The following is a 72,089-nucleotide window of genomic DNA, read 5'->3' as shown; positions in this document are numbered from 1 at the left end:
CATAGATTGGGCTTTCACATGTCATACATAGCTGTTCCTCCTTAGTCAACTACCAGACCACTGTCTATTAAAAGCAAACTATTGGGCAGTATAATTTACTAATAGATTCAGATATACCCCTACAAGGGCACTCATATCAACTCAGGGTCAATAGTTTTATTTATTTAAAGGCATATGGTTGCTTATCCTGCAATACCAGGTAGCTTATATACGGACCCCCCTCTTATACACATAATGGGGATGGCGTACCCCTGAATACTCTGTGTCATTTGGGAAGGTGTTTAATTTTCATATTTTTGGTTTGGTTAAGGTGTTCTTGTGTGTTTATTGTCTTAGTATTTTGTTAATTTTGTTTTGCTAGTTCTATAAAGAGTAACTATCTTTAAGTGTCTAATGTAAGCAGTATTTTGATATGTCATGTGTTCTGACACCTACTGTATTAGAAGATACCTCCACCGCACTATAACCTGGATTACATGTATACACTCAATACTTGGATCTCATCTTACCCTCCTTTAAACCATGCTTACTAATACCAATCCTCACTTATAAATGACCATATTATGTCAGGTCTTATTCCACAAGAACTAGCCCATTTTTACACAATGTTTATATATGAGGCCTGCAAGCACTCTCAGGATTGTACTTCAACCTGACTAATACTTACACAGTATTGCAATTCATTGTGAATCTAAAACTCTAAATAAGTGGTGGTCTTACACATTCGTTTCAAAGGGTGACATATATATATTTTCAATGGTAGAAGGTACTAGTTTACTTTATTTTAGTTTATTATTGTTTAGTTTTGCTATGTTATGTTTGAAAAATGAAAATCCCCAACGTTATATACAACTACTCTACACATGGTAACCATTGAACCTGTAGTAGACAGTGGAAGAGTCTGCACTAGCATATCTCACCTAATGTCAATACTGATCTAGTTGTGTGTTATATATCTTTTAGCACGATTATATAATGTTCTGCCCTGCGTGGCGCAAAGACATGTAATATGTATGATTGTATACATTGTTGGATATAAATAAAAGTTTAAAAAAAAAAAAAAAAAAATCCCAGCCAAGATCTCCTATCTTTGAGTACTTATAAAAAAAATTCTGCAATATTTTTTTTAAATAATTTTTATTAGACAGTGTTAATATGAGTGTAGCTGTACTTTGTAAATTATTTTTGAAGTGTTTCATGAAACTTTCATGTTGCGCAAAACTGTTAACTACAGCTCCTTTAGCGCGGAATGGATTGTTGCGTAAAAGACGAATGTGCGCACTCAATCGCGATTTTTCAAGACTTGTAATAGCTGCGCAATGGAAATTGATTGCGAAAATACCATATTGAACATGGAAAACTTATAATGCGGTACTTGTAATCTTGCCCTTTAAGTGTTTACTTCCATTACACATCTAGAATACTTTTAAAACATATTTAAAATATTTATTTAAAACCTACAGTAAATAAGTTACGCTTATATGGTTTTTGTTTTTATAATTGAGGCTACGGTAGAAAATGCAGAAAAATGCAACAAATGCTGCACAATGTACAGGAAAGATGGTTCTGGCAGGGCAGAAGCATATATGATGGATTGCGGTGAGGACAGGGGGGCAGTTTGGGAGATAAGAGAGGAGTTGCAATAACTAGAGATGTAGTGTATTACACTGCTAGTGGGCTTTGTAGATGTGGCGTCTGCTAGCAGGAAGTCATCTTGGCAGACTGCATGCTGGGAATATGACCTGTAACCTTTATAACTGTAGAGCATAACTGTAAAAATGTAAATCAAATTCGCAGTTATGTGCTGACAGTTATAGGGAGTTTAAGTTCAGTTGAGTGCAGTACCTCTGATAACTATATAATATTAATAATGTTTCTTATGCAAGTTATATCTTTATATATGGACTTATCACAGTGTTCCTGAGGGGTGGAACTACCATTGGTGCAGTGGCAATAGTTCCCAAGTGCTGGGGGTGGCCCATAGCAGCCAGGCTTTACAAAGGTATGTGCAGAATATGTACAATTCTAATGCAGGGGACTCTTTTATTAGTGTAGGTTGCAGGCCCATCTTATCTATCTACTTAAAATCATTATACAGAGCAGCATGTATATAATTACTATTGCTTAATAAGAGTTACCTTTGGGGGGGGGGAATGTTGTATAAGGGCCCTCTGTTGAGTAGGTCCGCTACTGGACTGTGTTGTATAAGTTACCTACTAATAAATAAGACCCTTTCTATTTCTTATCTGGTGTGATCTAACTAAAGAGTGAATCACTACATATAGATTTGGTACCTAACCTGTGCGAATAAAGGGGATTTGATAGTTACATGTCATGAACTAACCTGTTGTTGCAAACATTGCAAAGAGTCTGACATTTATATTGTTGTTATTTCTGCCTTTATATTTAAAAAACCTTCAATTTTATAAGGGTGTGTAGACTTTTTATATCCACTGTATATGGTTATAATGCAGGTTCATAAGTTGATTTATGTTCACGCAACGTTGTTTTGTCATAGGTTATGTGTGTCACTAGCATACTCAACATTGAAATGTTTTTTTTGTAAACTTCACCATCAGTTCATTAAAAGGATGGTAAATTATGAAAAACCACTTTTGAATATATTACAGCATATATATATATATAGCACACACACAGTGGAAGTCTAGCACTCACTTGCAAGCTCTCAACTAAGATTAAAAGCAAAACTGGGCCTTGCACTCAGACTTGTCTAGGGTTAACTGCCTGGGAGACAGCACAGCTTCCTGAGAGTGCTATTAGCACCAAGAGCTGAGCATGTTGCAGGGTCATGGGATGTGTACCCGGTCCGGTCTGAGAGTGCAGTTACCTTCCGTGTTTTGTATATGTCTAGGGTGATTACATAAGCCTGTGCACCCTTCACTTGTTCCCAGTTTGTTTGATTGAGAGCTTGCATTGTTTGGCTGTTTAAGGGACTCAGGTTTTGGAAGAGACCTTGACTTGGTACCTGGGTTTGGCCAGATGCGGTAAATAGCTCTTCCATTTTTGCTTTTAATCTTAGTTGAACGCTTGTGAGTGCTGAACTTCCTCTGTGTGCTGTATTAATTGGTTTTGTAATTTTCCCTATGGGCCCTACACCCAGACATGTCTGGGGGTAACTGCCTGGGACTCTGGGGACAGTGCAGCTGCCTGAGAGTGCTATTGAGCACCCAGGGATGTGCATGTTGCAGGGTCATAAGATGTGTACCCAGTCCAGTCTGAGAGTGCAGTCCCTTTCCATGTTTTGTATATATATATATATATATATATATATATATATATCCTAAATTATAAAAGGCCAAGAATGTTTGTCCAAAGCTGTCATACGCAGTAGAGACTGCGCAAGGACAAACATACCTTTAACCGCAGTGTGAGATAGCTTCAGGAAGCTCCAGCACTCTCAGCTGTTACGTTACAGCCAAGAGCTGGAGTTCTTGAAACTCCAGGCATCTGCCGCATATGGAGCTGGGGCATGATCGGTGTTCCGCCTCCATATGAGAGCAGATGCCTGATCGTTACAGACGGTGACACTGTGTGTGTCACCATCTGTAACGATCTTCTGCTGGCGTCGGCAGGAAGTTTGGACTAACGGGTGAGTGGCTCAGCAGCGGAGGTGGGAAGGGGAGGGAGTGGGAGGGCCCTATGCTACAGAAATTATTTTTTTAAAGGAACAGAGAGGGATGGGATAGCTACACTACAGAAAAGGAGTATGGGGGTGTGGGAGGGGATAAATGGTGATCGCGGGAGGGTGGAGGGGATGGGATCACTACACTACAGAAAAAAATAAAAAATAAAATAAAAAAAGGAGTTTATAGGTACTTGCAGACAGCTGCCAGTAACTTAGATGGCGGCAATAGTTAGAGGGCGGGAGGGTTAGACAGCTGTTTGAGGGGGGATCAGGGAGGCTGGAGGGTTAGGGGGATCCTACACTGCAGAAAAAATAAAAAGAAAGATGGATAACAATAGAGGGATAGATGGATAGAGATAGGGATAGAGATAGGGGGTAGCGATACGGATAGAGGGATAGTGATAGAGGGATAGGGATAGAGGGGTAGGGATAGAGGGGTAGGGGTAGAGGGATAGGGATAGAGGGATAGAGATAAAGGGATAGAGATAGAGGGATAGGAATTGAGGGAAAGGGAAAATGGATAGGAATAGATAGATATAGGGATAGTGATAGGGATAGAGGGTAGAGGGATATAGATAGATGGATAAGGGGATAGGGGGATAGAGTTAGAGGGATAAGGTTATATGGATAAGTATATTTCTTTCCTTAAACATTTTAGCCCATGAACACAGGCTTTAACACACACATATAATATATATATATATATATATATATATATATATATATATATATATATATATATATATATATATATATAATTACATACATACAGTATATACATGCAGATACTCATTTTTCTTATAATTATTATTTTTTCACTGATAAATAACTGCATTTTCTTCTCCCCATACCTCAGCCTACTCCAGTGGCACAGGAGCGTGCTACTGAATAGGGCATATGGTTCATTGCCTATTGGCTGCACCAGATGCCTGACAAAATGTACCCAGGGCATAGGTAAGGGGGGGGGGGATGTAAAGTTATTAAGAAAAATGAGAGTCTGTGTATCTATATATATATATATATATATATATATATACAGTATATATAAAGAAAATAACTGATTATGTAGCTCATTTCATTATTTAGTCTGAACAAGTCAGGCGGCTTGCTTTTCCCACAGAAAACATCTGGATACATTGTTTCCAAAACAGCAAATGATTCTGGGTAAGATATTCAAATGAGGTTCACAATAACTCACTTTTACTTCAGCCAGCTTTAACGCAGACTCCCTTGACACCATAGCATCGCTGTATACACAGCTTTTAAACTTAAAACGGCAAAGAAAAGAAAAAGACGCCACAATGGTGCAAAATCAACAGTGATCGGAACACATACAAGCAATTCCCATCATACTCACAAATTAAAAAGCACTTGAGAAGTGCTACAACAGCCTGCTGGATGCTACAACAGCCTGCTGGACCTTTGGGAGCTGCCCAGAAAGCTCTGACCATGTTTACACCGCCAACAATCGCCCATGACCCTCTATGGATCGATATGAAGCTCCTGGATTTTGTAGTGATACTGCTCCAAAATGCAGATGGACGGTATTTGCCAAGGCTCAAAAAGCTCAAAATCACTTGTGACTCTTGTGCGGTATAAAAAAGTCATGCTAGTCTATCACCAAGATTACAAGTTGTGCTCTAAACAGGGTACGTAAATAAAGCAAACAAATGAGCGGTACAAGTCTTGTCGGTATAGGTGTACCGCAAGCCTTTAAGCCTATAACCCAACGTCAGTACTGCACTCGTAAAAATAACGTTTTTTTAATCGGATTTCCATAGCACTGTTATTACGAGTTTTTCTGGGAGGCTAAAACGCGAGCGTTACACTCTAAAATGACAAGATCCGTAAAATCATCTAAAGTCAGTAGTTATGAGTTTTATGCTACAAAACTGTTAAATAAAACTCATAACTAAACTATTACAAAGTACACTAACACCCATAAACTACCTATTAACCTCAAAACCGAGGCCCTCCCGCTTCGTAAACACTATATTAAACTTATTAACCACAAATCTGACGCTCCCGACATCGCCGCCACAACATTTTTTATTAACCCCTATTCCGCCGCTCCCCGACATCGTCACCACTATAATAAACTTATTAACCCCTAAACCGCCGCCCTCCTGAATTGCAAACACTATTTAAATATTATTAACCCCTAATCTGCCGTTCGCCCACATCGCCCCCGCTATACTAAAGTTATTAAGCCCTACACTGCCGCCACTATAATAAACCTATTAACCCCTAAACCGCAAGACCCCCACAACAAAATATAGTAAATAAAACTATTAACCCCTAAACCGAAAGCCCCCCACATCGCAACAAACTAATTTAAACTAGTAACCTCTAAACCTAACGCCCCCCTAATTTTAGATTAAAATTACAATTTCCCTAACATAAATTAAATTAAAACTTACCTGTAAAATTAAAAAAAATTACGGCAAGATTATGAGTTTTGCGTTATGAGGGTTGCGGTGCTAACTTGCACGTTATTCTCACAGCTCACTTTCCTACAGCGCTGGTATTACAGATTGTTACAAACCCGGCGTTAAAAAACAACATACCTCACTCCAATACCAGCACTGCTTAAGTAGGCGGTGAGCTGGTTGTACGTGCTCGTGCACGATTTCCCCATAGACATCAATGGGGAGAGCCGGATGAAAAAAAGCCTAACACCTGACAAAAAGCAGCGTAAAGCTCCTTAATGCCGCCCCATTGATTCCTATGGGGAAACACATTTTATGTTTACACCTAACACCCTAACATAAACCCCGAGTCTAAACACCCCTAATCTTACACTTATTAACCCATAATCGGCCGCCCCCGACATCGCCGACACCTGCATTATACTTATTAACCCCTAATCTGCCGCTCCGGACATCGCCGCCAACTACATTATACTTAATAACCCCTAATCTGCTGCCCCCAACATCGCCGGCACCTATATTATATTAACCCCTAATCTTCCACCCACAATGTCGCCGCAACCTACCTACATTTATTAACCCCTAATCTGTAGCCCCAAACGTTGCCGCCACTATAACATATTAACCCCTAAACCGCCGCACTTCCGTCTCACAAACACTAGTTAAATATTATTAACCCTTAATCTGCCGCCCCTAACATCGCCGCCACCTACCTACATTTATTAACCCCTAATCTGCCGCCCCCAACGTCGCTGCCACTATAATAAACATATTAACCCCTAAACCGCCGCACTCCCGCCTCGCAAACACTAGTTAAACATTATTAACCCCTAATCTGCCACCCCTAACATCGTTGCCACCTACCTACATTTATTAACCCCTAATCTGCCGCCCCCAACGTCGCCACCACTATACTAAATTTATTAACCCCTAAATCTAAGTCTAACCCTAACACCCCCTAACTTAAATATAATTACAACAAATCTAAATAAAACCTACTATTAATAACTAAATAATTCCTATTTAAAACTAAATACTTACTTATAAAATAAACCCTAAGCTAGCTACAATATATACTAATAGTTACATTGTAGCTAGCTTAAGGTTTATTTTTATTTTACAGGCAAGTTTGTATTTATTTTAACTAGGTAGAATAGTTACTAAATAGTTATTAACTATTTAATAACTACCTAGCTAAAAGAAATACAAATTTACCTGTGGAACAGCCAATAGAATGCAAGCTCAATCCTATTGGCTGATTGCATCAGCCAATAGGATTTTTCTACCTTAATTCCGATCAGCCAATAGGATTCTATCAGCCAATCGGAATCCAAGGGACGCCATCTTGGATGACGTCATTTAAAGGAACCTTCATTCAGCAAGAAGACGTTGAAAGAAGAGGATGCTCCGCGCCGGATGTCTTGAAGATGGAGCTGCTCCGCATCGGAAGGATGAAGATAGAAGATGCCGTCTGGGTGAAGACTTCTGCCCGTCTGGAGGACCACTTCTGCTGGCTTCGTTGAGGACATCTTGCCGCTTGGATGAAGACTTCTCCAAGCTTCGTTGAGGATGGATGTCGGCTCTTCAAAACTGTAAGTGGATCTTCAGGGGATTAGTGTTAGGATTTTTTAAGGGTGTATTGGGTGGGTTTTATTTTTAGGTTAGGGCTTTGGGCCGCAATAGAGCTAAATGCCCTTTTAAGGGCAATGCCCATCCAAATGCCCTTTTCAGGGCAATGGGGAGCTTAGGTTTTTTAGTTAGGGTTTTATTTGGGGGGTTGGTTGTGTGGGTGGTGGGTTTTATTGTTGGGGGTTGTTTGTATTTTTTTTTACAGGTAAAAGAGCTGATTTCTTTGGGCAATGCCCCGCAAAAGGCCCTTTTAAGGGCTATTGGTAGTTTAGTTTAGGCTAGGGTTTTTTTTTATTTTGGGGGGCTTTTTATTTTGATAGGGCTATTAGATTAGGTGTAATTAGTTTAAAGATCTTGTAATTTGTTTTTTATTTTCTGTAATTTAGTGTTTGTTTTTGTAATTTAGCTAATTGTATTTAATTTATTTAATTGTATTTAATTTAGTGAATTTATTTAATTGTAGGGTAGTGTTAGGTGTTAGTGTAACTTAGGTTAGGTTTTATTTTACAGGTAAATTTGTATTTATTTTAACTAGGTAGTTATTAAATAGTTAAAAACTATTTGTAACTATTCTACCTAGTTAAAATAAATACAAACTTGACTGTAAAATAAAAATAAACCCTAAGCTAGCTACAATGTAACTATTAGTTATATTGTAGCTAGCTTAGGGTTTATTTTATAAGTAAGTATTTAGTTTTAAATAGGAATTATTTAATTATTAATAGTAGGTTTTATTTAGATTTATTGTAATTATATTTAAGTTAGGGGTTGTTAGTGTTAGGGTTAGACTTAGATTTAGGGGTTAATAAATTTAATATAGTGGCGGCAACGGTGGGGGCTGCATATTAGCGGTTAATAAATGTAGGTAGGTGGCGGCGATGTTAGGGGCGGCAGATTAGGGGTTAAAGTGTCAGTAAACCTAAAAAATAATGTTATATAATTCTGCACATAGTGCAGAATTATATAACATTATATTAGTGTTATCGTTATAAACCTTATTTCCCCTTTGAATTTTTTCTGAGCGGGTCTGTTTTTATTACACAGCGCATCGGGCCAGCTGTATAGTCACAGCCTGGCCCGACCGCGCCATAACACTAAGTGCAGCTCGCTGCTGCTGTCAGACAGTTTCGCAAAATCCATAACTACTGGTCTCAGATCACGGAATGGATTGCGGCGCTATAGACCATAGCGCAAGCATTTTAGCCGGAACGCTATGAAAATCACGCACTCAAAAGTCATTTTTTGAGTGTGGAATGGTGAGTTGCGTTACAGGCTAAAACGCTTGAGCTATAGCTATACCGCCGCAACTTGTAATACGGGAGACCTGCCATTCCACACGCAATGGCCAATTTTTAAGCGTTATAGCCGTACCACACCATACCGCAAAACTTGTAATCTAGTTCATAGTTTGATAAAAATAGACTTTATTAAAACAAATGATGTCTCACAACGCATTTCTCAGTCTTATGCGACCGTTTCATCAAGTGAATAACTATTAGCTACAAAGCACGACTTTTATAAACCATATCCGGCGTCTATCAACATTGACTACTCATGCGCGAGGAATCCAAACCTGTCAACTATGTCGTCATTAGTGACATGAACATATCCTATTGGTTAAAAAGTGGGTATGTGAATATAATGGAACAGGGAATTGACTCACATAGTGCTACTTTGTTGTCGATCTTAACACCATATGATGTGTCCATCGCTATGTTGCAAAATGCAGATATGATTGGTTCTCATTGAACTATTCAAATTCGCACATACACAGGTTTGTGTGTCTGTGTTTGTACAGTGATTCAGAACCATCCATCACTGTACTAACTCTAACTGAACTTAAAAGCAGACTGAAGTAAAAAAGTGAGTGATTGTGAACCTCATTTGTGTATCTTACCCAGAATCCTTTGCTGCAGTGGAAACAATGTATCCAGATGTTTTCTGTGGGGAAAAGCAAGCCTCCTGACATGTTTAGATTTGTTAAATGAACTACACAAGTTATTTTCTTTATTTTTTGTCCTTAGTGGAGGATTTTAATCTCACTTTTCACCTCCCCATAATTTGTTTATATATATATATATATATATATATATATATATATATATATATATATATATATATATATATATAAATTAATATATATATCAATACAATTTTGTGCATAGAAAATTAGCATATCTAGGCAAGTTCCCCGCTTTACTTTTGAGACATGAGGGTTTTTATCTCAGATTTTTATCTCCACCATAATTTTAATGAATTTTTATATATACAGTATATATATATATACATACATATATATATATATATATATATATATATATATATATATATGTTATAGCTGTGATACAGTCAAAAGTAGTTGTTCATAATTTACCTTTATCAGGTTTTCTGAATTACTATAAAAGACACGCTACAGTTTGAATATGTGCATAGTTTGTGTATCTTCAAATCGTGATAGTGTTTCAATCTTGATTATACTGTAAAAAAAAAAGCTTTTCTTTTAAATCTGTCTAATATACACATAATAAGTTTAGTTTTTAGTTGGTGATACATTTTGAAAAAATATATAGTTTCTTATCATAAAAAGATTGTTTGAACCCCAGTTGATTTTCACTACCATAATAAGGTGTAAATATCTTTTTTTTTTTAAATCCTAGTTTATATTGCTAGTGTGTTTTTCAATGGTTTGCAACCATAGTGTTATTAAACTGAAATTTTGTCATGTAACATCAGCCTGTGTCATTTCCAAATGTAGACTAATATTTATAGGATTAAAGGACCAATCAATACATTAGATTTGCATAATTATCAAATGCATGATAACAAGACAATGCAATAGCACTTAGTTTGAACTTCAAATGAGTAGTAGCTTTTTTCTGTCAAATTTCAGTTATGTCTTTTTCCACTCCCCCTATATCATGTGACAGTCATCAGCCAGTCACAAATGCAAAAACGTATATTCTGTGAATTCTTACACATGCTCAGTAGGAGCTGGTAATGGTAAATCAAAAAGTGTAATAATAAAGAAACTGTGCACAATGTTTTAATGGAAGTAAATTGGAAAGTTGTTTAAAATTGCTGCTCTATCTAAATCATGAAAATTTAATTTTGACTTGAGTGTCCCTTTAAGTTTTTCTGAGATGTAAAACATAATTTGTGGACTACAAATATTTATATATAAAAAATTATCAGTGCTCATAGACATCTTTGTTGCAAAGTCAATAATTGCCTCTTATGATTTATTGTTGTTTTAACGGTATGTTAAAGGGTTAATGTCTAGAGGGATTTAACAGACTACTCTGTGATGTCAGTCTATGATTAAGCTCCAGGAGAGACGTGAAATATGTTAGACTATTATTGATTTTTAGCTGTGCTTTTTTTAATGGTCACAATAAAATATAATGTAAAACAAAGAGGATGTCCACAGCTCTCCAATGATGAAACAAATCTTTATTAGGACATATAAGATAGCGACGTTTCGAGGTTAGCACCTCTTAATCATTCATGATTTTTTTAACTTAATTCCGATTGGCTGATAGAATCCTATCAGCCAATCGGAATTCGGCGGACGCCATCTTGGATGACGTCATTTAAAGGTACCTCATTCCAAGTTCAGTAGTCGGCCGGGATGGATGCTCCGCAGCGGCGGAGCGAAGAAAGAAGATTGAAGATGCCGCCGGAAGAATGAAGACTTTGCTGCCGCTTGGAGGAAGACGTCGCCGGAGGAAGAATTCTTCTTTGCCGCTTGGAGGAAGACATCGCCGGAGGAAGAATTCTTCTTTGCCGCTTGGAGGAAGACATCGCCCGGATCGGATCAGGAGTTCGGCCCGGTGTGGTGAAGACAAGGTAGGGAGATCTTCAGGGGGGTAGTGTTAGGCTTTTTTAAGGGGGGTTTGGGTGGTTTTAGAATAGGGGTATGTGGGTGGTGGGTTGTAATGGGGGGGGGGTATTGTATTTGTATGCAAAAGAGCTGAATTCTTTGGGGCATGCCCCACAAAAGGCCCTTTTAAGGGCTGGTAAGGTAAAGAGCTTTGAAATTTGTTTAATTTAGAATAGGGCAGGGAATTTTTTTTATTTTGGGGGTTTATTATTTTATTTGGGGGCTTAGAATAGGTGTAATTAGCTTAAAAATCTTGTAATCTTTTTTTATTTTTTGTAATTTAGTGTTTGTTTTTTTTGTAATTTAGTTTAGTTAATTTAATTGTATTTTTAGATAGATGTTTGTAGTTTATTTAATTTATTGATAGTGTAGGTGTATTTGTAACTTAGGTTAGGATTTATTTTACAGGTAATTGGGTAATTATTTTAACTAGGTAGATATTAAATAGTTAATAACTATTTAATAGCTATTATACCTAGTTAAAATAATTAACAATTTACCTGTAAAATAAATATTAACCCTAACATAGCTACAATGTAATTATTAATTATATTGTAGCTATCTTAGGGTTTATTTTATAGGTAAGTATTTAGATTTAAATAGGAATATTTTAGTTTATAAATGAATTAGATTAATTTAATATAAATTTAGTTAGGGGTGTTAGGGTTAGATGGAGTTAATATAGTTAATATAAATACTATAGTAACTATATTAACTATATTAACCCTAATATAATTAGGGTTAATATAGTTAATATATATAATGTAATACCTATATTAACTATAATATACTTAGGGTTAACATAGATAATATAGCTGGCGGCGGGGTAGGTAGATTAAATTAGGGGTTAATCATTTTAATAGAGATGGCGGCGGTGTAAGGGGCTTACATTGGGGGTTAATAATTTTAATATAGATGGCGGCGGTGTTAGGGGCTCACTTTAGGGGGTTATAGATATAATATAGCTGGCGGCGGGGTACGGGAGCGGCGGTTTAGGGGTTAATAGCTTTTTTATTGTTAGGATAGTGAGGGGGGATAGCGGATAGAGGGTTAGACAGTGCGGGCTATGTTAGGGAGGCGTGTTAGACAGTGCGGGTGTTTTAGACTTTAGTCAGGTTTTATAGGCGCCGGCAGTTTCTAACGTGCCGCAAGTCACTGGCGACGCCAGAAATTTGTACTTACGCAGATTTCTGGACATCGCTGGTTTGTCAGACTTACGGCACGTTAGCATCTGACGGCGACTTATATGGGATAGCTCGAGTTGCGAGCTGAAACTGCGGGCGACGCCGGTTCCCTCGCTTGCGCCGCAAACTGCGATCTATATCGGATCGCGCCCCAGCATGTTGAATCCTACTTTGCATCCAGGATTATAGGAGGCCTCAGCTGCTGTTTATAAGATGGTGTAGGCAGTTTTACTGCTGTCTCTTCTCAGGGGCAAGGGCGTGATGTAGGGGCCCTTCACGCATCAGGTTTCAGCTGCAGCAAGTGCCCGCATAGATTAGGATGCCTGCTCAGCAAGAAAAGTAGCGTGGGTTAGCTGGTGGCAGCGATTAATTGCTTTTTTTAAGAGCTGTTTTGCAGAGCTCTTTCTTCTTGCTGCCATCCGGTTGCTCCGCCCCCATATATTTTTAAAAAAAAAAATAGTAATGTCAGGTTTATTTATAGTTCAAGCTTATTTTTTTTTTATTTCACAGGTAAGATTTAATTTATTTGAATGTAGTAATATTGTAACTTTAAAGTTAGGGGGGATTAGTTTTAAGGGTTAATAGTTTAATTTAGTTTGTTGCGATGTGGGGTTCAGCGATTTAGGGGTTAATAGGTTTATTTTAGGAGAAGCGATGTGGGGGTCGGCGGTTAAGGGGTTAATAGGTTTATTTTAGTAGTAGCGATGTGAGGGGGTCAGCAGTTTAATAGTTAATAGGTTAATTTAGTGTTGGCAATGTGGGTCGGCGGTGGATTAGGGGTTAATAGGTTTATTTTAGTACTAGGCGATAAGCCTGCTCAGAGGTCAGTCTATGTTTAAGAAATACAAACTCCCAAGCTAAAGTTACAAAAAAAAAAGTAAAATTACAGGAAAAAATAAACAAAGCTATCCAAAATAAAAAATATAAACCTAAACTAATACCCCTATAAAAATAAAAATCCCCCCAAAATAAAAACACCCCCTAATCTAATACTAAACTACCAATAGCCCTTAAAAGGCCTTTTCAGCAATCAGCTCTTTTCCAGCCCAAAAACTCCTAATCTAAAATAAAAAGACACCCAAAAAATAAAAAAAGTCTAAGACTAAGCCCCAAATAGGTACTCATCTTTCCTGAAGTCTGGCGGAGAAGATCTTCTTCCAGGCGGCTCCATCATCTTCTATCTTCATCCGGAATGAAGGCAGCACGGAGGGGAGGTGCGGAGCTGTCTTCCCCGATGCATGGATCCTCAGTGGCGGTCCTCAAAGGCAGCGGCGGCGTTCCTCAGCGGCATGGAGGCTCATCTCCATCCACTGTCAGTCGTACACTGAAGATTGAATGCAAGGTACTGCATTTATTTTGGGTTACCTTGCTTTCCTATTGGCCGAAATTTTGAAATCAGCCAATAGGATTAGAGCTACTGAAATCCTATTGGCTGTTCAAATGTATGTATGTATTGGGTACTTGTAAAGCGTGGCTAATCAACCGTAAGGGTCTCAAGGCGCTGCTCATTTTATTGACCTCGGAAAGATGAAAGACTGAGTGGACCTCGCTGGGGATATAACCTGCAACCCTTGGGTTGCTACAGAGCTCAGCCACAGTGCCTTAGCATGCTGAACTATCTGTCCGGCTATTAAAGCCTTAGCAGAGGATAAGATTTCGGTAGAGTGTTGGCTGATTTAAAATTTCAGCCAATAGGAATGCAATGTATCCCAATAAATATAGGGTACCTTGCATTCACTCTTCAGTGTAAGACGGAAGATCGCATGTAGAGGAGCCTCCATGCCGCTGAGGACTACGGCTGCTGAGGAGCGCAGCTGAGAACCGCCGCTGAGGACCGCCACTGAGGATCCGTGCATTGGAGAAGCCAGCTCCGTAACCTCCGCTCCGTGCTGCCATCGCTCCAGTTGAAGATATAAGATGACAGAGCCGCCTGGAAGAATACCTTCTCCACCGGACTTGAGGAACGGTGAGTACCTATTTCGGGCTTAGTTTGAGGATTTTTTTTTTTTATTTTGCGGGGCTTTTTTTTTTATTTTAAATCACTTTTATGGAATGTCAAATGATACAAATAAAGGATAATAAAAAAACAGAATAAAGTTACAGGTATCATATCTGGAGACACAGCTCCACCATTAATTGTACATTAAAGTCGTGATATTTTTGTTTATCTCTATTAACATATAAACTTATAGATATTGTCACATACTGATTCAAATATACTTCTAACCTGCATATCTCTCTGTGGGTACCCATTTTAATTATGACAAGAGCATAATATGTCTTTATAAGTCTACCTTATATACTCATAGTTTTTAGCAGTTATCAGATCAAGTATACCTTTAACCTATATACTGTACCTTTATGAGGGTACCCTTTAAATGTTTTACCTAATACCAGACAGAAGCTACAAAACAAAGTGGGAACAAAAGCCTCCCCCTCTCACACCCCCACCGTGAGATCCCCCCATATGTTAGTCATTAGCTAATCATCCCACACTGTTGCGGGAGAAAGTGTTTTACTATAGCTAAAATAAACTCAGGGGCATTCTGCATAGGGTGGATGAATTGAATTTGTGCTGTAAGTGGCCATTCCTTGATTATATTTATACATTTAGAAAAAAAAGTTTTTAATCTTTTTTTCGGTAAAAGGCTTGATATCATGTGACGCGTTTTCGTGGTGTTTACTAGTTCTTTTAGCCTAGGAGCTTCCACGGCCTTCCGGTTTCTAAGTATTATATTACGAGCTGCCATAATAGTCAGATTTATCAGCTGTTTATCACCTTTATATTCACATTCATCATATAGCAAGAATACATTGATTGGAGATAGTGAGATCTTAACATGTAGGAATTTATTGAGCCAAAAATTCACTTTCCCCCAATATTGTATAATTTTTGGACAAGACCATAGGCAATGCATAATATCAGCCTTATCTGCCTTACATTTATAGCATTTACATCATTGTGATATACTTGCCCATTTGTTTATTCTATCTGGGGTTAAATAGTAGTTATTCAATAGTTTAAACTGCAATTCTTTCCAGCTACAAAAACCACTGTAGCGGCTTCATATTACTAATACATTTTTTTGTATACCTTGTGTCCGTGTTTGAGGGAAAAACTTATTCAGATTATCTAAATGCGTTGCCCCTAATTTGGTCATTAGTAAATTATACCATACTGCAATTGATCTTACCCCTCCTCTATATAATTTAAGCCCTGACTCTATTTCCTGCCATTCCCAATCCCTGCCGTATTAATGGCATTGTTGATTAAAATAACTCCTAATTTGGAGATATGCATAAAAGTTTTTCTTTGGTAGCTGAAACTTAGATGCAATTCATGCAAATGATTGTATATTGTGTGTATCCTCTTGTTTAAGCTTTGCCAAGTATATCAGTCCCTTCCCTTTCGATTCTTTAAAGACCTGATCATATAAACCTGGAACAAAGTCTAGCATGCCTGTTATTGGGCGGTACCGAGATACCTGAAATCTCTCATTCAAGATAATACAATATTTCTGCCATGCCAATATAATATTAGTAAAAGTCAACATTTCACTGATTTTACTAGGAGCTTTCTTACATTCAATATGGAGGGCTGCCTTAAAGGGACATGAAACCCAAAATTTTGATTCAGATAGAGAATATAATTTTAAACAACTTTCTAATTTACTTCTATTATCTAATTTGTTTCATTCTCTTGGTATAATTTGTTGAAGGAGCAGCAATGCACTAATGGTTTCTAACTGAACACCTGTGTGAGCCAATCACAATCAGCACATATATGCAGCATCCAATCAATAGCTAGAACCTAGTCTCTGTGCTGCTCCTGAGCTTGCCTAGATAAACTTTTCAGCAAAGGATAACAAAGAGAAGGAAGCAAATTAAATAATAGAAGTTAAATGGAAAGTTGTTTCAAATTGTATTCTCTATCTGAATCATGAAATAAATATTTTGGGTTTCATGTCACTTTAAGTTCAAATGGTGCTATTATCCCTGATTCTAGATTATAGTATGTTACGTAGTCTCCCTCAGACAACCAATCTACAGCAAATTTTACTATTGCAACCAAGTTGTAATATTTAAGAGACGGGAGCGCTAGACCCCCCTCTTTCCTGCGATGTATCAGTTTATCAATAGCTAATCAGGGTTTCTTGTTGTTCCATAAGAATTGAGCTATGTTTTTATTATATTTAAGTACATCCACTTTCTCTATAAACAGAGGAAGGTTTTGTAGTAAGAACAAAATTTTGGGAAAAACAATCATTTTAATTAGCATAGTCTTTGCCATTAATGATAGATTATAAATATTCCATTTCGCTAGCTCCTGCGGCAATTTATCAAATATTTCCATATAATTAAGCTTATACCATTCACTAAGATTTTTACTTAGGTTCAAACCTAAATATTTTATCTGTTGGACTTATTGGAATCCATCTCTTCTTAAGCTATTATACTTTTTATATATCCATAATATTTCTGATTTATTCATATTCATTTTATACCCCAAAAATTTACTATAAGCATCTATTATTTCTAAACATTTCGGGATACTTTTATAGGTATTATATAAGAACAAAATTATGTCATCAGCGTATAATGAGATTTTTACATTTTGCTTGCCGATTCTAATACCTTATAGTTCTTGCCTTAGATAAATTGCCAAATGTTCAAGTGAGATGTTGAATAGTAAAGGCGAGAGCGGACATCCTTGCCTTGTCCTTTTTTTTTTTTTTAAGTTTTCAAAACATGCTTTATTAAAGAGGTGATATGAACAACATAATCATAAATGACATTTTCTTGAACATGAGAGTAAAAATCATAACGTTTATAATGAAATGCCCTTTTCAGGACATTGTTGAGTCTCTGAGGTTGTTCAGGGTTCATGTTTTAACAAGATATATTTATCCTCTTTATCAAAAACATAGTTTGAGGTGTGTTTTCTTCTTGAGCTTGTTTTGTCCGGTTGATTAGATAGCTGTGTTATAACATTCTAAATAATAATGAATAATTAAAATTCAACTTTGGTACTTAACATCAGGATTTGCTTTACAAACTTATAATGGTAACTCAGCTTTCTATTGCATCTCACCGAGTTTAAGTGATATCCTATTGATGTGGCCTTACTAGTCATTACGTAAGGCAGCGGGAATGGAGTAAAATATGTTAGTATAGTACAGTAAGAGAAGAAGGGGGTTGCTGAGAAGGAGGGAGAAGAAGGGGGGGGAGGGAGAAGAAGAAAAAAAAAAAAAAAAAAGGGGGGGGGAAGGGGGGAGAGGGATAAGGGCAGGTGGGAGGGGGTGACGTCGTTTACTTAAAGGGAGGGTTTGTGGGTGTGTCTAGCATGTTTGGGATGTCATTACTTATTAAATCCCTCTGTCCTCCCAAATCAGTGTCATCATCTCATGTGTGCCTAGTTTTCCAGTTTTGAGATAGCGGTATCGTTCCAGCCTGAGTAGATCAGTCACTTTTTGTTTCCATTCTTGTAGGGTCGGGCCCTGTGTCTTTTTCCAATGTGCAGGTATGAGGCCCTTTGCGCTGTTAAGCATCAGCAGTAGAAGAAGGTATTTATCCTCCCCCACTATTTTAGGCAACTCATGGTATATTAGGTACGTGGGCTTTGGTGGAATTATAATCTTTAGTTTTTTACTTATTTCCCCAAATACTTCCTCCCAATATGGGCTGATGTGTGGGCATGTCCACCAGATATGTAGTAGTGTTCCCTCTTCCCCACAACCCCTCCAGCATCCCCCGTCAATTTGTGGGTAGATTTTGTGTAGTCTTTGGGGTGTCATGTACCATCTACTCAATAGCTTATAGTGAGTTTCTTGAATCCTCATGGATACTGAGGCCTTTTTGGCTTTGACAAAGATCTTACTCCATTCCTTGGAGTCGATATCTTGTGCCAGGTCTTTTTGCCAAGCAGCTGTGTAGGTCGGTAAGGTGGGCGTTTCCCCTGTCAGTAGCATTTTGTATAGTTGAGAGATTAAGCGTGTCGGAGTCTGGGACATTGTGCATAGTGTTTCGTAGAGGGTTTTCTGTCTGGTCAGGGCAGCTTTGTTTTTGTGTGTTGTGATAAAGTGTTGCACCTGGGCTACTCTGAACCATGATGTAAAGATTTCCGGGGCCCATTCTGATAACTCTGTTTGTGTTTTAAGCTTCCCTTGTTGTAGTATATTGGTTACTGTGGAGTCTGCTAGGGTATGGAATTCGCCTACTATGTGAGTCCTATGCTCCAGGCCCAGATCTGGGTTTTCTCTTATTGGAGCGTTCGGAGAATGCGGCGTGGAGATGTGCGGGTTATGGAGGAGCGTTCTGTCCCATGTCTCAAACACCTCTTTTATCAAAGGATACCGTGCAATATCAGGTGGCCTATTCCTGATTGAGATCCACGCAAGAGCTCCGATATTTCCTCGCCCCAGAATATCATTATCAATTTGGACCCAGGCTTTGTTGCGTAGGTTTTGACTCCATTCCACTATCCGCTGCAGTGAAATGGCTCTCTGATATTCTTTCAAAAGGGGTACTCCCAGTCCCCCCCCATCCCTGGGCAGATATGTGGTATGTTTCCTAATTCTAGGTTTGATACCATTCCAGATGTAGGCTTCTATTGCTTTCTGGATTTGTTGGATGAACTGTGTGGTTGGGGAAATAGGGATTGTCTGCATCACATACAGTATCCTCGGCAAGATGTTCATCTTGACCACCCCGATACGCCCCATCCAGGAGATGGTCTTGTTTTTCCAATTTGTTAAGTCTTTTACAATCTCGTCCCTAATGCTTTTGTAATTTATCTCTACTGTATCTTTTATATTAGGGGTGATTTTTATCCCCAGGTATTTTATGGCATGGTGTGCCAGCTTGATCGGGCAACTTTGTCGCATTGCCTCAATGACGTCTGGCCGTTCATTGATAATCAACATTTCTGATTTTTGTGGGTTAAGTAGGAAGTTTGATACATTCCTGAATGCCGACAGTTCGGTCATGACCTCATGTAGTGAGTCCGGAGTGTTTGAGATAGATAGTAGAATATCTTCGGCATACATTGAGAGTTTTTGTTCTTTACCGCCTATTTGGAACCCTTTGATGCGTGGATTTTCCCTGATCTTACTTGCTAGTACCTCAATCGTCAGTGCGAACAGGAGCGGCGAGAGGGGGCAGCCCTGCCTGGTGCCGTTGCTAATTCTGAATGACTTAGAGAGCGTCTGACCTTTGCGTTTGGGGAAGAGTATAGGGACATTATCATATTTATGATTTTTGGTCCAAAGCCGAATTTCGATAGAGTGCGTTCCATGAATGACCACCTCAACCGGTCAAATGCTTTTTCGGCATCTGTAGTGACCAGGGAGAGGGGTCCACCATGTAGTTGGGCGTGTGTGATCATTTGCAATACTTTCAGGGTGTTGTCCCTCGCCTCTCGGGCAGGGATAAACCCCACCTGGTCAGTCGACACCAGCCCAGGTAATATTCTATTCACCCTGGCTGCCAGGATCTTCGCGAGAATCTTAACATCCGAGTTAAGAAGGGATATGGGTCTGAAGTTTTCCGGCCTATCTTGCTGTTTCCCTGGCTTGGGGATAACGGTGATATAAGCCTCCAACATAGAGCCTGGGAGACTGGGAGCTTGGGACAGTGCGTTGAAAAGGCGTGCCAGGAGAAGAGCTAGCAACCCCATGTATGCTTTATAATATTTAAGACCGAAGCCATCCGGACCCGGGCTTTTCCCCGAGGGGAGGTCTTTGATAGCCCCTTTGATTTCATCTATGGTGATTGGGTTATCCAGTGTTTCTCTCTCCTGGTCAGTGAGCCTCGGAAGATCAGCTTCCTCAAGATATGTTGTGATACGATCGTCGTCTCGCGACGGGTGTGGGTGGCCCCCCCCGTCCCCCCCGCTGCCGGCTATATTGTACAGCGTTTCATAGTAGCCTCTGAAAGCGTCTGCGATTGAGTCCGCATCAGATCTCATCAAGCCTTCTTTGTCAGTTATGTGGTGTACATAAGCTTTTAGTTTCTCTTGTTAAGTGTATCCAGTCCACGGATCATCCATTACTTATGGAATATATTCTCCTTCCCAACAGGAAGTTGCAAGAGTCACCCACAGCAAAGCTGCTATATAGCTCCTCCCCTAACTGCCATATTCAGTCATTCTCTTGCAAGCCTCAACATAGATAGGAGGTCGTGAGAGTCTGTGGTGCTTTATACTTAGTTTATTCTTCAATCAAAAGTTTGTTATTTTCAAATGGCACCGGAGTGTGCTGTTTATCTCAGGCAGTATTTAGAAGAAGAATCTGCCTGCGTTTTTTCTATGATCTTAGCAGACGTAACTAAGATCCATTTGCTGTTCTCACACATTCTGAGGAGTAAGGTACTTCAGAGGGGGAATGGCGTGCAGGTTTTCCTGCAGATAAGGTATGTGCAGTAAAATATTTTTCTAGGAATGGAATTGACTAAGAAAATACTGCTGATACCGAAGTAATGTAAGTAAAGCCTTAAATGCAGCGATAGCGACTGGTATCAGGCTTATTAATAGAGATACATACTCTTATAAAAATGTGTTTTAAAACGTTTACTGGCATGTGTAATCGTTTTTTAACGAACATTGGTGATAACACTGTAATGTTGGTATAGCCTTAAATGCAGTAAAAGCGACTGGTATCAGGCTTATTAATAGAGATACATACTCTTGTAAAAATGTGTTTTAAAACGTTTGCTGGCATGTTTAATCGTTTTTTAACATATGTTTGGTGATAAAACTTATTGGGGCCTAAGTTTTTTCCACATGGCTGGCTTAAATTTTGAATAGAAACAGTTAACTGAAGCCTCCAACTGTTGTAATATGAGTGGGAGGCGCAGTTAAAATTACAAAATGAATAATCTAGATTCCCTCAGCAGTCCCATGAATACTACAGGACATTTCTAAAGGGCTAAAAAGACTTCAAAAATCGTTTATAGGGAAGGTAATCCACAGCTCTGCTGTGGCAGTTTTCTTGTGTCTGTTTTTAAAAACGTCTATGTCGGTTTTTTTTATCTGTTTTTTGCATTAAGGGGTTAATCATCCATTTGCAAGTGGGTGCAATGCTCTGTTACCTTATTACATGTACTGTAAAAATTTCGTTTATTTTACTGCCTTTTTTCACTGTTTTTCAAATTTTGACAAAATTTGTTTCTCTTAAAGGCACAGTAACGTTTTATATATTTGCTTGTTAACTTGATTTAAAGTGTTTTCCAAGCTTACTAGTCTCTTTATTAGTCTGTTCTAACATGTCTGACATAGAGGAAGCTCTGTGTTCATTATGTTTTAAAGCCATGGTGGAACCCCATCTTAGAATGTGTACCAGATGTACTGATTTCATGTTAAACAATAAAGATCATTTTTTGTTTTTTAAAAAAAAAAAAAAAAAAAAAAAAAAAAGAAAACATTATCACCAGAGGATTCTGTCGTGGGGGTAGTTATGCCGACTAACTCTCCCCACGTGTCAGATCTTTTGACTCCCGCTTTAGGGACTCACGCTCAAATGGCGCCAAGTACATCAAGGGCACCCATAGCGTTTATTTTACCAGGGGATTCTGTCGAGGGGAAAGTTATGCCGACTAACTCTCCCCACGTGTCAGACCCTTCGACTCCCGCTTCAGGGACTCACGCTCAAATGGCGCCAAGTACATCAAGGGCGCCCATAGCGTTTATTTTACAAGACGTGACAAAGGTGGTGAATAATACTCTGGCAGCAGTATTAGTCAGGCTACCTAAAATTAAAGGAAAGCAGATAGCTCTGGGGGTAGATACAGAGCATACAGACGCTTTAAGAACCATGAATGATACTATCTCACAATATGCTTAGTCTGTGGGTGAATGACTCAGGGTAGATGATTTAACCTGATTCTGATATTTCTACATTTAAAATTTATACTTCAGAACCTCCACTTGTTGCTCAGGGAGGCTTTGGCTGCTCTGAATGAATGTGTACAATCACAGGGCCAGAGAAATTGTGTAGACTGGTTAAATAATATGCAGTGCCGGTGTGTGCTGATGTTTTTCCAATACCTAAAGAAGTTACTAAAAAAAAAAAAAAAAAATGTTTTAATAAGGAATGGGATAGACCAGGTGTGCTGTTCTCTTCCCCTCCTATTTTTTTAGAAGAATGTTTTCTAATAGTTACCACCACACGGGACTTCTGGCAGACAGTTCCTAAGGTGGAGAGAAGAGTTTCTACTCTAGCTAAGCATACCACTACCTCTGGCAAGGACAGTTGTGCTTTTTAGATCCAATGAATAAAAAATGTTTATTCAACAGGGTTTTATCCTGCAGCCCCTTGCATACATTGCTTCTGTCACTGCTGCTGCGGTGTTCTGGGTTGAGTCTCTTGATGAGGCTTTATAGTTAGCGACTCCATTGGATGAATATATTGACAAGCTTATGCTAGCCAAATTCCTTTGTTTTCTGATGCCTTTGTTCATTTGACTAGACTAACGGCTAAGAATTCTGTTTTTTTTACTATACTGGCGCGTAGAGCGCTATGGCTTATATCATGGTCAGCTGTCGTGACTTTAATAAATAAGCTATTTAACTTCCCTTCAAGGGGCAGACCCTATTCGGGCCTGGTTTGAAGGAGATTATTGCTTATATCACTGGAGGGTGGCATCCACTTCCTCTAAGGCAAAACAAAAGGGAATTTTTGCTCAGTCCAAGGCGGTCTGGAGACAATCGGACCTGAAACAAAGATAAGCAGGCCAAGGAGCCTGCTGCTGCCTCTAAGGCAGCATGAAGGAACGGACCCCTATCCGGTAACGGATTCTATAGGGGACAGACTTTCATTCTTCGCCCATGTGGGCAAGAGATGCCCAGGATCCCTAGGCATTGGAATTTATATCCCAGAGATATCTTCTGGATTTCAAAGATTTCCCCCCAATAAAAAAGGGAGTTTTCGCCTTTCACAATTATCTGCAAACCAGATAAAGAAGGAGGCATTCTTACATTGTGTACGAGATCCATCCAGTTCCAAGAGAGGAACAGGGACAGAGTTTTTACTCAAATCTGTTTGTGGTTCCCAAGGAGAGGGAACCTTCAGACCTATTTTGGATCTAAAGATCTTAAACAAATTCCTCAGAATTCCGTCATTTAAGATGGAAACTATTCGTACCATCTTAACTATGATCCAGGAGAGTCAATAGAGGACTACAATGGATTTGAAGGATGCTTATCCTCACATTGTGATGCATAAAGATCACCATCGTTTTTCAGGTTTGCCTTTCTAGACAGGCATTACCAGTTTGTAGATCTTTCCTTTGGGATATCTACAGCCCCAAGAATCTTTATGGAGGTTCTAGGGTCGCTTTGGCGGTCCTTAGGCCGCGGGGCATAGAAGTGGCCCTTTATTTAGACGACATCCTGATACAGGCGTCAAACATCCAAATTGCCAAGTCTCATACGGACGTAGTACTGGCATTTCTGAGATTACATGGGTGGAAAGTGAACAAGGAAAGAGTTCTCTATTCCCAATCTCAAGGGTTTCCCTCCTAGGGACTCTGATAGATTCTGTTGAAATGAAAATTTACCTGACGGAGTCCAGGTTGTCAAAGTTTCTAAATTTCTGCCGTGTTTTTCATTCCATCCGCGCCCTTTGGTGGCTCAGTACATGAATGAAATTGGCTTAATGGTAGCGGCAAGGGACATAGTACCGTTTGCACGTCTACATTTTAGACCGCTGCAACTATGCATGCTCAGTCAGAGGAGCGGGGATTCCACAGATTTGTCCCCCTGTTAAACCTGGACCAAGAGACCAGAGATTCTCTTCTCTGGTGACTATGTCGGGTCCATCTGTCCAAGGGTATGACCTCCCGCAGGTCAGATGGGACAATTGTTACAATAGATACCAGCCTTTTAGGTTGGGATGCAGTCTGGATCTCCCTGAAGGCTCAGGGATAGGGGACTTAGGAGGAGACCCTCCTTCTAATAAATATTCTGGAATTGGGAGTGATATTCCATGCTCTTCAGACTTGGCCTCAGTTAGCAACTCTGAGGTACATCATTCTCAGTCGGACAATATACACGACTGTGGCTTTCATCAGCCATCAAGGGGGAACAGAAGTTCCCTAACGAGGTTAGAAGTCTTACAATAATTCACTGGACAGAGACTCACTCTTGTCTATCAGCTATCCATATCCCAGGTGTTGAGAACTGGGAGGTGGATTTTCTAAGTCGTCAGACTTTTTCTTCCGGGGGAGTGGGATTTCCTCCGGAGGTCAAGACCAAGCAGGAGAAGGCTTTGGTGTTTTTGACAGTGCCTGCGTAGCCACGCAGGACCTGGTATGCAGATCTGGTGGACATGTCATCCTTTCCATCACGGTCTTTGCTTCTGAGACAGGTCCCCCTACCTCAGGGTCCTTTCAACCATCTAAATAGAATCAATCTGAGATGGACTGTCTGGAGACTGAACGCTTGATGGTATCAAAGCATGGCTTCTCCGAGTCAGTCATTGATACCTTAATACAGACATGTAAGCCTGTCTCTAGGAAAATGAACATAGATATGGTGTAAATATCTGATTTTTATGAATCCAAGGGTTACTCATGGAGTAAAGTCTGGATTCCCAGGATATTATCTTTTCTCCAAGGTGTTTTTGAGAAAAGGGTTGTCAGCTTTGCTCTGCCATGGAGCTTAAACCTGGTTCTTAAGGTTCTTCAGGAAGTTCAGTTTGAACCTTTTTTTGTTCCATAGATATCAATCTTTATCTTGGAAAGTTCTTTTTGGGTAGCTATTTCCTCGACTCGTAGAGTCTCCAAGTTATCTGTGTTACAATGTGATTCTCCTTATCTGGTCCTTCGTACGGATAAGGTAGTCCTGCGTACCAACCTGGGTTTTTTCCTAAGGCGGTATCCAACAAGAACATCACTCAAGAGATATTTGTTCCATGCTTGTATCCTAATCCTTCCTCAAAGAAGGAACGTCTATTACACAATATTGGACGTGGTTTGTGCTTTAAAATCTTACTTACAAGCTAATACAGTTTTCATCAAACGTTCACCTTGTTTGTTGTCAAAAGACTTCAGTAGCCTCTCTGTCCTTTTGGTTAAAAAGCATAATTCATTTAGCTTATGAGACTGCTGGTCAGCAGCCTCCTGAAGGGATTGCAGCTCATTCTACTAGAGCTGTGGTTTTCACTTGGGCCTTTTTTAAATGTGGCTTCTGTTGAACAGATTTACAAGACAGAGTCTTGGTCTGCGCTTCATACTTTTTCAAATTTAACAAATTTGATACTTTGCTTCTTCGGAGGCTATTTTTGGGAGAAAGGTTTTTTTTACAGGCAGTGGTAACTTCCGTTTAAGTACCTGCCTTGTCCCTCCCATCATCCGTGTACTTTAGCTTTGGTATGGGTATTCCATAAGTAATGGATGATCCGTGGACTGGATACACTTAACAAGAGAAAACATAATTTTTGCTTACCTGATAAATTTATTTCTCTTGTAGTGTATCCAGTCCACGGCCCGCCCTGTCACTTTAAGGCAGGTAATTTTTTCACTTGAACTACAGTCACCACTGCACCCTATGGTTTCCTTTCTCTGCATGTTTTCGGTCGAATGACTGAATATGGCAGTTAGGGGAGGAGCTATATAGCAGCTTTGCTGTGGGTGACTCTTGCAACTTCCTGTTGGGAAGGAGAATATATTCCATAAGTAATGGATGATCCGTGGACTGGATACACTACAAGAGAAATACATTTATCAGGTAAGCATAAATTATGTTTTTTTCCTTGCTATCGCCCTAGCCAAGAGCTTTCCCGCCTTACCCCTGTGCTCAAAGTACGTTTGCCTCAGCATCAGTGCTTTTTTTTTATATTCTTCTTGTAAGAACTGCAATAGGTTTCCTCTGGCCGAGACCAATGCCTGTGTTCTTGTGTCATTGGACGGCTGCAGCTTATGAAGCTGCTCCAGCTGTTCCACCTGTGACATCAACGTCCGGTAGCGTTCTCTTTTGACTCTGTTTAGGTCAGATTTTCTCCTGATCAGAAGGCCTCTGACAGTGCATTTTTGTGCCTCCCACACAGTGGTGTTCTCTATGATACCATCATCATTGAGTTGGAAGAAATTCTCGAGCTCTTTTTGGAGGTCCGCCTTAAAGACCAGATTCTCCAATAGTGTGTCATCCAGCCGCCACACATATGGCGTGATTGGTACGTTGGGCCACAGTATAGAGCAGCTGACCGGAGCGTGGTACGACCATGTTATGGTGTTGATGTTACTGCTTTGAGTAATCATGAGGCCTGTGGTGTCTGTGTATATGTAATCGATCCTGGAGTATTTCCTATGTGGGTGGGAGTAAAATGTGTAGTTATAGCTCTTTGGGTGGTGTGTGCGCCATATGTCATGTAGGGTCAGTTCGGTCAACATTGTCGTCATGCGTTTAAGTGTCCTGTGGGGGACACTGGAGATGCCATCTGAAGTGTCTAATGCAGGGTCTAGAGGGGCGTTGAAGTCTCCTCCCAAGTAAAGTATTCCAATTCTCATCTCTAGTATTTTTCGGATAACTTTTGAGAGGAATAGGTGTTGTGTGTGATTTGGGCAATAGATGTTGGCCATGGTGATAGGCCTACCATATAGGGAGCCCGTTACCACTAGGAACCTGCCTTCTGGGTCTTTGTATAATTGTGTAAGCTGGAAAGGTAGCTTGGTATGTAAAATGATTCCCACTCCATTTTTCTTTTTGGGCCCAGATGCAAAGAATGCAGTTGGGTAGTGGCAGCTAGTCCACTTGGGTTCGTGTGTCGCTGCAAAGTGTGTCTCCTGCAGATATATGATGTCTCCACCCATCCTCTGAAAATCTCTTTGCGCTATGGATCATTTATTTGGGCTGTTCATGCCTTTAACATTTATTGTTATCAGTTGAATGGGGTGCGTTCGTGTGTGTTTCCGATTTTGTGCCATTGCTAGTTTGTACCTCTATGTAGTGTGAATGCTTCTGCGTTGGGAGAAGGGGGGGAGGGGGCAAAGGGGAGAGAGGAAGAAGAGGAGAGGAAAGAAAGAGAAAAAAAAAAAGGGGGGGGGTAGAGGAGAGAGAGTACGAGGTGTCTTTTCCTCTAAGGTGTTGAGGGAAGGATAGTTATGAGAGTTAGAAAGAAGGAGAGGATGGGAGCAGTAGGATAATGTGGTGGGGCTGATGGGAAGGGATGTTAGTTGTGTAGGGGTAGAAGCAGCCACCTCTGAGGGTGAGAGGGGGGGTTAGGGAAGGGTTAAGGAAGAGAGTTAGCTGATCTGCTGTGAAACAGTACAGTGTTAAGTTCAAGTGCAAAAAATTCAGAACAGTACTCTCAGTTTGACAACAGTAAACAACAAGAAGAAATACAAAAGTAACAAAAATAACAATGCGGGGGTAGTTGTCCCCCAATTTTCCTTTGAAATATAAGCTTTTAGCCTATTCATAACTGGTTAACGTTTACCCTATAATCTTGCAATTTTAAGTTAATCTCCAGGTTGATGTGGTGTGTTGCTTCAAATCACTTTCTCAGTGGTCCATGTGTGTGATTGTCTTACAATGTCTCAGGTCAATGATAGGTATTGGTATATAGAGCCAGAGTGTTTCAGTAATGTCTATGCTGTTTGCGGATTGAGCGGCCTTCTGGTTTACTACGTGTGTCACAGTAATGTGTTATGTTGTCGCGTCTGTGCTGTCGTGGGGGAGGGAGTGTATGTCTGTTTATGGGTTCGCCTGTTGTTGCTTTGGTCTGTTTGAGGTCACTGGCGGGCGTTGTTATGTGTTATGTAGGGTGTGGGTTGCATCTAGTCTTGTGTGGTGTCTTCGTGCTGTTAGTTCCCTACAATTACTTGACCCCTGTGTCATCGTCTGTACATACATGTATAAGAACTCAACATGAAATGCTAAATTTGTGCAAGTGAAGTTCAGCCTAGAAATACATTCTTAAATATTACATTAGTCACTTTATCTGGCATTAGCTTCTGCAGTGTGGATTCTATCTTAACAACAATATTTTAAAAACATAAACATAAGCAACTGAGTCTCTGTATACGACCTGAAAGATCTGTCCATTTCTCCACACCGACATCAAAGTGGAGCTTGGAGATCAAGAGATGCCTCCCAGCAGGGTGGGAGGTCAAATGTTAAGTCCCTGTCTTGACGTTGTCCCATCAGACTAAGGGCTGTTGGTTTATTCCTTGAATGTGCCTTGGATTAGGTTCTGGGGGACCACGATGGTCCTCAGCTATGTCTGGAGGTGGGCGTATGTTTAATCCCAGCGCTTGATTGAAGTTTGGAAGATCCTCGGTTGACCTCAAGATATGTGACGTGTTATTTTTTGTGACAATCAGGCAGGTGGGGAACCCCCATCTGTATGGCAGTCTTTTTTCTTTGAGGGCCGCCGTGACATATCTTAAGTCCCTTCGCTTCTGTAGCGTTGCGGGACACAAGTCTGAGTAAATCTGTATCTCTGATCCTCTGAATTCAAGTGGATGCTGTTGTCTTGCAAGTCGGAGAATTTCCTCCTTATCTTTGAAGGACAGCAGTTTCATGATGACATCTCTGGGTGGGGCTCTGTTTGATGGTTTGGGGCGCAGGGCCCTGTGTGCTCTTTCTATCTGTATTTCTGGTGCATTTTCATCATTTTTGAGGTCTTTAATAAAGTCTTGTATATAGTTTTGTAGAGCTGAGGGGTCCACTGTTTCAGTTATTCCGCGCAGTCTAAGATTGTTCCTCCTGCTCCTTGTCTCTAAGTCTTCTATGCGCTCCATAAGTGTTTGCACTGTGCCCTCCTGGGCCTGCATCTGGCTAGTCTGATGCTGTAAGTCAGAGCTAAGGGTTTCTTGTCTTTCTTCTATTTGTGTAACACGGCGATCTACCACCATGATGTCTCTTTTCATTTCGCCAAACATTGTCTTGAAGTCATGCATTGCCTCTCTTATGTCCTCTTTAGAGGAAAGATGTTTTATATCTTCTCTCGTTAAGTAGTTTTGTGCCTTGTTGTGAGTATTAGGTTCATGTATCTGTGCTGATGTCATCTGCACCGGCGTGCTGCGTTCAGTGTCTGCTGCAGTTAAGTTTGGCTCAGCTGGGATCAGATAATTCTCTAGTGCTGTGGCTTGTGTAAGTCTAGGTGGTTTATTATTCCTTTTGGTAGCCATGTCTGCAAGTGTTTTGCAACCCAGCTTCAATCTGTCAGGATTCTGTACAGTATTCTACACCCACATGAAATATTTATTTATTTATAGTATATAGATATCAATCTCTACAGGGAGTAGTGCTAGTTTCAGCAGGTAGAGTGTAAAAGACACATTATCAATGTCCCAGAACTACTGCTCTTTGCTAGTTAAGTTGATCTGCCTTTTGAGAAGTGTTCAGGCCTTTTCTGTAAGATATGGCCCTTTTATCAATCACACGTGTGTTGGCCTTTACATGAAAGTATATTTGCTGATGGTAAAAAGAACAAAGCCTCTTTTATTTTGGGGTGTGAGGATCTCCTTGATGTTAATTCACCACCTCTTTCATCAAATGAGCTTTAGTTATAAGTCTATGGGACAGTGTCCCTTTGGCCGCTACTGTGTGTGATTCAGTGGCTTAGTGGGGCCTGCAAATCCCCTGATTTGGTCAAGGAGTCCCTAGGCTTCTAACTGCCTCCTGTCCCCCTGTGAGCTTTAGCCTGCGTGTGCCCGATGTTCAGGCTAGGGAAGGCGTGTGTCAGGGAGGTGTCAGAGCAAGATCTTACCCTCCGGTGTATTAGAGCTTCGTTCTGACCCTGCTGCGAGTGTAATGGCTCCGGTCCTTTAGGCCTCCGCACCACCGCGCGATCACAGGTCTCGCTTAGCCTGTTTGCTTCTGTATCGCGGTGATCAGATCACGTGGGGCCGAGACCAGCGGTCTTTTTTCTTCACGGTCAGGTCGCGATCAAAGGTATGAGTCTTCTCCTGTATTATCGGGTCCTGTGTGCGCTGAGCAACCTGATCACGGGCCTTTCTATTCTGTTTTAGGTGATTGTTGCTTTTGGCGCGCAGTGTTGGGCTGGTATGGTGTGTATCGCCAGCTTAAAAAAAAAAAGTCACCAGCTGAGTCCCCAGATCCTCATGCGTCGATTGTTTATGTTTTAGAGCTTGGTTGGGCCAGGGGAAAACGTTAAGGGCTTAGGAAAACTGAGGGGACTACAGAGCACTAAGATTAGTCAGCCATCTTGGTCCGTGGCTAGGCTCCGCCCCCCCTTGCCTTGTCCTTTTATGTAGAATTATATAGTGTGATAATTCCACGTTTACCAGGAGTTGTGATCTGGGGTTATTATATATCAATTTAGCCAGACTAAGTAGGTTTCCTTGGAAACCAAATTTGTTTAGTGCTGTGAATAAGTGATCCCATGTAATAGCGTCAAATGCTTTTTCTGCGTCTGTTGCTAACAGGGCCATGTCTCCCCTATTTTGTTTCTTGTTTCTCTGATTTCTGTTATGATAATAATCCAGGGTTAATAGAACACGTCTAATATTTCTCACAACATACCTACCTGGCATGAACCCTGCCTGATCCTTGTGGATAATCTCTCCTATGACTTTTTTCAACCTCTCTGCTATGATTGCCGTCAGGATATTATAGTCTATATTTAAAAGTGATATAGGCCTATAGGAGCCTAGTTCTTCACGATTTTTACCTTTCTTATGTACTAAAGTGATAATGGAGTCAGCAAAGCATTGTGAGCACATATTATTATTAACAAACGGCTTGATTACGAGTTTTTGTCTGTAAGGCTTGCGGTGCTAACGAGCAGTTTATGCTCACCGCTCACCTACAAACAACGCTGGTATTACGGGTTTTTACAAACCCGGCGTTAGCTGCAGAAAAGTGAGCGGAGAGCAAAATTTAGCTCCACATCTCACTGTAATACCAGCGCTGCTTACGGTAGCGGTGAGCTGGCTAAACTTGCTTGTGCACGATTTCCCCATAGGAATCAATGGGGCAGATCCAGCTGAAAAAAAAACTAATACCTGCAAAAAAGCAGCGTTCAGCTTCTAACGCAGCCCCATTGATTCCTATGGGGAAATACTTTTTATGTCTACACCTTACACCCTAACATGAACCCCGAGTCTAAACACCCCTAATCGTACACTTATTAACCCCTAATCTGCCGTCCCCGACATTGTCGCCACCTGCATAATTTTATTAATCCCTAATCTGCCGCTCCGGACACCGCTGCCACCTACATTATACTTATGAACCCCTAATCTGTCACCCTCAACATTGCCAACACCTACATTATATTTATTAACCCCTAATCTTCCGCCCCCACTCGTAATACCGGCGTTAGGAAAATCCCATTGAAAATACGCAATTGACGTAAGTGGATTTGCAGTATGTTCGAGTCGTGGAAAAAAGTGAGCGATGAGCCTCTACCTGCAAGACTCGTAATACCAGCGGGCGTTAAAAAGCAGCGTTGGGACCTCTTAACGCTGCTTTTTAAGGCTAATGTGAGACTCGTAATCTAGGCAAAAGTATTCATTAAAAACATTGCCTAATGTTCCCGTCACCTCTTGTTTAATAATTTTATAAAATTCTGCCGGGAGGCCATCTGGACTTAGTGCTTTATTATTGTTTATTTTTTTGATAACCAACATAATTTCTACCTCTGTGATTCTTTGATTAATGTAAAAAAAGGGGGGGGTCTCACAGCGCCCTCTCTGTATATTTCCTTCAAGCTCCCTAAAATCAAGATACCTAGTATATCTTGGAAATAATTAGAAAGGGTGTAGGATCTAGGGAGCGCCTCAGGATGGGCAAAGGATATCAAAATATTAAACTAGTATATAAATATTAACACAATTGATTAAATGTATCTAAATTGTGTAACTAAAGTATATAGTTTTATTAGATTTTATTATACAATATATTAACAGCTAAAAATATTTGACCAGTCATACAAAATCTTAACATAAAAACATTCATGGATCCATGTATCATAAATTTGAAACTGATAACGCACACAAAATATTTCTAATATGAGTAAAACCGTTAAAAAAACGTAGATAAAATCACATAGATAAAACCAGTCTGGGATTGACTAGATACAATAAGATACAATACTCCCTTTTCGGGTCAAGAGGGGATTATGTGGGGATTATAAAGCGCGTTATTACTCCAATGGAAGAAAAACAATAAAAATAGAAATAGACATAAGAATGAAAAATAATATTAGGATAATGTGTTTCAAATGGTATACGTGCGTATCCACACTAAATGTTGTAAGTCCCTAGTGATAAAATTAATGTCCAAGTCTCTCTGTGGTGACCAAATCCAAAATAAACTTCCACTTTATCCGGTATAAGTGATGAGTGATAAATGATATGAATGTGTCCAAAAAAATAGTGGTATAGTTGAAAAAACAGAAAAAATGAAAAATTAGAAAAAATGAAAAAAAAATTAAAATTTGTGGAAAATATGAAAAAAATGAAAAATGTGAAAAAATTGTAAAACTAGTGAAAAAATTAATAGGAAAAATATAATTGATGTGATGTTCCAAAATAGTCAATAATATACTTCTCTCCCCCCTGCATTATTAAACCCTAAACCACCATATAGCACACGGCAAATTACCACACTACACTATTAATCATTAAACCACTACATTGCCCAGCACAAATGAGAGCATACATAAGTTATACCCACTAAACTATTAACCCCCAACTGCCACAATCCCCCATCGCAAATTCCCCTAACATCCTAACAACAAGACCCTCTATGTTACATTAAAAAAAGAAACACTACCATTGCAAAAAATAAAAATCACTAGTATTACAAAAAATGCCCTTAAAAAAAGTCCATGCCTAAAAAAAACCTTAACACCAAGGAACTGATTTATCAAATGTCGGGCGGACATGATTCACTGTCGGCATTTATCATTGCACAAGTATTTCTGGTGAACTGCTTGTGTAATGCCACCCCCTGCACATTCAGCCGCTAACAGGGGGTGTCAGTCATCCCGATCGTATCTGATTGGCATGATCTTAAGACTGCTGCTTCTGAACTCCGGTTTCCGGCATGCTTAAAGGCTCACGCTGAATAAGCAGCACCCGCTGCTTCCTAAATCGGCCCCCAAAACTGATCTGAGAAGAGCATTTGTTGGGCAGTGGCTTAAAGCAATCATAGCACTTCTGTATTAGAAAAAAAAATCCTATTTAAAAAAATATATATCTTAACAAATCCTATGTTAAAAAAAAACTATCTGAAAAGAATAAAAGTGATTTAGCGCTTTTGCCAGCCTAAAAAACCTCTTGTAAAAAAAAAAAATACACTGAAATAACCTAACTGACAAAAAATTATACCCTGCAAAGGGCAGAAGTGATTATGGGGCAGATTTATTAAAGGGCAAGCAGACTTTATTCGCAGTAGCAAATCATGTTCTCTCGACCTCGCTAAATGCCAACAGCACACACTGTCTGGTGAAATGCTTGTGCGATGCCTCTCCCCTGCTCACTGGTGGCCATTCGTCCACTCTGATAGCAGGGGCTGTTATTCACCCCGATCGTTCCAGATCCGGATGATTTCAGTACGCCACCTAAAAGGTGGTGGAGAAGTTAAGGAGTAGCGGTCTTACGAACGCTGCTTCCTAATTCTGTTTCAGATGGACCTGAAATGATGGGGCTCTAAAGCAGCATCCGCTGCTTAATAAATGGAGCCCTATAGCTCTTTTGCCAGGAAAAACAAAAATCCTATCCTAAAAAATAAATCCCCTCCCAAACAAAACCCTATCGTTAAACCCCCAAGATGGTATTCACCAAACTTGCTTACATTGTTTAGGTTTTTTAATGTAACTTCAGGGGTCTTAGGTTAGGGGTCTTGGGGGTGTTAGCTGTTAGGAGGTTACAATGAGGGTGTGGCATTTTGAGGGTTAATAGGGTAGGGGATATTTTAAGATAGGGTGTGTGCCAGTTAGAGGTTAATAGGGTAGGGGATATTTTAGGATGGGGTTTGTGCTAGTTAGAGGGTTAATAGGGTCGGGGATATTTTAGGATGGGGTGTGTGCCAGTTAGAGGGTTAATAGGGTACGGGATATTTTAGAATGGGGTGGTGCCAGTTAGAGGGATAAAAGGGTAGGGGATATTTTAAGATGGAGTGTGTGCCAGTTAGAGGGTTAATAGGGTAGGGGATTTTTTAAGATGGGGGTGTGCCAGTTAGATGGTTAATAGGGTAGGGGATTTTTTAAGATGGGGGTGTGCCAGATAGATGGTTAATAGGGTAGGAGATACTTTAAGATGGGGTGTGTGCTAATTAGAGGGTTAATAGGGTAGGGGGTATTTTAAGATGGGGTTTGTGCCCGTTAGAGGGTTAATAATGTAAGGGGTATTTTACAATGGGGGGTGTTGGTTTAGGGGTTAATAGTGTAGAGTTTTTCTGGGTGCACACTCCTGCACAAATAGGGGATTGCTATGTTATAAACAGTTCATTGAAACAAATAAAGTAAGATCTTAAATATCTAAATTGCAGATCTTACCCAGAGTTCCCTGGTGCATTGGTAACTGTATACAGAGTAATTCTTATTATATATGAATCTTAGTATAGTACTTATAGGAAGTAAGCATGGCGTAATGCTGAGTTGCCTTTTGTGGGACAACAGTTTGGGAATTTTTTTTTATCAGCATTATTATTATGTAAATGTAGAATAACTCCCAGTACTGGGCTAGATTACAAGTGGAGCGCTAACGTTAGCACAGGGTGCATTATCCATAGTGTGTCACTATCTAAATCCTTAAGTTAAATTGTTGTGCCATGCAGAACTAGAAAACTGTTATTTAAATTATATTTCACATTGTTACATGAAACTCAAGTTTAGGGCAGCACTTAATTATTATTTTATTTTTTAATTAATAATGACAATATAAAGGACTAGAGTTCAATGAGCAGGTGGGAGATTACTAAACACAGATTAAGGCCTTAAGGACAATAATATAATGTCTTGTAGAAATGGTCACTTGAGCTATGTATTGAAGGCTATTGAAGGGCTTTGACATGGAACTTAGAGGCATTTTGAGTTAAGCAAAGACTTATAAATACCATGAAATTTATAATTTCACCACCTCAACATTTTTTAGATCTATATTTTTCGAATTGAGGTTAGGTAAGAAAATGGAGTCCATTTTATCTCTGTTGCTACAACAAATCCGGACTCCTTGGTAACCACAGAATGTTACTGATGGTTACACAGGTGGTCTAAGCTTCAGTTTAAAGTTCAGTTTATAGTTTCAGTTCACAATGCTTGAGCTCAGCTGGAGGAAGGAGTGAAGTTGGAGCTCTGTATTTTGTAAGGTACAGAAGAAAGCGCTGATATGGAGCGTCTTCAATCTAAAACAGACTACTATTATCTTATGGACTTTTTAGGGAGAGGGGCTTTTGGAGAGGTGGTGAAGAGCAGGAAGGAGAACAGTGGGGAAAATGTGGCTATAAAAATCCATAAAAATGATGATGACAAAAGGCATGGAATTTGGCATGAGATTAAGATGCTAAATGCCTTGAAAGAAGTGGACTCGGACAAATGGAACATCATACGTTTCTATGAACATTTTCATGACAGTGACAAATTTTATCTGGTTTTTGAACTCCTGGAGCAAAGCCTTTATGATTATCAGAAGCAAAACTCTTTTACACCGCTTCCCATCAGACACATCAGGACCATAACAACTCAAGTCCTAATAGCTTTAGGCAAGTTACAGGAACTTTCCATCATGCACACAGATCTAAAACCAGAGAACATAATGCTGGTCAATCAAGCAAAAAATCCCTTCAAGATCAAACTTATTGATTTTGGTAATGCATGTATTTCAAAGGAAGCCAAATATTTCAAACAACCCTATATGCAGACACGATATTACAGGTCTCCGGAAATACTTCTGGGATTGCCTTTTTCTTCAAAAATTGACACGTGGTCTCTTGGATGTATCATTGGCGAATTACACACTGGATGTCCTCTATACCCAGGAGCCCATGAATACGATCAAATTCGCTACATCTATGACACCCATGGAATGCCCAAGAGCCAATTGCTGACTGCAGGAGGCAAAACATTCAACTTTTTTAAAAAGATAATTGATAAAAATGTCGGGAGCAAATGGTCACTAAAATCAGCAGAAGAGTACTGGTCTGAAACCAAAATAATACCTTATGAAACAAGAAAATATCTTCTGAAATCACTGGACCAGCTCAAATTGATCAATGCTCAATCTTATTCAGATAATGACTTCATGGCTGAATATTATGACAGGGAGAACATGGTCAGTTTGATAAAGCAGATGCTTACATGGGATTCCCATGAAAGAATAAGTCCTAACTTAGCCATGAGACATCCCTTTATATCTGTCAGAGAAATAAAAAACAAATATGAAAACACTTTCCAGAACTCAATTGAAAAAGCAAAAAAACAACACTTCAATGTGTTCCCAGGCTATCAGGCCCCTAAGCCTTCTCTGAAAACCAATCTTGACCAAATGGTCAATGTTTGCATTGAAGAACCAAGAGAAGTAAAGATCAACATTTGGGAAGAGGAAACAGAGATTACCAAAATGCAAAAAAATTGTTCAGCACGTCAAGATTGTTACATAGTCTTTCCAGCTAGCAATGCAGCTCAACCTTATCATAACCCAAGAGATGATCCAGTAATGGTGACTATAGAACAACATGATGCAAAACACTCAAAGGTCCATCACAAGCCGGGTGATTCCAAGCAGCTGCTTAATGAAGGAGCTTACAGCTATAAATCTGTGTCTGCATTAGACAGGATCAGATTATGTATCAGAAACTTCACTAGCCGCATATTTTAAAGGTGAGTAAACGTTTTGTAACTCATGATCGAAAAACTATTTAATTTTAAGACTATCTCCCTACTTTACTGTGTGTTTAAATCCCGCCAGGGGTTTAAACACTCAGTAGAAGTGCCGCTCGGAACCCACAGAGAACTGCAAGTCATGAGTGGAAACCGCCCTGATCCAATCAGCAGCACTAGTTGCACATCTGAGTGTTGATCAAATCAGCAGCAGGTTCCTCTATGGACCAGCAGTTCTCTGTGGGTCCTGTGCTGTACGTCAAGTGTGTTTAACCCTTTTGCAGGGGTTAAACATACAGTAGTTAAGGGTAATTAGGCTTTAAATGACACAGATGAGTTAGATCATGTATGTTTTTACTTATGGGCCCTTAATAGATTTCATTAAAACTGCAAATGTTTATTTTGTTATGGATATTTCTTTAAAGCTGTTATTCAGTTTGTAACATCTCTACTTTAAACAGCAGCAGTTTTAAACGGTCAGACTGCAACTGATGCAACCTAAACTGAAAGATAAGAAAAATGAGAAAACTTGCAATGTTGCTGTTTACTTTGATTATGAACTTAAAAAAGAACTAGGGGTAGATTTACCAAGTGCCGGGCGGACATGATTCACTGTAGCAAATCATATCTGCCCGAAATCGCTAAATGCCGACAGCAAACGCTGTCAGCATTTAACAGTGCACAAGCATTTCTAGTGAAATGCTTGTGCAATGCCGCCCCCTGCACATTTGCGGCTGCTAGCATCGGATCGGGATGATTTACCCCCTAAACTGTATAAATATTCAATAGAGCAACAACTTTTATAATAGTATTTTAGCTATTGTTCTCTTGTACAAAAATAATCTTTCTGTAATATACTAAAGCTTACACTATGAATATGGGTATTAATTATCACTGTCTTTTGTATGCACAGATGGAGAATTCGCTTACGGACACATCAGTCTTGGAGAGGTCCAGCACAGATGGGGATTTTATTTTCCCCTATACCTTAATAATCATACGACCAAAATAAGCAAGCGCTACAAACCGCTACAGACGCAAGAACTGTGTATCTGCCCTCAGCTTTATACGATTCTCTGTCATCTACCCCAGGACATTAGACCGAACAATCCAGCAGTGATTTATTGAATATTAAAATGGAGGCTGATGCTTCCGATCACAAGGACAATTTAATACAAATTAATTCATTAAACTAAAGCAATAAAATGTTTTTACTATAATCTGTGTTTTGTTTTTTATGGGGAGCTAACAAAATCTGCAATGACCTAATGAATAGACATAAAATAGCTAAATATTCTTCTACCTATAAACACTCTTCAGGCCGCTCTTCACTGGGTGTTTGGTTGGTTCTGTTTGAACAGCTTTGACTTGATAAAAATCAGTTTCAGCCTCTGGCCTCTATTTATGAAAGGTCTTGCGGACCTGATCAGACAGTGCGGATCAGGTCCGCAAGACCTCGCTGAATGCAGAGAGCAATACGCTCTCCGTATTCAGCATTGCACCAGCAGCTCACAAGAGCTGCTGGTGCAACGCCGCCCCCTGCAGATTCGCGGCCAATGGGCTTCCAGCGGGGAGGTGTCAATCCACCCGATCGTACTCGATCGGGTTGAATTGTGGCGATCTCTGTCAGTCTGCTCAGAGCAGGCGGACAGGGTTATGGAGCAGCGGTCTTTAGACCGCTGCTTCATAACTGCTGTTTCTGGCGAGTCTGAAGACTCGCCAGAAACACGGGCCATCAAGCTCCATTCGGAGCTTGATAGACAGGCCCCTCTGTTTGTTCATAGAGCTTTTCCTACATGTGATAAGGGGCTTAGGAGCGCGCACGTGTCTAAAGCAGTCTATGGTAGCCATGTTTCTAACATTCCATAACATTTCTATAATCAATGTTACAAACACACCTGCCAGATGGCTAAAGGCACGTGCACACTACTGAGCTCAGCTAGGATTACTCTTTAACAAAGGATACCAAGCGACCTAATAAAAATTGAGACGAAAATCCGTTTAAGTTTAAGTTTGACTTCGCTGTCCCTTTTAATGATGTACAGATACTTATTATAATTAAAGGGACGTGAAACCCAAATTTTATTCTTTCATTATTCAGATAGAAAATATAATTTTAAAAATGTTTTGCAATTTACTTCTATTATCAAATTTTCATTGTTTTCATATTATTCTTTGTTGAAGAGATACCTAGATAGGTAGCGTGCACGTGCCTGAAGCACTACATGATAAGAAATAGTGCTGCCATCTAGTGAACTTGTTAATGTATAACATGGTTACAAAACTGCTGCCATACAGTGCTGCAGGCATGTGCACACCCCTGGCTTACATAACTGGTTTTCAACAAAGGATAAAAAGAAAATTAAGAAAATATGATAATAGAAAAAAGTTAGAAAGTTGTTTAAATTGTACGTTCTGACTCATGAAAGAAAAAATTAAGGTTTTATGTCCCTTTTAAACAAACCATGGGGTAAATTTATTATATGTCGGCATCTATCATTGCACAAGCAATTCTGGTGAAATGCTTGTGCAATGTCGCCCCTTGTACATTAGCGACTAATCGGCCGCTAGCAGGGGGTGTCACTCATCAAGTGTCTATTATCAATATGTAATTGTTTATTGCAGTCTGTTTATTATAAATTAGGTTTGTTCGAAAATGTGTTATTTGGATTTCCGTTTGTTAAAGGGACAGTCAAGTCCAAAAAAAACTTTCATGTTTTAAATAGGGCATGCAATTTTAAACAACTTCCCAATTTACTTTTATCACCAATTTTGCTTTGTTCTCTTGGTATTCTTAGTTGAAAGCTAAAACTAGGAGGTTCATATGCAAATTTCTTAGACCTTGAAGACTGCATCTAATCTGAATACATTTTGACCACTAGAGGGCATTAGTTCACATGTTTCATATAGATAACATTGAGCTCATGCACGTAAAGTGACCTAGGACTGAGCACTGATTGGCTAAACTGCATGTCTGTCAAAAGAACTGAAACAAGGGGGCAGTTTGCAGAGGCTTAGATACAAGGTAATCATAGAGGTAAAAAGTATATTATTATAACTGTGTTGGTTATGCAAAATTGGGAAATGGGTAATAAAGGGATTATCTTTCTTTTTAAACAACAAAAATTCTGGTGTTGACTGTCCCCTTAAATGAATTTTACAAATGGCTGTGGGTAGCTGCATTTGGCTATTCTCAGCGCCAGATATAACCGTGTTTGGATTAACACAGACCTTTGTGTGTTGCATTTTAAAACTATCTGGCACCCAACATAGCCGAATGCCGCTACCCTTGGCCAAATTTTGAATTCACTTTTAAAAAGGAACATCCGAATGAAGAATTTTGCACATATCTATTACTAATATACAACATTTTGCTCTCAGACCAGATTATGACATGACACCTGAAGTGTGAGGGTTAAAAACAAAGGGCTAGATTAAGAGTGGAGCAGTAATAAACGCTACCGCTCACACACTAACTCAGCTCGACTTCTGCTCTTTGTACGCGTTGGTTACCGTGCGTATTACAAGTTTAAAGTAAACATTTTTCACTTGCGTGCTAACCCGACGCGTACAAAGAGCAGAAGATAAAATATTGTGACCACATTAACATACTCCCCCATTAACTTTATTGGAGAGATAAAAGTGGGGAAAAAACCATACAACCATACTCACCATAAGCCTCCTACTTTAATAACTCCTAACCCGCCACATATCCCACCAAAAGTCCCAACTACACTATTAACCGATAATCAATCACATAGCCCACCACACAAAGTCCTTTCTACTCTATTAACCTCTAAACTGCCACATTGCCCACTGCAAAGTCCCCAACTCTATTAACCCCTAACCCACCCCATAACCCACTGCAAATTCCCGTCTATTCTATTAGCCCCTAAACCTGCTATATTGCAAAATTGCCACTACTTTATTAACCCTTGAACTGCCACATAGCCCACCGCAAAGTCCCCTCTACTCTATTAAACTTTAAACAGCCACAATCCCCATTGCAAAATACCCACTAACATCTAAGCCCCCTAACCAGCTAACCCTCTTAACCTAAGCTACCCCCAAGAAAAACTAACATTACCTTTAAAAAAAAACTAACCTTACCTTAAAGGGATAGTAAACACCAAAAATGTTATTGTTTAAAAAGATAGATTATCCCTTTATTTACCATTCCCCAGTTTTGCATAACCAACACTGTTATATAATTATACTTTTTACCTCTGCAATTACCTTGTATCTAAGCTTCTGCTGACTGCCTCCTTATCTCAGAACTTTTGACAGACTTGCATTTCAGGCAGTTAGTACTGACTCTTAAATAACTTCATGTACATGAGCACAATGTTATCTATATGAAGAACATTAACTAATCCCCATCTAGCTGTGAAAAACTGTCAAATGCATTTAGATGAGGGGCAGACTTCAGGGGCTTAGAAATAAGCATATGGGCCTACCTAGGTTTAGCTTTCACCTAAGAATAACAAGAGAACAAAGCAAATTTGATGATAAAAGTAAATTATAAAGTTGTTTAAAATTGCATGCCCTATCTGAATCATGCAAGTTTAATTTGGACTTTAATATTCCTATAAAAATAAGGGCTATATAAGAAGTTGAGTGGTAAATTATTACAAGCCCGCAAGTGGGCAAATTAATTAACCAGCCATTACAAGTGACTGGTTATTGCTATGGCAAGCTCGTGATAGCAATTATTTCTTATAAAATTAACCAGAGATCAGAACTCTGGTAAATTTTATAAACGTGTCCCAAATGCCCACAAATTATAGCGTAGTGTATTTCATTAAAAATAGAGATAGCAGCATTTTTATTTTTTGTAAAATTACTGCACTAGGCTGTATTTTGGGGCTAAAGTTGGTGGGAGTGGGGTGTTAGAAAAAAACGTCACTGAAAAGTGCCTTTACATTGCTGTCTATGGGAACTGTGTGTTCCCAGTACATATATATGTATATAATCACGATGATTGGAGTAGCCATGTTAGTCCAGAGATTTAGATATCAAAATTACAAGAGTATTGCATTGAGCAATGATACTTTTTTATTAGACTAACTATATATTTATAAGATGACAAGCTTTCGGAAGAATTACTTCCTTTATCAAGTCTGAAGCAATACTTTTTGTTATTTTGATATTTATATAATCATATGCATATATATTTAACCCTGCTGCGCTACTTACCCCCTGCTCTGCGTGAGTTCTGATGCCGTGCATGACGGCATCAGAATAAGTCTCCTATAGGAGCCTATGAAAGCGCGCTCTCATGAGTGCCATGCTTTCTAGCAATGCAAACACGAGGTCGCGTTCCCATTGCTGACAACACATTATTGTGCGCCTTTATTATACAGTGGAGCAGAAATATCGCTTTTATCACAGTGGTATTTAGCGCTTCATTTGTAATCTGGCCTGAAATAAATAAATTACACTAAAAGAAAAAATAAAACCTAACCTTACCCCCTGCCTAAATTTACCTTAAAGAAAACCCTAACCTTACCTTAACCCCCCCTAAAATTACCTTTAGAAAACCATAAATTTACCTAAAATAAAAAACCTAACCTTACCTGAAAAATAAACACCTAGATTAAGAGTTTTGTGTTAGCCTTAAAAAGCAGCGTTGAGAGGTCCCAACACTGCTTTTTAATGCCCGCTGGTATTACGAGTCTGAGAGGTACAGGTGTACCGCTCACTTTTTTTGCGATTTTAACATACCGCAAATCCCCTTACGTCAATTGCGTATCCTATCTTTTCAATGGGTATTACGAGTCTTGGAAAAATCAGCCAATAGAATTGAAGTTCAATCCTATTGGCTGATCCAATCAGCCAATAGGATTGAGCTCGCATTCTATTGGCTGTTCCAATTAGCCAATAGAATGCGAGCTCAATTATATTGGATGATTGCATCAGCCAATAGGATTTTTCCTACCTTAATTCCAATTGGCTGATAGAATCCTATCAGCCAATCGGAATTCAAGGGACGCCCTCTTGGATGATGTAATTTAAAGGAACCGTCATTCGTCGGGTAGTCATCGGTCTGGATGGATGCTCCACATCGGCTGGCATGAAGATGGACCCGCTCTGCTCCGGATGGATGAAGATAGAAGATGCCGCCTGGATGAAGACTTCTGCCCATCTGGTAGTCCTCTTCTGCCCGTATAGGATGAAGACTTTGGACCATCTGGAGGACCACTTGTGCCCGGCTGGGTGAAGACGTCTCAAGGTAGGGTGATCTTCAAGGGGTTAGTGTTAGGTTTTATTAAGGGGGGATTGGGTGGGTTTTAGAGTAGGGTTGGGTGTGTGGGTGGTGGGTTTTAATGTTGGGGGGGTTTGTACTTTTTTTTCAGGTAAAAGAGCTGATTACTTTGGGGCAATGCCCTGCAAAAGGCCCTTTTAAGGGCTATTTGTAATTTAGTATAGGGTAGGGATTTTTATTATTTTGGGGGGATTTTTTATTTTATTAGGGGGATTAGATTAGGTGTAATTAGTTTAAAATTCTAGTAATTATTTTATTTTTTTCTGTAATTTAGTGTTTGTTTTCGTACTTTAGTTTATTTAATTTAATTGTAATTAATTGTAGTTAGTTTAGGTAATTAATTTAATTAGAGTGTAGTATTAGGTGTAATTGTAACTTAGGTTAGGGTAAATTTGTACTTATTTTAGCTAGGTAGTTATTAAATAGTTAATTACTATTTAATAACTATTGTACTTAGTTAAAATAAATACAAAGTTGCCTGTAAAATAAAAATAAACCCCCAAAAAAATATAAATGTAACTATTAGTTATATTGTAGCTATCTTAGGGTTTATTTTATAGGTAAGTATTCAGTTTTAAATGGGAATAATTTATTTAATTGTAGTAATTTTATTTAGATTATTTTAAATTATATTTAAATTAGGGGGGTGTTAGGGTTAGGGTTAGACTTAGATTTATGGGTTAAGAACTTTATTATAGTGGCGGCAGCGTTGGGGGTGGCAGATTAGGGGTTAATAATTGTAGATAGGTTGCGGCAACATTGGGGGCGGCAGATTAGGCGTTAATTAATATAATGTAGGGTTCGGCGATGTTGGGGGCAGCAGATTAGGGGTTCATTAATATAATGTAGGTGGCGGCGGTGTCCGGAGCGGCAGATTAGGGGTTAATAATATAATGCAGGTGGCGGCGATGTCTGAGGCGGAAGATTAGGGGTTAATAAGTTTAATATTAGGGGTGTTTAGACTCAGGGTTCATGTTAGGGTGTTAGGGGTGTTAGGTGTAGACATAAATTTACTTTCCCCATAGGAAACAATGGGGCTGCGTTAGGAGCTGAACACTGCTTTTTTGCAGGTGTTAGGTTTTTTTTCAGCCGAATCTGTCCAATTGCTACCGTAAGCAGCGCTGGTATTAAGCTGAGATGTGGAGCTAAATTTTGCTCTCCGCTCACTTTTTAGAGGCTAACGCCGGGTTGAAAAAAACCTGTAATACCAGTGTTGTCTGTAGGTGAGTGGTGAGCTGAAACTGAGCGTTAGCAATGCACAGCTTTACCGACAAAACTCGTAATCTAGACAAAAGTAACCTAATATTACAGAAAAAAAGATACCATAAAAGAAAAAAAAAGTACGATTACAGAAAAAACGAACTAATTCCGAAATTAGTGTGAGCAGGGTGTTAGTAAAAAAACTCTACTGAAAAGTGCCTTTACATTAGGGTCTATGGGATCTGTGTGCTCCCTGTAAATATATATGTGACTAGTTGCTGCCCGCAGCTTCGCTGGTGGGAATTTTGTGATTTGTAAAAAATATCAAAAAACTCTACCACTCGCAATGATGTGTGCCCTTATGTGTGTGCCCGTTCGGGTTGCATAACATGACATTAACTTTGTGAGTTTTCATTAATTCTCTGTGTTTCTCATACAATCAGCTAAGTTGTGGGGGTGTGCGTCCGTCTGGCACATCAAAAATATGTTATTATTATTCAGTTTAAAATGATTTTAATATTACATTGTAACTATATATTATGGGGCATATTTATCAAGCTCCGTACCAAGCTTGATGCCCCGTGTTTCAGGCGAGCCTTCAGGTTCGCCGGAAACACAAGTTATGAAGCAGCGGTCTAAAGACCACTGTGCCATAACCTCTCCGCCTGGTCTGAGGCCGTGGACAGACATCGCCATAAATCAACCCGATCGAGGGGGTGGTATTGCACTAGCAGTTCACAAGAACTGCTGGCGCAATGATAAATGCCGAGAGCATATGCGGCATTTATCGATGTGCAGCGGACATGACAATATGGAATCATGTCCGCTCGCACAATGGTAATTCGGCCACTATGACTCAACGGTCAGATGTGTAAAAAGAGTTTTAATTTGTTTAGTGATATCCATATCTTGAGAACTACTGATGTTAGGCGCAAGAAATTTGGCATGCAAACTTACTTTATAATGAAGATTTTAAATTATAATTTTATAAATTTTTAACATCTTCCGTTTTTGAGATATAGGTATCCTCATAAATCCCCCCCCCCCTTTCACTCCCCTTAAGTTGATTTTTGGGAAATTATAAAAAAAAACACTTGTTTCTTTTTAAAGGAGAATCTAAATACCAATTTACACGTCTGTAACATCTTTGGTTTTTTAGATATAGGTATCCTCATAAATCCCACCACCCTTATCAAGCCCTTTAAGTGAATTTTCGGGAAATGGTAAAACACGTGTATCTTTATTTTTTATGGAGAATCTAAATACCAATTAACTTCCGTAACTTCTTCGTTTTTTGAGATATAGGTATCCTCAAAAACTACCACCCCCCCCTTAAGTCGATTTTCGATAAATTATAAAAAAAAACACGTTTCTTTATTTTTAAAGCAGAATGTAAATACCAATTTTCACGTCTGTAACATCTTCGATTTTTGAGATATAGGTGTCCTCATAAAAAAATTCACCCCCCCCTTTTTCACCCCTGTAGGGACGTAATTTCCAAAACTGCTTCCTCAGTGGGTGCCTACACCATAAAAACAACGTACCTTCCAAATTTCACGTTCCTAGGTTAAATGGTTTGAGCTGGGCATTGATTAGTCAGTTAGTCAGTCAGGAATTCTTTTATATATATATAGATATGCTTATATACATTTATATTTATGTGTTAATATATACAATTTGCTACCCTCACTGCGCAACTTACACCCTTTGCTGCGATTGTTCTCATGCCGTGTCTCACGGCATGAGAACGGGGCTCCTATTGAAGCCTATGGAAGCGTGCTCTTGTGAGCGCAAAGCTTTCCAGAAATGTGAACGTGAGGTCGCATTCGTATTGCAGATAACTTGTAGTAAGAGTTCTGATTTGCGTGTGCTGGTATTACTCATTGGAGTGCACATATCACTTTATTTAAACCGTTATTTTGCGCTCCACTTGTAATATAGCCCTATATATTTCTACATACAGTATAGATCTGAACATAATTTTTTTTTATATATATATATATATATATAATTACAGGTGGCCCTCGGTTTACAACGGTTCAATTTGCACCGTTTCAGAATAGCAACCTTTTTTTTCAGTCATGTGACTGCTATTGAAAAGCAGTGCATTGATTAAAATAGTAGGTGGAGCTGTCCGCTTGTGTTACAGCAAAGATATGCAAGCCAAGCAAGCTGAAATTAATCAGTTTAACCAGACCTGAGCTATCGAGCAGCTTGCAAAGGAACAAGATCTTCCTGTCTATAAATCTGTCCAGATTAGAATGCATAGAAAGAACTGTTTGCAGAAAAATGCAAGTAAAGTCTGTGTTGTGTGATTATTTTATTAGGTTTATAATGCTGTTTATCATTTAAAGTCTTCATTTCAAAGCTTTAAATATAATGTATTAGGTGTTACTTATGTCCAATTTTGAGAGGGGCCTGGAACCTAACTCCCACACTTCACATTGACTTACATTATAAACTGGGTTTCAATTTATAACGGTTTCAATTTACAACCATTCATTCTGGAACCTAACCCCGGCGTAAACTGAGGGCTACCTGTATATATATTTATTTTAGTATTATTATCATTTACTTGTAAACCGCTGCCAATTTCCGTAACTGCCAGTTCATAGCATTGGAAAACGTAATTTTCAGAGTTCGATGAAAAGAAAGGGGGTCAGAATAAACAGTAAAGTGGTGTTTAAATTACTGTAAATATTTTGCACAAACTCATGCTCCCCATATTTTCTAAAGGCTATCAATCAAACAGAATTGTGTTTTACGCTTTAACTTTTACGTAAAAGGTTTTTCCACCTACACTATCCACCTTCTACACTATTAACCTCTGAACTACCACATAGCCCACTGCAAATTACCCTGCGACACTATTAACCCAAACCACCAAATAGCTCACCGCAAATAAAGGCATAAGCGATTATAGCTCTAAAGTTACTTGTAGCCCACCACAAATTACTGCATTACACTTTTAAACCCTAAACTGACACCTAGCCTATTTGAAATTACCCCGCAACACTATTAACTCTTAAACCACCATATAGCCCACTGCTATAAACTCCCTATACTAGTAACCCCTAATCTTCCTATACCTCCATCGCAAACTACTTCTAACCTATTAGACACCTATCCACCACAACCCCCATGGCAAAATACCCCTAAACTATTATCCCCATAACTGCGACAACCCTCCATCACAAATACCCTCAAACCTCCTAATAGCAAAACATTCACGTGAACTCTTTGTAATTTACTCTCCCCATATTTTCTGGAGCATTAAAGTGCGCTCGTATTACAAGTTAAAAGTAACTGCTATCGCTTTAAGGGAATAGAATTTTACGCTCAAACTTTGTCTTGAACTCAAAGCTCACATTGAGCGAGATTACAAGTTGTGAGCTAAACCCGGTGCGTAAATAACGATAAAAATTTAGGGGTATCACACTTTCCATAGTGCTGCCATTGCAAGTTACAAAAAAAAACGTATTTTGTTGTGCAATATGGAGCGTTATGTTCAATACCGCACAAAAGCCAAGTCCTGACTTGACATGCTCGTGCACATTTTCCCCATAGACATCAATGGAGAAAAAGTGTTAGAAAAAACTAACACCTGCAACTGCAGAATGGCGAATGCTATAACACAAACCCCATTGATGTCTATGGAGACAGGAAGATTATGTATAAACCTAACACACTAACATAAACCTTAGTCTGAATATGCCTAATCCGCCACCCCCCTGACATCGCCAACAGTAAATAAAGCTATTAACCCCTAAACCGCCGCCCCCGACATCGCCAACACTAAATAAAGCTATTAATCCCTAAACCGGCGCACCCCAACATCGCTAACACTAAATAAACCTATTAACCCATAATTCACTGCCCACCTGCATCACCAACACTACAATAAACCTATTAACTAGAATATCCGCCGCCACCCGCATCGCTAACACCTAAATAAAACTATTAACCCCTAATCCGCCATCCCCCCGCATCGCAAATACTAAACTATACCTATTAACCTCTGAAATGCCAAACAACTACATCGCAAATACTAAAATAAACCTATTAACCCCTAAATTGCTAAACACTCACATAGCAAATACTTAACTAAACCTATTAACTCCTAAACCGCCGACCCCTCCACATCGCGACTACCTAAAATAAGCCATTAATCCCTAAATCTAACACACCCCCAACTTTAAATTAAAGTAATATAACTACCTTCAAATAAATAAATTATTAAAAAAAAAAATATATACCAAAAATAAAAAAACTAAATTACAAAATTAAAAAATCCTAACACTATAAAAAAAACAAAAAAAGCTAACATTACAAAACATAACAAAGTCTTAAATTATGAAAAATAATAAACGAAATTATCCAAAATTAAAGAAAGTTAAACCTAATCTAATACTCCTATAAAAACAAAAAAGCCACCGTAAAAATAAAAAAACACCTAATCTAACAATAAACTACCAATATCCCTTAAAAGGGCCTTTTGTAGGGCATTGCCCTAAAGAAATCAGCTATTTCTCTTGTTAAGTGTATCCAGTCCACGGATCATCCATTACTTATGGGATATTAACTCCTCCCCAACAGGAAGTGCAAGAGGATTCACCCAGCAGAGCTGCTATATAGCTCCTCCCCTAACTGCCATTACCAGTCATTCTCTTGCACCCAACGACTAGATAGGATGTGTGAGAGGACTATGGTGATTATATTTAGTTTTATACCTTCAATCAAAAGTTTGTTATTTTATAATAGCACCGGAGTGTGTTATTCCTTCTCTGGTAGAATTTGAAGAAGAATCTACCTGAGTTTTTGCTATGATTTTAGCCGGCGTAGTTAAGATCATATTGCTGTTTCTCGGCCATCTGAGGAGAGGTAAACTTCAGATCAGGGGACAGCGGGCAGATTAATCTGCAAAGAGGTATGTAGCAGCTTATTATTTTCTGACAATGGAATTGATGAGAAAATTCTGCCATACCGATATAATGTAAACTCAGCCTTAAATGCAGTAGCAGCAACTGGTATCAGGCTGTCATGTATGTATATTTTACACTTCAGTATTCTGGGGAATGGCACTTCACTGGAATTATACTGTGTGCATAAGACTTTAGCCTAATTTGCAGGGACTGGCAACAGGCTCTTTAATAACACTTAATTTATGTTAAACGTGTTTTGCTGGCATGTAAAATCGTTTCATTTTCTGAGGTACTGGGTGAATAAAATGTTTTGGGCATTATTTTTTCCACTTGGCAGTTGTTTTATTTAATTTATGACAGTTTACTGATCTCTCTCACTGTTGTGTGTGAGGGGGAGGTCAAAAAATTCAGTCAGAAGCTCATTGTATTTCCTGCATGATCCGGTTCATCTCTACAGAACTCAGGGGTCTTCAAAACTTGTTTTGAGGGAGGTAATCATTCACAGCAGAGCTGTGACATTGTAGTTGACTGTGATAAAAAACGTTTATTTCTGTAACTTTTTTTAGTTATCCTTCGCTAATGGGAACAAGCCTTTGCTAAAATTGTGTTTTTTACAAAGATTTGATGCTATAACCTTTCAGTTTATTAACTTTCAACTGTCATAACTCTTTCTGTGCTTCTTATAGGCACAGTACGTTTTCATATTATAGTAAATTACTTGAAAAGTATTTCCAAGTTGCTAGTTTATTTGCTAGTGTGTTAAACATGTCTGATTCAGAGGAAGACATCTGTGCTATATGTGCTAATGCCAAAGTGGAGCCCAATAGAAATTTATGTACTAACTGTATTGATGCTACTTTAAATAAAAGTCAATCTGTACAATTTGAACACATTTCACCAAACAACGAGGGGAGAGTTATGCCGACTAACTCGCCTCACGTGTCAGTACCTGCATCTCCCGCTCAGGGGGTGCGTGATATTGTGGCACCGAGTACATCTGGGTGGCCATTACAAATCACATTACAGGATATGGCTACTGTTATGACTGAAGTTTTGGCTAAATTACCAGAACTAAGAGGTAAGCGTGATCACTCTGGGGTGAGAACAGAGTGCGCTGATAATGTTAGGGCCATGTCAGATACTGCGTCACAACTTGCAGAACATGAGGACGGAGAGCTTCATTCTGTGGCTGACGGTTCTGATCCAAACAGATTGGATTCAGATATTTCAAATTTTAAATTTAAGCTGGAAAACCTCCGTGTATTACTAGGGGAGGTGTTAGCGGCTCTGAATGATTGTAACACAGTTGCAATACCAGAAAAAATGTGTAGGTTGGATAAATATTTTGCGGTACCGTCGAGTACTGACGTTTTTCCTATACCTAAGAGACTTACTGAAATTGTTACTAAGGAGTGGGATAGACCCGGTGTGCCGTTCTCACCCCCTCCGATATTTAGAAAGATGGGTTACCTTAAGAAAATGTTTGTTCAACAAGGTTTTATATTGCAACCCCTTGCATGCATTGCGCCTGTCACGGCTGCAGCAGCATTTTGGTTTGAGTCTCTGGAAGGGACACTTGAATCAGCTCCATTAGATGAGATTACACACAGGCTTAAAGCTCTTAAGTTAGCTAACTCATTTATTTCAGATGCCGTAGTACATTTAACTAAGCTTACGGCTAAGAATTCCGGATTCGCCATTCAGGCGCGCAGAGCACTGTGGCTAAAATCCTGGTCAGCTGACGTTACTTCTAAGTCTAAATTTCTTAATATACCTTTCAAAGGGCAGACCTTATTCAGGCCCGGATTGAAAGAAATTATCGCTGACATTACAGGAGGTAAAGGCCATGCCCTGCCTCAAGACAGAGCCAAACCTAAGGCTAGACAATCTAATTTTCGTTCCTTTCGGAATTTCAAAGCAGGAGCAGCATCAACTTCCTCTGCTCCAAAACAAGAAGGATCTGTTGCTCGCTACAGACAAGGCTGGAGACCTAACCAATCCTGGAACAAGGGCAAGCAGGCCAGGAAACCTGCTGGTGCCCCTAAAACAGCATGAATTGAGGGCCCCCGATCCGGGAACGGATCTAGTGGGGGGCAGACTTTCTCTCTTCGCCCAGGCTTGGGCAAGAGATGTCCAGGATCCCTGGGCGCTAGAGATAATATCTCAGGGATACCTTCTGGACTTCAAATACTCTCCCCCAAGAGAGAGATTTCATCTGTCAAGGTTGTCAACAAACCAAATAAAGAAAGAGGCGTTTCTACGCTGCGTACAAGAGCTTTTATTAATGGGAGTAATCCATCCAGTTCCACGGTCGGAACAGGGACAAGGGTTTTACTCAAATCTGTTTGTGGTTCCCAAAAAAGAGGGAACTTTCAGGCCAATCCTGGATTTAAAGATCCTAAACAAATTCCTAAGAGTTCCATCGTTCAAAATGGAGACTATTCGGACAATTTTACCCATGATCCAAAAGGGTCAGTACATGACCACAGTGGATTTAAAGGATGCTTACCTTCACATACCGATTCACAAAGATCATTACCGGTATCTAAGGTTTGCCTTTCTAGACAGGCATTACCAGTTTGTAGCTCTTCCATTCGGATTGGCTACGGCTCCGAGAATCTTCACAAAGGTTCTGGGTGCTCTTCTGGCGGTACTAAGACCGCGAGGAATTGCGGTAGCTCCGTACCTAGACGACATTCTGATACAAGCTTCAAGCTTTCAAACTGCCAAGTCTCATACAGAGTTAGTACTGGCATTTCTAAGGTCGCATGGATGGAAGGTGAACGAAAAGAAGAGTTCTCTCTTTCCACTCACAAGAGTTCCCTTCTTGGGGACTCTTATAGATTCTGTAGAAATGAAGATTTACCTGACAGAAGACAGGTTAACAAAGCTTCATAATGCATGCCGTGTCCTTCATTCCATTCAACACCCGTCAGTAGCTCAATGCATGGAGGTGATCGGCTTAATGGTAGCAGCAATGGACATAGTACCCTTTGCACGCCTACATCTCAGACCGCTGCAATTGTGCATGCTAAGTCAGTGGAATGGGGATTACTCAGACTTGTCCCCTACTCTGAATCTGGATCAAGAGACCAGAAATTCTCTTCTATGGTGGCTTTCTCGGCCACATCTGTCCAGGGGGATGCCATTCAGCAGGCCGGACTGGACAATTGTAACAACAGACGCCAGCCTACTAGGTTGGGGCGCTGTCTGGAATTCTCTGAAGGCTCAGGGACAATGGAATCAGGAGGAGAGTCTCCTACCAAAAAACATTCTGGAATTGAGAGCAGTTCTCAATGCCCTTCTGGCTTGGCCCCAGTTAACAACTCGGGGGTTCATCAGGTTTCAGTCGGACAACATCACGACTGTAGCTTACATCAACCATCAGGGAGGGACAAGAAGCTCCCTAGCAATGATGGAAGTATCAAAGATAATTCGCTGGGCAGAGTCTCACTCTTGCCACCTGTCAGCAATCCACATCCCGGGAGTGGAGAACTGGGAGGCGGATTTCTTAAGTCGTCAGACTTTTCATCCGGGGGAGTGGGAACTTCATCCGGAGGTCTTTGCCCAAATACTTCGACGTTGGGGCAAACCAGAGATAGATCTCATGGCGTCTCGACAGAACGCCAAGCTTCCTCGTTACGGGTCCAGATCCAGGGATCCGGGAGCGGTTCTGATAGATGCTTTGACAGCACCTTGGACCTTCGGGATGGCTTATGTGTTTCCACCCTTCCCGATGCTTCCTCGATTGATTGCCAGAATCAAACAGGAGAGAGCATCAGTGATTCTAATAGCGCCTGCATGGCCACGCAGGACTTGGTATGCAGATCTAGTGGACATGTCATCCTGTCCACCTTGGTCGCTACCTCTGAAACAGGACCTTCTGATCCAGGGTCCCTTCAAACATCAAAATCTAATTTCTCTGAAGCTGACTGCTTGGAAATTGAACGCTTGATTTTATCAAAACGTGGTTTTTCTGAGTCAGTTATTGATACCTTAATACAGGCTAGGAAGCCTGTTACCAGAAAGATTTACCATAAGATATGGCGCAAATACTTATATTGGTGCGAATCCAAGAGTTACTCATGGAGTAAGGTTAGGATTCCGAGGATATTGTCTTTTCTACAAGAAGGTTTAGAAAAGGGTTTATCCGCTAGTTCCTTAAAGGGACAGATTTCAGCTCTGTCCATTCTTTTACACAAACATCTGTCAGAAGTTCCGGACGTTCAAGCTTTTTGTCAGGCTTTAGCTAGGATCAAGCCTGTGTTTAAAACTGTTGCTCCACCATGGAGTTTGAACTTAGATCTTAATGTTTTACAGGGGGTTCCGTTTGAACCCCTTCATTCCATTGATATCAAGTTGTTATCTTGGAAAGTTCTGTTTTTAATGGCGATTTCCTCGGCTCGAAGAGTCTCTGAGTTATCTGCCTTACATTGTGATTCTCCTTATCTGATTTTTCATTCAGACAAGGTAGTTCTGCGTACTAAACCTGGGTTCCTCCCTAAGGTGGTCACTAACAGGAATATCAATCAAGAGATTGTGGTTCCATCTTTGTGTCCTAATCCTTCTTCGAAAAAGGAACGTCTGCTACACAATCTAGATGTAGTCCGTGCCCTGAAATTTTATCTACAGGCAACTAATGATTTTCGACAAATGTCTTCCCTGTTTGTCGTTTATTCTGGTCAGAGGAGAGGTCAAAAAGCTTCGGCTACCTCTCTCTCCTTTTGGCTTCGTAGCATAATACGGTTAGCCTATGAGACTGCTGGACAGCAGCCTCCTGAAAGAATTACAGCACATTCTACTAGAGCTGTGGCTTCCACTTGGGCCTTTAAGAATGAGGCTTCTGTTGAACAGATTTGCAAGGCTGCAACTTGGTCTTCTCTTCATACTTTTTCCAAATTTTACAAATTTGACACTTTTGCTTCTTCGGAGGCTGTTTTTGGGAGAAAGGTTCTTCAGGCAGTGGTTTCTTCCGTATAAAGAGCCTGCCTGTCCCTCCCGTCATCCGTGTACTTTAGCTTTGGTATTGGTATCCCATAAGTAATGGATGATCCGTGGACTGGATACACTTAACAAGAGAAAACATAATTTATGCTTACCTGATAAATTTATTTCTCTTGTAGTGTATCCAGTCCACGGCCCGCCCTGTCACTTTAAGGCAGGTAATTTTTCCATTAAACTACAGTCACCACTGCACCCTATGGTTTTCTTTTCTCTGCATGTTTTCGGTCGAATGACTGGTAATGGCAGTTAGGGGAGGAGCTATATAGCAGCTCTGCTGGGTGAATCCTCTTGCACTTCCTGTTGGGGAGGAGTTAATATCCCATAAGTAATGGATGATCCGTGGACTGGATACACTACAAGAGAAATAAATTTATCAGGTAAGCATAAATTATGTTTTTTGGAAAATAAGTCCCCTACCAATACAACCCAATACAATGACTTTGTCATTTTTTTCCAAAAAAGCTGATTTCTTTAGGGCAATGCCCTACAAAAGGCCCTATTAAGGACTATTGGTAGTTTATTCTTAGATTATGGGTTTTTTTTATTTGGGGTGGGTTTTTTGTTTTTATAGGGGTATTAGGTTAGGTATTTTTTTATTTTGGATAATTTTGTTTATTATTTTTTGTAATCTTAGATTTATTTTTTTTCTCGTAATTTTAGACATTGTTTGTAATGTTAGGTTATTTTTTTTCATAGTGTTAGAATTTTTTAATTTTGTAATTTAGTTTTTTTATTTTTGGTATATATATTTTTTTTTAAAAAAATAGTAATGTCAGGTTTATTTATAGTTCAAGCTTATTTTTTTTTTATTTCACAGGTAAGATTTAATTTATTTGAATGTAGTAATATTGTAACTTTAAAGTTAGGGGGGATTAGTTTTAGGGGTTAATAGTTTAATTTAGTTTGTTGCGATGTGGCGGGTCAGCGGTTTAGGGGTTAATAGGTTTTTTTTCGGAGAAGCTATGTGGGGGTCGGCGGTTAAGGGGTTAATAGGTTTATTTTAGTAGTAGCGATGTGAGGGGTCAGCAGTTTAATAGTTAATAGGTTAATTTAGTGTTGGCAATGTGGGTCGGCGGTGGATTAGGGGTTAATAGGTTTATTTTAGTTCTAGGCTATAAGCCTGCTCAGAGGTCAGTCTATGTTTAAGAAATACAAACTCCCAAGCTAAAGTTACAAAAAATAAAAAAGTAAAATTACAGGAAAAAATAAACAAAACTATCCAAAATAAAAAATATAAACCTAAACTAATACCCCTATAAAAATAAAAATACCCCCAAAATAAAAACACCCCCTAATCTAATACTAAACTACCAATAGCCCTTAAAAGGCCTTTTTAGCAATCAGCTCTTTTCCAGCCCAAAAACTCCTAATCTAAAATAAAAAGACACCCAAAAAATAAAAAAAAAGTCTAAGACTAAGCCCCAAATAGGTACTCATCGTTCCTGAAGTCTGGAGGAGAAGATCTTCTTCCAGGCGACTCCATCATCTTCTATCTTCATCCGGAATGAAGGCAGCACGGAGGGGATGTGCGGAGCTGTCTTCCCCGATGCATGGATCCTCAGTGGCGGTCCTCAAAGGCAGCGGCGGCATTCCTCAGCGGCATGGAGGCTCATCTCCATCCACTGTCAGTCGTACACTGAAGATTGAATGCAAGGTACTGCATTTATTTTGGGTTACCTTGCTTTCCTATTGGCGGAAGTTTTGAAATCAGCCAATAGGATTAGAGCTACTGAAATCCTATTGGCTGTTCAAATGTATGTATGTATTGGGTACTTGTAAAGCGCGGCTAATCAACCGTAAGGGTCTCAAGGCGCTGCTCATTTTATTGACCTCGGAAAGATGAAAAACTGAGTGGACCTCGCCGGGGATCTAACCTGCAACCCTTGGGTTGCTACAGAGCTCAGCCACAGTGCCTTAGCATGCTGAACTATCTGTCCGGCTATTAAAGCCTTAGCAGAGGATACGATTTCGGTAGAGTGTTGGCTGATTTCAAATTTCAGCCAATAGGAATGCAATATACCCCAATAAATATAGGGTACCTTGCATTCACTCTTCAGTGTGAGATGGAAGATCGCATGTAGAGGAGCCTCCATGCCGCTGAGGACTACGGCTGCTGAGGAGCGCAGCTGAGAACCACCGCTGAGGACCGCCACTGAGGATCCGTGCATTGGAGAAGCCAGCTCCGTAACCTCCGCTCCGTGCCGCCATCGCTCCAGTTGAATATATAAGATGACGGAGCCGCATGGAAGAAGACCTTTTCCACCGGACTTGAGGAACGGTGAGTACCTATTTGGGGCTTAGTTTGAGGATTTTTTTATTTTTATTTTGGGGGGCTTTTTTTTTATTTTAAATCACTTTTATTGAATGTCAAATGATACAAATAAAAGATAATAAAAAAACAGAATAAAGTTACAGGTGTCATATCTGGAGACACAGCTCCACCATTAATTGTACATTAAAGTCGTGATATTTTTGTATACCTCTATTAACATATAAACTTATAGATATTGTCACATACTGATTCAAATATAGTTTTAAACTGCATATCTCTCTGTGGGTACCCATTTTAATTATGACAAGAGCATAATATGTCTTTATAATTCTACCTTATATACTCGTAGTTTTTAGCAGTTATCAGATCAAGTATACCTTTAACCTATATACTGTACCTTTATGAGGGTACCCTTTAAATGTTTTACCTAATACCAGACAGAAGCTACAAAACAAAGTGGGAACAAAAGCCTCCTCCTCTCACACCCCCACCGTGAGATCCCCCCATATGTTAGTCATTAGCTAATCATCCCCCACTGTTGCGGGAGAAAGTGTTTTACTATAACTAAAATAAACTCAGGGGCGTTCTGCATAGGGTGGATGAATTGAATTTGTGCTGTAAGTGGCCATTCCTTGATTATATTTATACATTTAGAAAAAAAGGTTTTTAATATTTTTTTCCGTAAAAGGCTTGATATCATGTGACGCATTTTCATGGTGTTTACTAGTTCTTTTAACCGAGGAGCTTCCACGGCCTTCCGGTTTCTAAGTATAATATTACGAGCTGCCATAATAGTCAGATTTATCAGCTGTTTATCACCTTTATATTCACATTCATCATATAGCAAGAATACATTTATTGGAGATAGTGAGATCTTAACATGTAGGAATTTATTGAGCCAAAAATTCACTTTCCCCCAATATTGTATAATTTTCGGACAGGACCAATTGGAATGCATAATATCAGCCTTATCTGCCTTACATTTATAGCATTTACATCATTGTGATATACTTGCCCATTTGTTTATTCTATCTGGGGTTAAATAGTAGTTATTCAATAGTTTAAACTGCAATTCTTTCCAGCTACAAACCACTGTAGCGGCTTCCATATTACTAATACATTTTTGTATATCTTGTGTCCGTGTTTGGGGGAAAAACGTATTCAGATTATCTAAATGCGTTGCCCCTAATTTGGCCTTTAGTAAATTATACCATACTGCAATTGATCTTATCCCTCCTCTATATAATTTAAGCACTGACTATTTCCTGCCATTCCCAATCCCTGCCATATTAATGGCATTGTTGATTAAAATAACTCCTAATTTGGAGATATGCATAAAAGTTTTTCGTTGGTAACTGAAACTTAGATGCAATTTCTGCAAATGATTGTATATTGTGTGCATCCTCTTGTTTAAGCTGTACCAAGTATATCAGTCCCTTCCCTTTCGATTCTTTAAAGACCTGATCATATAAACCTGGAACAAAGTCTAGCATGCCTGTTATTGGGCGGTACCGAGATACCTGAAATCTCTCATTCAAGATAATACAATATTTCTGCCATGCCAATATAATATTAGTAAAAGTCAACATTTCACTGATTTTACTAGGAGCTTTCTTACATTCAGTATAGAGGGCTGCCTTAAAGGGACATGAAACCAAAAAATTTTGATTCAGATAGAGAATATAATTTTAAACAACTTTCTTATTTACTTCTATTATCTAATTTGTTTCATTCTCTTGTTATAATTTGTTGAAGGAGCAGCAATGCACTAATGGTTTCTAACTGAACACCTGTGTGAGCCAATCACAATTAACATATATATATGCAGCATCCAATCAACAGCTAGAACCTAGTTTCTGTGCTGCTCCTGAGCTTGCCTAGATAAACTTTTCAGCAAAGGATAACAAGAGAAGGAAGCAAATTAAATAATAGAAGTTAATTGGAAAGTTGTTTCAAATTGTATTCTCTATCTGAATCATGAAATAAATATTTTGGGTTTCATGTCACTTTAAGATCAAATGGTGCTATTATCCCTGATTCTAGATTATAGTATGTTACGTAGTCTCCCTCAGACAACCAATCTACAGCAAATTTTACTATTGCAACCAAGTTGTAATATTTAAGAGACGGGCGCGCTAGACCCCCCTCTTTCCTGCGATGTATCAGTTTATCAATAGCTAATCAGGGTTTCTTGTTGTTCTATAAGAACTGAGCTATGCTTTTGTTATATTTAAGTACATCCACTTTCTCTATAAACAGAGGTAGGTTTTGTAGTAAGAAGAAAATTTTGGGAAAAACAATAATTTTAATTAGCATAGTCTTTGCCATTAATGATAGATTATAAATATTCCATTTCGCTAGCTCCTGCTGCAATTTATCAAATATTTCCATATAAATGAAGCTTATACCATTCACTAAGATTTTTACTTAGGTTCAAACCTAAATATTTTATCTGTTGGACTTCTTGGAATCCATCTCTTCTTAAGCTATTATAGTTTTTATATATCCATAATATTTCTGATTTATTCATATTCATTTTATACCCCAAAAATTTACTATAAGCATCTATTATTTATAAAAATTTCGGGATACTTTTATAGGTATTATATAAGAACAAAATTATGTCATCAGCGTATAATGAAATTTTTACATTTTGCTTGCCGATTCTAATACCTTATAGTTCTTGCCTTAGATAAATTGCCAAATGTTCAAGTGAGATGTTGAATAGTAAAGGCGAGAGTGGACATCCTTGCCTTGTCCTTTTATGTAGAATGATATATTGTGATAATTCCACGTTTATCAGGAGTTGTGATCTGGGGTTATTATATATCAATTTAGCCAGACTAAGTAGGTTTCCTTGGAAACCAAATTTGTTTAGTGCTGTGAATAAGTGATCCCATGTAATAGCGTCAAATGCTTTTTCTGGGTCTGTTGCTAACAGGGCCATGTCTCCCCTATTTTGTTTCTTGTTTCTTTGATTTCTGTTATGATAATAATCCAGGGTTAATAGAACACGTCTAATATTTCTCACAACATTCCTACCTGGCATGAACCCTGCCTGATCCTTGTGGATAATCTCTCCCATTACTTTTTTCAACCTCTCTGCTATGATTGCCGTCAGGATATTATAGTCTATATTTAAAAGTTATATAGGCCTATAGGAGCCTAGTTCTTCACGATTTTTACCTTTCTTATGTACTAAAGTGATAATGGAGTCAACAAAGTATTGTGAGCACATATTATTATTAACAAACGGTTAGATTACGAGTTTTTGTTGGTAAGGCTTGCGGTGCTAACGAGCAGTTTATGCTCACCGCTCACCTACAAACAACGCTGGTATTACGGGTAATTACATTATGTATTATTGACTATTTTGGAACATCACATCAATTATATTTTTCCTATTAATTTTTTCACTAGTTTTACAATTTTTTCAAATTTTTCATTTTTTTTGTATTTTCCACAAATTTTAAATATTTTTTCTAATTTTTCACTTTTTTCTGTTTTTTCAACTATACTACTATTTTTTTGGACACATTCATATCATTTATCACTCCATGAATGTTTTTATGTTAAGATTTTGTATGACTGGTCAAATATGTCTAGCTGTTAATATATTGTATAATAAAATCTAATACAACTATATACTTTAGTTACACAATTTAGATACATTTAATCAATTGTATTAATATTTATATACTAGTTTAATATTTCGATATCCTTCGCCCATCCTGAGGCACTCCCTAGATCCTACACCCGTTCTTTGATTAATGGTTTGTAGCTGATCGGGGCTGCAATTTTTGGTCTTTTAATGTTTTGCCAGACTCTCTCCTTCATCAATCAAATCTGCGGAATATAATTTTTGATAATACCTGAAGAACGCCTGTCTAATTTCTGAGGCATAGGTATAATTTCTGTCTCCTTCCCTTATACTCGTAATAATATTCTTTTTTTTTTTAATCTTAACCAATTTTGACAAGTACCTGGCTGAAATCCACCTATATGCAAAAGAATGAAAAAACAGGAGAAGCGCTAGTAAAAGCTAAAGGTGCTACAATGAAAACAAAGTAAAATGATTTGCTATGCAAACGAAATGAGATAAAATAAGATAAAATGACTTGCTTTGCAAATATAATTTAATAAAACAATCATGGAGGTACAAATCCTGCAAAAATAAAGTGAATAAACATGGAGGTATTTAAAAATCGGACGTCTCCGATATGTAAAAACACAAATTAAAATTAAAACAAATGACTACTGTTGCCAATATAGACCTTGTCTCGATATTATGTAGAGGAAGTCGACATAATAACTAAAGTCCTCAGATGAGATAAAAAGAGGATCAAAGCCGGGTAAAAGTAAACCCGTTTTTACCTTCAGGCGTACCGTCCGTGTATTAAGAATCACCTCTGTGAGGCGTATGTATATCCCGTGACGTCACTGATCGGGAGGCGTCGTCTCTGTAGGGAAATCCTATTGGTCAGGATAACTTGACAGATGAACTATAGCGGCCGCTATATTGTAGATGTTGAACCCCGCTCTTAGTGCAGGATCGCACGCAGGGTCATAGTATATCCAGATCTCTCTTATAGACCTTGTAGTAAATGGACTTTGATGTGCAACTTGAAACCGGCTTAACTTAGGCGCGTGGCCCTTCACAATGCAGTCCTCGTGCTCTCCGTGGGTAGCTGAAAAAACTTGTCACTTCAACAGAGTATTAAAGTCCTTATAGACAATAAATGAAGTGTAAGGTAGCTGTAACTTTCATCAACGCGTTTCTCCCTCTTACAGGGCTTTCTCAAGAATTCTTGAGAAAGCCCTGTAAGAGGGAGAAAACTAAGAGCGGGGTTCAACATCTACAATATAGCGGCCGCTATAGTTCATCTGTCAAGTTATCCTGACCAATAGGATTTCCCTACAGAGACGACGCCTCCCGATCAGTGACATCACGGGATATACATACGCCTCACGGAGGTGATTCTTAATACACGGACGGTACGCCTGAATGTAAAAACGGATTTACTTTTACCCGGCTTTGATCCTCTTTTTATCTCATCTGAGGACTTTAGTTATTATGTCGACTTCCTCTACATAATATCGAGACAAGGTCTATATTGGCAACAGTAGTCATTTGTTTTAATTTTAATTTGTGTTTTTACATATCGGAGACGTCGGATTTTTAAATACCTCCATGTTTATTCGCTTTATTTTTGCAGGATTTGTACCTCTATGATTGTTTTATTAAATTATATTTGCAAAGCAAGTCATTTTATCTTATTTTATCTCATTTCGTTTGCATAGCAAATCATTTTACTTTGTTTTCATTGTAGCACCTTTAGCTTTTACTAGCGCTTCTCCTGCTTTTTCATTCTTTTGCATATCTTTTTTCCCTAACTTGAGGGACTATAGGGTTGGAGCAGCTTGGTGCCTCTTGCGCACACTTTAACACACCTACACACACCTGAAATCCACCTATACTTCTCTACCCCCTGCATTATTAAACCCTAAACCACCACACGGCAAATTACCACACTACACTATTAATCATTAAACCACTACATTGCCCAGCACAAATGAGAGCATACATAAGTTATACCCACTAAACTATTAACCCCCAACTGCCACAATCCCCCATCGCAAATCCCCCTAACATCCTAACAACAAGACCCTCTATGTTGCATTAAAAAAAGAAACACTACCATTGCAAAAAATAAAAATCACTAGTATTACAGAAAATGCCCTTAAAAAAAGTCCATGCCTAAAAAAAACCTTAATACTAAGGAGCCGATTTATCAAATGTTGGGCAGACATGATTCACTGTCGGCATTTATCATTGCACAAGTATTTCTGGTGAACTGCTTGTGTAATGCCACCCCCTGCACATTCAGCCGCTAACAGGGGGTGTCAGTCATCCCGATCGTATCTGATTGGCATGATCTTAAGACTGCTGCTTCTGAACTCCGGTTTCCGGCAAGCTTAAAGGCTCACGCTGAATAAGCAGCACCTGCTGCTTCATAAATCGGCCCCCAAAACTGATCTGAGAAGAGCATTTGTTGGGCAGTGGCTTAAAGTAATCATAGCACTTCTGTATTAGAAAAAAAAATCCTATTTAAAAAATATATATCTTAACAAATCCTATGCTAAAAAAAACTATCTGAAAAGAATAAAAGTGATTTAGCGCTTTTGCCAGCCTAAAAAAACCTCTTGTAAAAAAAAAAATACACTGAAATAACCTAACTGACAAAAAATTATACCCTGCAAAGGGCAGAAGTGATTATGGGGCAGATTTACGAACGCTGCTTCCTAATTCTGTTTCAGATGGACCTGAAATGATGGGGCTCTAAAGCAGCATCCGCTGCTTAATAAATGGAGCCCTATAGCTCTTTTGCCAGGAAAACCAAAAATCCTATACTAATAAATAAATCCCCTCCCAAACAAAACCCTATCGCTAAACCCCCAAGATGGTATTCACCAAACTTGCTTACGTTGTTTAGGTTTTTTAATGTAACTTAAGGGGTCTTAGGTTAGGGGTTAGGAGGTTACAATGAGGGTGTGGCATTTTGAGGGTTAATAGGGTAGGGGATATTTTAAGATAGGATGTGTGCCAGTTAGAGGTTAATAGGGTAGGGGGTATTGTAGGATGGGGTGTGTGCCAGTTAGAGGGTTAATAGGGTAGGGGGTATTGTAGGATGGGGTGTGTGCCAGTTAGAGGGTTAATAGGGTAGGGGATATTTTAGGATGGGGTGTGTGCTAGTTAGAGGGTTAATAGGGTCAGGATATTTTAAGATAGGATGTGTGCCAGTTAGAGGTTAATAGGGTAGGGGGTATTTTAGGATGGGGTGTGTGCCAGTTAGAGGGTTAATAGGGTAGGGGATATTTTAAGATAGGATGTGTGCCAGTTAGAGGTTAATAGGGTAGGGAATATTTTAGGATGGGGTGTGTGCCAGTTAGAGGGTTAATAGGGTAGGGGATTTTTTAAGATGGGGGTGTGCCAGTTAGATGGTTAATAGGGTAGGGGATATTTTAAGATGGGGTGTGTGCTAATTAGAGGGTTAATAGGGTAGGGGGTATTTTAAGATGGGGTTTGTGCCAGTTAGAGGGTTAATAGTGTAAGGGGTATTTTACAATGGGGGGTGTTGGTTTAGGGGTTAATAGTGTAGAGTTTTTCTGGGTGCACACTCCTGCACAAATAGGGGATTGCTATGTTATAAACAGTTCATTGAAACAAATAAAGTTAGATCTTAAATATCTAATTTGCAGATCTTACCCAGAGTTCCCTGGTGCATTGGTAACTGTACACAGAGTAATTCTTATTATATACGAATCTCAGTATAGTACTTATAGGAAGTAAGCATGGCGTAATGCCGAGTTGCCTTTTGTGGGATGAAACAGTCATTAAAAGGCAACAGTTTGGGAATTTTTTTTATCAGAATTATTATTATGTAAATGTAGAATAACTCCCAGTACTGGGCTAGATTACAAGTGGAGCGCTAACGTTAGCACAGGGTGCATTATCCATAGTGTGTTACTATCTAAATTCTTAAGTTAAATTGTTGTGCCATGCAGAACTAGAAAACCGTTATTTAAATTATATTTCACATTGTTACATGAAACTCAAGTTTAGGGCAGCACTTAATTATTATTTTCTTTTTAATTAATAATGACAATATAAAGGACTAGAGTTCATTGAGCAGGTGGGAGATTACTAAACACAGATTAAGGCCTTAAGGACAATAATATAATGTCTGGTAGAAATAATCACTTGAGCTATGTATTGAAGGATATTGAAGGGCTTTGACATGAAACTTAGAGGCATTTTGAGTTAAGCGAAGACTTATAAATACCATGAAATTTACAAATTCACCACCTCAACATTTTTAGATCTATATTTTTCGAATTGATGTTAGGTAAAAAAATGGAGTCCATTTTATCTCTGTTGCTACAACAAATCCGGACTCCTTGGTAACCACAGAATGTTACTGATGGTTACACAGGTGGTCTAAGCTTCAGTTTAAAGTTCAGTTTATAGTTTCAGTTCACAATGCTTGAGCTCAGCTGGAGGAAGGAGTGAAGTTGGAGCTCTGTATTTTGTAAGGTACAGAAGAAAGCGCTGATATGGAGCGTCTTCAATCTAAAACAGACTACTATTATCTTATGGACTTTTTAGGGAGAGGGGCTTTTGGAGAGGTGGTGAAGAGCAGGAAGGAGAACAGTGGGGAAAATGTGGCTATAAAAATCCATAAAAATGATGATGACAAAAGGCATGGAATTTGGCATGAGATTAAGATGCTAAATGCCTTAAAAGAAGTGGACTCGGACAAATGGAACATCATACGTTTCTATGAACATTTTAATGACAGTGACAAATTTTATCTGGTTTTTGAACTCCTGGAGCAAAGCCTTTATGATTATCAGAAGCAAAACTCTTTTACACCGCTTCCCATCAGACACATCAGGACCATAACAACTCAAGTCCTAATTGCTTTAGGCAAGTTACAAGAACTTTCCATCATGCACACAGATCTAAAACCAGAGAACATAATGCTGGTCAATCAAGCAAAAAATCCCTTCAAGATCAAACTTATTGATTTTGGTAATGCATGTATTTCAAAGGAAGCCAAATATTTCAAACACCCCTATATGCAGACACGATATTACAGGTCTCCAGAAATACTTCTGGGATTGCCTATTTCTTCCAAAATTGACATGTGGTCTCTTGGATGTATCATTGGAGAATTACACACTGGATGTCCTCTATACCCAGGAGCCCATGAATACGATCAAATTCGCTACATCTATGACACCCATGGAATGCCCAAGAGCCAATTGCTGACTGCAGGAGGCAAAACATTCAACTTTTTTAAAAAGATAATTGATAAAAATGTCGGGAGCAAGTGGTCACTAAAATCAGCAGAAGAGTACTGGTCTGAAACCAAAATAATACCTTATGAAACAAGAAAATATCTTCTGAAATCACTGGACCAGCTCAAATTGATCAATGCTCAATCTTATTCAGATAATGACTTCATGGCTGAATATTATGACAGGGAGAACATGGTCAGTTTGATAAAGCAGATGCTTACATGGGATTCCCATGAAAGAATAAGTCCTAACTTAGCCATGAGACATCCCTTTATATCTGTCAGAGAAATAAAAAACAAATATGAAAACACTTTCCAGAACTCAATTGAAAAAGCAAAAAAACAACACTTCAATGTGTTCCCAGGCTATCAGGCCCCTAAGCCTTCTCTGAAAACCAATCTTGACCAAATGGTCAATGTTTGCATTGAAGAACCAAGAGAAGTAAAGATCAACATTTGGGAAGAGGAAACAGAGATTACCAAAATGCAAAAAAATTGTTCAGCACGTCAAGATTGTTACATAGTCTTTCCAGCTAGCAATGCAGCTCAACCTTATCATAACCCAAGAGATGATCCAGTAATGGTGACTATAGAACAACATGATGCAAAACACTCAAAGGTCCATCACAAGCCTGGTGATTCCAAGCAGCTGCTTAATGAAGGAGCTTACAGCTATAAATCTGTGTCTGCATTAGACAGGATCAGATTATGTTTCAGAAACCTCACTAGCCGCATATTTTAATGGTGAGTAAACGTTTTGTAACTCATGATCAAAAAACTATTTAATTTGTTAGAGCATGTCATTTTAAGACTATCGCCCTACTTTAGTGTGTGTTTAAATCCCTCCAGGGGTTTAAACACTCAGTAGAAGTGCCGCTCGGAACCCACCGAGAACTGCAAGTCATGAGTGGAAACCGCCCTGATCCAATCAGCAGCACTAGTTGCACATCTGAGTGTTGATCAAATCAGCAGCAGGTTCCTCTATGGACCAGCAGTTCTCTGTGGGTCCTGTGCTGTACGTCAAGTGTGTTTAACCATTTTGCAGGGGTTAAACATACAGTAGTTAAGGGTAATTAGGCTTTAAATGACACAGATGAGTTAGATCATGTATGTTTTTTACTTATGGGCCCTTAATAGATTTCATTAAAACTGCAAATGTTTATTTTGTTATGGATATTTCTTTAAAGCTGTTCTTCAGTTTGTAACATCTCTACTTTAAACAGCAGCAGTTTTAAACGGTCAAACTGCAACTGATGCAACCTAAACTGAAAGATAAGAAAAATAAGAAAACTTATAATGTTGCTGTTAACTTTGATTATGAACTTAAAACAGAACTAGGGGTAGATTTACCAAGTGCCGGGCGGAGATGATTCTCTGTAGCAAATCATGTGCGCCTGAAATCGCTAAATGCCAACTGCATACACTGTCAGCATTTAACAGTGCACAAGCATTTCTGGTGAAATGCTTGTGCAATGCCGCCCCCTGCACATTTGCGGCTGCTAGCATCGGATCGGGATGATCTACCCCTAAACTGTATAAATATGTAATAGAGCAACAACTTTTATAATAGTTTTTTAGCTATTGTTCTCTTGTACAAAAATAATCTTTCTGTAATATACTAAAGCTTACACTATGAATATGGGTATTAATTATCACTGTCTTTTGTATGCACAGATGGAGAATTCGCTTACGGACACATCAGTCTTGGAGAGGTCCAGCACAGATGGGGATTTTATTTTCCCCTATACCTTAATAATCATACGACCAAAATAAGCAAGCGCTACAAACCGCTACAGACGCAAGAACTGTGTATCTGCCCTCAGCTTTATAAGATTCTCTGTCATCTACCCCAGGACATTAGACCGAACAATCCAGCAGTGATTTATTGAATAGTAAAATGGAGGCTGATGCTTCCGATCACAAGGACAATTTAATACAAATTAATTCATTAAACTAAAGCAATAAAATGTTTTTACTATAATCTGTGTTTTGTTTTCTATGGGGAGCTGACAAAATCTGCAATGACCTAATGAATAGACATAAAATAGCTAAATATTCTTCTATATATATGTGATAAGGGGCTTAGGAGTGTGCACGTGTCTATAGCAGTCTATCTATTACAAGTTTTGCGCTCGTGTTTTAACGCTGAAAAAAATGGTAATTTCAGCGTTAAAACAGCACCGCAGTCATTACAAGTCTTTTTGGTATAGCTGTACCGCAAGCCTTTTAGCCTGTAACCCAACGTCTGTCCCCCACACGTAAAAATTACTTTTTTTTAATGGGACTCCCATAGCGCAGCCATTATGAGTTTTGCTGTGAGGCTAAAAAGCTTGCGTTCCAGCCTATACCGACAAGATCCATTCCGCAAAAGCCTCAGAGGTGGCAGACAAATTAAGGAGCAGCGGTCTTAGGACCGCTGCTTCTTAACTTCCGCTTCCGTCGGAACTGAAGCGGAGAGGGTCGGAAGCAGCATCCGCTGTTTCATAAATAGACCCCTAAAGCTAAAATTAACCCTACAAGCTAACTTCAAGCTACCTAATTAACCCCTTCACTGCTGTGCATAATACAAGTGTTGTTAGGAGCGGCATTAAGCGGCCTTCTAATTACCATAAAGCAATACCAAAGCCATATATGTCTGCTATTTCTGAACAAAGGGGATCCCAGAGAAGCATTTACAACATTTGTGCCATGATTGCACAAGTTGCTTGTAAATAATTTCAGAGAGAACCCTAAAATTGTGAAAAAGTTAACCATTTTTTTTATTTGATGGCATCTGGCGGGGAAATGGTGGCATGAAATATACCAAAATGGGCCTAGATCAATACTTTGGGTTGTCTACTAAAAATATATATATATATATGTGTGAAGGGTTATTCAGGGATTCCTGACAGATATCAGTGTTCCAATGTAACTATCGCTAATTTTGAAATAAAATGGTTTGGAAATAGCAAAGTGCTACTTATACTTATTGCCCTATAATTTGCAAAAAAAAGCAAAGAACATGTAAACATTGGGTTTTTCTAAACTCAGGACAAAATTTAGAAACTATTTAGCATGGGTGTTGTTTGGTGGCTGTAGATGTGTAACAGATTTTGGGGGTCAAAGTTAGAAAAAGTGTGTTTTTTTAATTTTTTTCATCATATTTTTATATTTTTTTTAGAATAACATAAGATACAATGAAAATAATGGTATCTTTAGAAAGTCCCATTTAATGGCGAGAAAAACGGTATATAATATGTGTGGGCACAGTAAATGAGTAAGAGGAAAATTACAGCTAAACACAAACACTGCAGAAATGTAAAAATAGCCCTGGTCCTTAAGGGAAGGAAATCAAAAAATGGCCTTGTCCTTAAGGGGTTAACTAATATTAAACTACCAATTAAATAAAACTAAAACATACATTAAAAAAATCCTAACACTACTATAAAAATTACAATCTATCTAATTACAAAAAATAAAAAATACTAAATTACAAAAAATAACAAACACTAAATTACAAAAAAATAACAAACAAAATGATAAAAAATAAACAATAATTACACCTAATCTAATAGCCCTATCAAAATAAAAAAGCCCACCCAAAATAAAAAAAAACACAATAAACTACCAATAGCCCTTAAAAGGGCCTTTTGTAGGGCATTGCCCTAAGTTAAACAGCTTTTACCTGTAAAAAAAAATACAAAGACCCCCCCAACAGTAAAACTCACCACCCAACGAACCCCCCAAAATAAAAAAAACTAACTCTAACAAAAACCTTAGCTACCCATTGCCCTGAAAAAAAAAAAAAAAAAAAAAAATAAAGTAAAACCTAATCTACCCATTGCCCTGAAAAGGACATTTGTATGGGCATTGCCCTTAAAAGGGCATTTAGCTCTTTTGCATTGCCCTGAAAAGGGCATTTAGCTCTTTTAAGAAAAACCCAAACCCTAAACTAAAAAAAAAACTTAAAAAACCTAACACTAACCCCGACCATCCACTTACAGTTTTTGAAGTCCCGCTTGAATGATCTTCATCCAAGCAGCAAAGTCCTCATCCAGGCGACGAGAAGTCTTCATCCAGACGGCCTCTTCTATCTTCATCTAGGCAACACGGAGCAGGTCCATCCTGAAGACACCCGGCGCGGGGCATTCTCTTCATACGTTCGCCGCTGTATACTGAATCTTCAATGCAAGGTACGCGATTCAAAATGGCATCCCTTGCATTCCTATTGGCTGATTTGATTTTGGAAATTCAAATCAGCCAATAGGATGAGAGCTACTGAAATCCTATTGGCTGTTTAAATCAGCCAATAGGATGAGAGCTACTGAAATTCTATTGGCTGGTTTTAACAGCCAATAGAATTTCAGAAGCTCTCATCCTATTGGCTGTTTTGAACAGTGAGGTTTTTTTTTTTTAAATGGGTATAAGAATAGGAATATTTTTTATCATTTTTGATAATTTGTTTGTTATTTTGTGTAATGTATTTTTTTCGTTTTGGGGTGGGGTTTATTTTTAGATTAGGGCTTGGGCATTTCATAAAAGAGCTGAATGCCCTTTTAAGTGCAGGAAAAAGAGCTAAATGCCCTTTTAAGGGCAATACCCATACAAATGTCCTTTTCAGGGCAATGGGTAGATTAGGTTTTACTTTATTTTTATTTTGTGGGTTTGGCGGGTGGGGGTTTGTATACTGTTCGGGGGTGTTTATTTTGTTTTGTAGCAAAAGAGTTGTTAACTTTAGGGCAATGCCCTACAAAAGGCCCTTTTAAGGGCCCACAAAAGGCCCATTTAGGGGCCCTTGGTAGTTTATTCTAGATTAGGCTTTTTTATTTAGGGCTTTTTTTTTCAAAGGGTATTAGAATAGGAATATTTTTTATTGTTTTAGATCATTGTGTTGTTATTTTTTGTAATGGTAGTTTTTTTTTATTTTTTGTAATGTTAGGTTTTAGTGTAAGACAGCTTAAGTTTTATTTCACAGGTAAGTTTGTATTTATTTTAACTAGGTAGTTAGTAAAAAGTTAATAACTATTTACTAACTAGTCTACCTAGTTAAAATAAATACAAACTTACCTGTGAAATAAAAATAAAATTTAAGCTAGCTACAATATAACTATTAGTTATATTCTAGATAATAATTGTACGTTTAATTTAGCTCTATTTTAATTATGTAAAAGTTAGGGGGTGTTAGGTTTAGGGTTACGATTAGGGTTACGGTTAGGTTAGGGTTAGGTTTAGGGGTTAATATAGTTTAATATAGGTTGTTGCTATGTGGGGGTCTGGTGGTTTGGGGTTAATAGGTTTATTTAGTGGTAGTGATGTGGGAGGCCAGAGGTTTAGGGGTTAATAACTTTATTTAGTGGCAGCGATTTTGGAGAGCAGCGGATTAGGGGTTAATAGATTTATTATAGTGTGGGCGATGTTGGGGTGCAGGGGAATAGGGGTTAATAACTTAAGTATAGTGGCGGCAATATTGGGAGCGGTAGATTAGGGATTAATAGCTTTATTTAGGTGGCTGCGATATCGGGGGTGGCATATTAGGGGTTAATAACATTATGTAGGTGCCGTCGATGTCGGGGGCAGCAGATTAGGTGTGTTTAGACGTGGGGTTTATGTTAGGGTGTTAAGTTTAAACTTTATTTTTTTTCCCCATAGACATCAATAGGGCTGGGTTACGGAGCTTTTCTTTCCGCTATCACAGGTGTTAGGCTTTTTTCTGACCCACTCTCCCCATTGATGTCTATAGGGAAAGCGTGCACGAGCACGTCAAAACAGCGCTTGGATTGTGTGTGGTATGGAGCTCAACGCAGCCACATCGTTTGAAAACTTGTAATGGCTGCGCTATAGAGGGTTAAATAACGCAACTTTTGTTGCGTTCGTTAATTTCCCTATAACGTACATAACTCGTAATCTAGGTGTATGGTAGCAGTGTTTCTAACATTCCATAACATTTCTATAATCAATGTTGCAAACACACCTGCCAGATGGCTAAAGGCACATGCACACTCCTGAGCTCAGCTAGGATTACTCTTTAAC

The 72,089-nt window shown here is 39.0% G+C and overlaps 2 protein-coding genes across 2 annotated transcripts; both read left to right on the top strand.

Moving 5' to 3' along the window:
• Positions 1-36,066: 36,066 nt before the first annotated feature.
• Positions 36,067-37,554, top strand: LOC128641674 (homeodomain-interacting protein kinase 4-like). Its single transcript, XM_053694207.1, has one exon. The coding sequence runs from the start codon at positions 36,067-36,069 to the stop codon at positions 37,552-37,554; it is 1,488 nt and encodes a 495-aa protein (XP_053550182.1).
• Positions 37,555-65,334: 27,780 nt separating this feature from the next.
• On the top strand, positions 65,335-66,822 carry LOC128641673 (homeodomain-interacting protein kinase 4-like). The gene has a single exon (XM_053694206.1). It carries the CDS (start codon positions 65,335-65,337, stop codon positions 66,820-66,822), a length of 1,488 nt encoding a protein of 495 aa, XP_053550181.1.
• Positions 66,823-72,089: the final 5,267 nt, after the last annotated feature.

This window comes from Bombina bombina, chromosome 11 (genome assembly GCF_027579735.1).
Source record: "Bombina bombina isolate aBomBom1 chromosome 11, aBomBom1.pri, whole genome shotgun sequence".
NCBI lineage: Eukaryota > Metazoa > Chordata > Amphibia > Anura > Bombinatoridae > Bombina > Bombina bombina.
This window is presented reverse-complemented; position numbering and strand designations above follow the sequence as displayed.

Excerpts from the sequence above, each read along its gene's own strand:
- LOC128641674 (XM_053694207.1), top strand. The coding sequence starts at position 36,067 with ATGGAGCGTCTTCAATCTAAAACAGACTACTATTATCTTATGGACTTT.
- LOC128641673 (XM_053694206.1), top strand. The coding sequence starts at position 65,335 with ATGGAGCGTCTTCAATCTAAAACAGACTACTATTATCTTATGGACTTT.